The sequence below is a fragment of the Rhipicephalus microplus genome, chromosome 7, assembly GCF_043290135.1.
Source record: "Rhipicephalus microplus isolate Deutch F79 chromosome 7, USDA_Rmic, whole genome shotgun sequence".
Lineage (NCBI taxonomy): Eukaryota > Metazoa > Arthropoda > Arachnida > Ixodida > Ixodidae > Rhipicephalus > Rhipicephalus microplus.
Window position 1 is genome coordinate 54,695,943 of NC_134706.1, and position 58,527 is coordinate 54,754,469.

The 58,527-nt window shown below is 46.5% G+C and overlaps 1 protein-coding gene across 1 annotated transcript; it reads left to right on the forward strand.

Moving 5' to 3' along the window:
• Positions 1 to 34,609: 34,609 nt before the first annotated feature.
• On the forward strand, positions 34,610 to 57,483 carry LOC142766941 (uncharacterized). Its single transcript, XM_075868133.1, has 4 exons — positions 34,610 to 34,636; positions 37,925 to 37,994; positions 48,875 to 48,985; positions 57,239 to 57,483. The coding sequence occupies exons 1-4, from the start codon at positions 34,625 to 34,627 to the stop codon at positions 57,445 to 57,447; spliced, it is 402 nt and encodes a 133-aa protein (XP_075724248.1). The 5' UTR covers positions 34,610 to 34,624; the 3' UTR covers positions 57,448 to 57,483.
• The last annotated feature ends 1,044 nt before the right edge of the window (positions 57,484 to 58,527 follow it).

The window sequence follows — 58,527 nt, forward strand, 5'->3', positions numbered from 1 at the left end:
TATGAATGGTGATATCTACTTTGCTGCGTTTGTTCCCGAAAAAGCAGCACTTTCTCATACTTTTCTCTATGAGCATAACAGCCAGAGTAAACGCCGAGTGAAAAATATTGCATATTTCGCTTCTCGTGGCAATCCATTTATGTGAAAATCTCAACGCGTACACCTATGCTAACGTTTTTGGTTTTGAGCCAAGTGTTAAATAGTGAATCTACTTGTTTTTGCCTTTTTTGACAAATGGAAGAGCTGTATAGATACTGAAGGCTTAAGCCTGCTTCACATGTAAGAGATTTTGCCCTAAGAGCAGAGCGGCAGCGGCTGCATGAGCTCACAACAAATTTCAAAAACGCTTTATACACGCGCGATCAACATTATTAGAGTTTGAAAAATTCGCTCGCGGCAGAGCATTTGCTCAAGGTTAACCAACAAGGGAGCATTGACGTGTTGAGCACGTGACTTCAGAGCTGAGCCGAGCAGTGGTCATGCTCGCCGTGAGGAACTCGCTCCGACTCAGTGGCCAGAGTATCTCGCGGGCAACACATCCCATCAGAGCGGCGGGTATCGCACAGAAGCGGTGCATGTGAAACGAACTTGTGGTCGCGCGTCCTACTGTCGCTCATCGCCGTGACTCCAGCCGCTAAGTCGCTGGCTTGTGAAACAGGCTTTACCAACACGCCAACGAGCAGGACGTAAACTCAACAAGTAGAAGTGATGCTTAGGTCAAGATGTAGTAGAGTTTCTGGGTAAGGTCATCGATGTCGATTGTACTTCACCGAGTCCTAGTAAACTCGAAGACGTAGGGTATTTAGAGGCTCCCAAGGACGTTGCTAGTGCTACAATATTTCCTCGGCACGGCTGTTAGTAACGGTCGCCTCCTATACAACGTTTTTCAGGTAAACTCCCTTATTTACGCCTTGCAAGGCAATAAGAATGCAGGAGAGAACGATCCACTTCAAAGTCTGCTTTTATTCCGATCGAAGCGATGCTCACTTCAGGCCTCTGCACCGTAAAGTATTATCCTATCGTAATACAATGGCATCATGAGGCACAAGTTCATTTGAATGGGGAACTGTTCTCTGCAGAAACAACCATCGGGGTAACGATGCACGGTAGCATTTGCACCACGGTCGCCAACTGACGCAGAGAAACGCTACAGCGAAATCAATCGAGAAAGAAGCGTTAGCGGTAGCATGGGGAGTCCATCATTTTGACTAGTACATGCGGGGCCAGAACTTCACGACCAAAACCGATCAGCAGCCGCTAATGGCATTCCTTCGAAACGCTGACGTGGACACGACGTCTCCACGTATTACAAGGTTCCACATGAAACGTATCCGCTAACATGAAGTAATATACATTCCGGCCAAACAGCTAGACGCTGCGGATACTCTTTCAAGGCATCCTAACAAGCAGCCATAGATTATCGTGATGGTTGGGACAGAGTAGTTCATTGAATCACGCGTGGCACTGATGACTGACAAGGAGAAGTTCGTTGCAAAAGGTGCCCACAGGTACCATTAACTTGATTGGGAATGCAACTAGTTGCTTGAGTATTGCGCCCCGGGCTTGTCTCATCAAGACAAGTTTTCAGATCACATGAAATAATACGGGAACCATCGCGGTAATCTCTTTGTGCAACGGCGTCCTGTTGAAAGGTAAGCGCTCTGCAACACCGGTTTTGCTGAAAAGGGATATGCTCGTACGTGTCCATAAAGGCCACCGGGATATTAAACAATGGCAGCTTATAGCGCAACACTCCGTGTCGGAGTACGGACTTCCGCAGCAAATACGGAACAGAGTCAGCCGCTGCAGGCCATACGCTGCCACAAGAACACAAAACTTAGCCATTGTGTTAACGTAAACTCCGCTGCACCCTTGACACTAAGTAAAAACAGAGTCCTTCAATACCTTTCTGGTCACGAAATTTCTCCGTCACTCTATGGGAGAGCTTGATATGCTGCCAAGAGCGGCCGCTACGTGGCGCAAGCTGGGATAGGGGGGCCGTCCCTCCGTTGCGCCCGGCCATTGCCCGGCGGAACGCATTGGCAGCGGCGGCAGCTCGAAGACGTTGTGTAAAGGCAGCTTGCGGTATTCCTTCGAACAAAGTTTCTGCATCAGCATCACGAGAACTTCAAGGAACAGTGCTCTGCGTTCAAGGTCGACGGAACAAAAATTCCAAGGAGCAATGCCAAACACGTGCTGTGTGACGGGCTGCAGCTCGGGATACAGGAGCAACAAGGAAAAGGCGTCGCTCTTCTGTTTCCCCAGTAGCGCCCAACCTCGGGAAAAATTGCTCCTCATTGAGAACTTTCTCCTCACTAAGTGCACCTGATGGGAAGCTTCCATTCATAGGGACGCACCTAAATACTAAGTGGCGTATCATTAGTACCATATTTCAGATTAATTGCATCCTTTAAATCGTAACCCTGTCCCCCCACCTCCCCTAAGCATAAAAAAGTATGGTATGGTACCTAGGTAGTGTGGCGAAGGTCACCGAGCAGCTAGCACTGGCATCGAAAGGAACTTCCAGATTAGGCTGATTGACTTCTTTTCCCGAAGAAATCGTTGGTTGACGGCCGGTAATTAATGCTGCTCTAAGCAGTAAACATAGGGAAACGAGAGACGGGTGTCTCGACTGAATTGCGTGTAAAAAAAAAGGATCTCTGTGATGTTAGGCAAGTTAAGCTCTTGCCTATTCAAGAAGCACCCTTAATACCGAAGCGAGTGGTCGCAAAAGCGCTGAACTGCTATAACCGTGACATCGTAAGTACCCGCGTCAATAAAGCGATCAGCGCTCACAAACGTGTGTCCAGAACAACTGCGCATTTGGGTGCAGGCTCAATTAAAAAGTCTAGAATAAAACATCTAGCTCGACCAATACCTTCATTCGAATAGTTGGGTAGCAGCGCGCGAGAGACGAGCCGGGTATAAACCAATGCAATTGCCCCTGTCTTACCTAGTCGTGTTTCATTCCGTTCACCTTCCTCCCTGTATTTCTTCTCCGTTCACCTTCCTCCCCGCCAGGCGCGAGCAGATCCAGCAGTAGCTGCTCGCATCGGGAGCACGGAGCAAGAGCATTGTCTTTAAACACTGGCGAGCAACGACGTACCGCTTCGAGGCTTCGTATGTACGCATAGAATTGGGCTATGACAAAATTCTTAACACGATGCGTTATCGCGCGGTGTTAAAACACTTTAAACGCGCTGCTTTTAATCAGGGTGTTCCGCACTCCCAAGCGAACTACGCGTGCGTGTTTAAGTATACAACTTTCATTCGTCGTCGACACTGGATCACGTTTACACGGATCTGATGGCATTGCTGCGTTCAGTGACGTTAAATAAACGGTAACAGGAAGAACAGCACGTACATAATCACGTCCAAACGTCGGCAATAGTGCGCATATAATCTCAGCACTGGCGGTGGCTTGTGTCCCCCTTATGACTTGTGGTGCCGCTAGCGGGAAATTTTGTCCCTATAATAAACCTTGGCCGGAGTTTCGGGACCAGAAAGCATTGAAGGACTGTGGTAGAAATGATCCTATTGAGCCACGTCGGACTCAACTGCCTAGCAGTTGGTTCCGCAACCAGCTGCTTCCGCAAAGACTTCATTAGACATTACAGTGCTGCTCGACAGTCGCAAAGTCAGTGCTTTAGTTGCCACGGGTGCAGATTGTTTTTATGATAAGTGAAAAACAGGCTGCTCTCTTGAAGAAAGTGACAATACCTTCGAACCTCAGGCCAATTCGTACTGCTGGCGGGCACATCGTCACACCACTCGGCGTTTGCACAGCACGAATACAGATTCGTGGTTCTACCTTTGTTGTCAGCTTGAGCGTTCTCCGTCAGTGTTCTCGAGACCTGATCACTGGCATGGACTTCCTGAAGGAGCACGGTGCAATCCTCAACACTCGACAACGCCTCGCCACGTCCTCAACAAAAAGCGCCACACTAGACCACAATCTCTGTCACGATAGAGTATGTCTGCGTGCAATTGACGATGCTGTGACGATACCAACGCGCTCAAGCGTTATGGGTCAAAGGGCGTGCAACAAATCAGCACACGGTGAAATGGTGGCGGAGAGCAATCGATCCCTACTCTTTTGCCAAGGCGTCTGCATAGCACCTCCAGGCTGGCCACTGCGAGGTTCTTGTTACAAATTTCAGCTACAAGCGCCGACAACTTTTTCCTGTTACTGTCATCGCCTATGCGTACTCAGTAAGCAATGCGACTGAGTGTTTTGCTTACGAGGCAACCGATGAGGCCGAAGCACCTCTCCGGGGCGTCGACATAAATACAACACTTTCTGACAAAAACAAACAAAGGCTTAAAGACCTGTTGGTAGAATTTCACGCCTGTTTTGCATGTTCATCAAGAATACGTCAGACATCGATTACCAAACACCGTATTATCACCTACGGCGACGCACACCCTATACAGCAACAACCTTACCGCGTTTCACCAACCGAACACCACGCGATTCAAAAGAAAGTGAAGGAAATGCTTCAATACGGTGTATTACAGCCATCAAGCAGCCCATGGTCATCGCCAGTGGTCCTTGTAAAGAAGAAGCATGGTACACTTCGGTTTGGTGTCGATTATAGAATGCTGAATAACGTCACAAAGAAAGACGTGTACCCATTGCATCACGTGGACGATTCTCTGGACAGGCTTTTTTCTCAATCAGACCTTAAATGTAGTTAGACTTTTTCTTCAACCGACCTTAAAAGTAGTTATAGGCAAACTGAAGTCGATGAATGTGACCGCTAAAAAACGGCTTTTTTTATCTCCTGGCGTTTTGTATGAATTCTGAGTGCTCCAGTTCGCCCTCTGATCCGCTCCGGCCTGATTCCAACGAATGATGGGTACCGTTCTTGCTGACTTCAAGTGGAAAAGTTGCCTCGTCTATCTAGATGATGTCGTTGTCTTTTCAAAAACGTTTGACGAGCACCTTAGTCGTCTTCGCAGTATTGTTGAAGCTAAACGATTCCTAACCTTGCCCCCGAGCCTGAGAAGTGCCATTTTGTCTACAAAGAACTGCAGTTCTTGGATAACGTTGTGAGCGCTGCAGGCGTTCGGCCCGATGCCAAGAAGGCTGCCGCTGTAGCCGCTGTTCCAGCTCTGACAGACAAGAAAAGTCTTCGACGAATTGCGGGGCTCTGCGCATACAGCTCATTTCTGTGGAATGACGAACAAACGACTGCCTTTGCAGAACTGGAACATCGACTGTCTTCCCCTCCTGTACTTGGTCATTTCATTGAGAACGCTGACACAGATGCGAGCACTGACGCATGCATCATTGGTCTCGGAGCTATCTTGCTGCAAACACAAGATGGGACCGAACGTGTGATTGCCTACGCGAGCCGCACTTTATCACGTGGCGAGACCAACTATTCAACATCAGAGAAGGAATGTCTCACAGTAATATGGTCGGTTACAAAGTTCAGACCTTATCTCTATGGGCACAAATATAAAGTTGTGACTGATCACCACGCTATATGTTGCTTGGCTAACCTCCGAGACCTTTTTGAGTGATTAGCACGATGAAGTATCCAACTTTAAGAGTTCGACGTCACCATCGTATACATGTCGAGTGGAAAGCTTGAAGACGCCGATAAGCTATCACGAGCACCTCTTGAATCCGGTCATACAGATTTAGAAGACGACAGTGCTTCCTGGGGATTCCAGTGGGGAGGACCTCCTCAGTAAGCAACGAGCGGACTCCGAGTTAAGGCCCAAAATTGATCATTTAGAAGGCAGCACCGTGTCTGTTCCTCGTCCACTTTCCCGTATGTTGCCGTCATTTTGCTTACGACACGGCATATTGTACAAGAAAAACACCGGTGTTCGCAGCAGATCTTATCTTCTAGTCGTTCCTCAAAGCCTTCTTGATGACATCCTATTAGCCTGCCACGATGAGCCGACATACGGTCTTCTGAAATACTCACGGACGCTCGACCGAGTATGACAGCTATATTCTGGCCAAAACTCGCAGCTTGAGTCAAACGCTACGTGAAAGAATGCCGTAAATGTCAGCGTCGCAAGTTACCTCCTGTAAACCCTACATGCCTCCTAAAACCCATCTACCTACCGCGTACGCAGTTTGACCAGGTTGGGATGGACCTCCTTGGACCGTTTCCTTTGTCTCATTCCCGAAACAAGTGGATCATCTTCGCAACTGATCACTTGACGCGTTACGTTGTCACGAAGCCACTGCCACGCGGTACAGCATCTGAAGTCGCCAAGTTTTTCATGCACCACAATGTGCTTCGTCACGGCGCTCCGTCATTCATCATCACTGACCGAGAGACAGCGTTTACGGCAAAAATGTAGGATGAAAACTTCAAGCTCAGTTACACAAACCACCTTAAGACAACCACCACCCAGAGTAACGGCTTGACAGAAAGGCTAAACAAAACACTGGCTGATATCATTTCTATGTACGTTGATGTGCAACATAAAACGTGGGACGAGGTCGTGTCGTACGTAACGTTTGCGTACAACACCGCAACTCAGTGAACGACAAGGTTCGTACCTTTCCGCCTCGTTTACGGTCGAGACGTTCAAACCATGCTAGACGCCATTATTCCTTGTGACATCGACCAGCACGAGCTGCTAACTCCAGATGTCGAGAATTACATTCAGCGTGCAGAGCAAGCACGTCAACTCGCTCGCGTGCACATAAGATTGCAGCAATGAGAAGACGCCTGAAGGTACAATATCAACCATCGACAAGCCACCTATAAACCTGGCGACCAAGTGTGGGTTTGGACTCCTGTTAGATGGTGAGGTCTCAGCGAGAAACTCCTGAGCAAATACTGCGGACCCTACAAAGTATTACGATGGTTGAACGAGGTCAACTATGAAGTTATTCAAGACGGAGGCTCAGCAACAACCCCATGCCACTCACTACGAACAGAAATTGTGCATGTCGTCCACCTAAAACCTTACTTTACGCGGTAATACTCGCCTTATTGTGCCCGGGCAGCAAACATTTTCTTTTTTTTACGTTGTCTGTTGAGTCTTGAACGAACTGTGAACTGTGTTAATGTTTTTTCTTATGACCAACCAGACTTTCTTTGAACCTGCATATGCGCACTGGACTATAAGTATTGTTTCTCCTTTTTTTTCTTATGGATCTGCTGTTTTTTTGTATGTGAGGATCGAGTCGATGCTCTAATGGGAGGGTGAAAAATGCCACCTAGAGTTGTTAGCCGGCAAGCCCTAGCAAGCCGAAAAGGGCAACGAGAACAAAGAAGAAGTGCGTGTCAGCGCTTCATTTGAAGATACATGCTCGTGTCTTTCTGCCCGTCTGTTCCTGTCTTGACTCTACGGCTTTTGGTGCGTGACAATATATAGTGTATGCTAATACAAAAGGAGTGTTAAAGTGATGCTACAAATACGTCAATATTGAATCTATCGTTTCAATTGTTTTCAGACACAGGCTAATTTCAGGCAGTGGTTTAGCATATGCAATCTACGCATCCCGATGGTTGTGTGATCTAGTATTCAAATTACTGTGACAGGCTGCACTCTCGTGCTTTGGACGGAAGCGTAGTTTCATCTTTTTGACTGCGTGAATGAAAACGGGTAACGATCTGTTTGAAAAGCGGTGTTTAATTTTATCAAGCGTGACAACTGTTTCACAAAAAATGGGTGCTTAACATGAAGTGATTGCAGAAGCTTTTGGAGTGTGTTATAACACTGAGTTTTTCGTGTGAACCAGATTTTACCATAAACCAGATAAAAACATGTACAACTTCCATGAGATTGAAAACTAACCTGAAACATTTATTTATCTCTATTTATTATTCGCATTATATTGTTACACAACATCGGCAACGAAAGAGCATCATAGACGACGAAGACGATGAAAGCTACCGTGCTCGTGCTGTTGCTGCTTTCCTTCCATCTTGGCTGCAGCTGCCTCTGACTCTCCTTGTATATTTTGTAAATATATTTATTGCATTTATTCTCTCACTCCCATGACATTTGGTGGTGGTGCGGGGTACAAGACGATATAACGGAGCTCCGCAGTGGCCGACGCTTGAATTTTTCCACCATGGCAAACCAGGGACGCGCTTCCGCCGAGGCGACTACAACAACAACACAAGTGCGGTCGCTTTCATCGTCTTCGTCGTCTATGATGCTCTTTCGTTGCCGATGTCGTGTAACAATATAAATGCAATTAACGTTCATTTTTCTAATAAAAAGACAGCAATTAGGCAAGATCAGCACTTGACGATAGATAGCGTTTCATTAGTGCTTTGACACAATTAGAATAAGTTCAGCCAATAACAGTTTCACAACCTGAACCGGTGCAATTTGAGCTGTAATAGAGAAAATAGTCATACTGCTAATCAGGCATGAAGAAATTGTGTTTCATTTTAGTACACTGACTTGTCACTTTAAGAACTTGGATCAATCATGATTACTGTTCATCACATGCCTAATAAATGTCACGCAAAATATCAGATTGTAGGAAATAAATACAACACCCTGTGACCACGTAGATATTCGCAAGCTTTCAAAATTTTTGATTGGTTATGTTGTGGAAGGTTCTCTTGAAATGAGGAACAAAGGTCATTACTGAATTATTTCTTTGATGAATTTCTGAAACAACTCCTCTTTGTGGAATGAATCATTACATATAAATATGTTTCTTTTTTGGGAGACTATGTTTGAACAAAGTCAGAGATTTTACTGTACGAAAAATAAAGCGTGTTTATAATTCACTATTTGAAGAAGTAGGAGGAAATTAAAAAAAGGCAGGCGTCCGGCTTCCACCCTGCTTCGGGGTAAGTGACTAAGAAATGAAAAGAAAGTTGACGGAAGATGATATTACGTGAGATGCAAGTGTAGCAGGAAATTATCACGCAGAAACGAGTAATGTGGTCCTTGAGAGGCAAAAATATCAAACTTTTTCTGCGAATCTACAGCCTCTAGGGCTTGGTCACGCACCCTTCAAACACATCAGTTTTTCGCACACTCCCGATAAAATTTGGCTGAAAAGGACGGAAAAGGTGTCTGGCTGTGGTAGTTGGGCCATGATAGCGCCACAGGTGCTATATGAGGTAAAGTATATGCAATCAGTGGCAAGCCTTCGTTATGGTGTAGAGCACGCCATTCTCTTATCATCATGGACAGGAACGCATTCAGGCGCACAACTGCCGAACAGGATGCGTGCGCCTGTCAATCGTGATGACTGGACGGCGCCCTCTACCATTGCGAAGGCTAGCCGCTGTTTGGGTTTCATTTGACACTGATAATACATACACACACCTATACATGCAAACATACATACATACATACATACATACATACATACATACATACATACATACATACATACATACATACAGACTCTATTGACGCACATGTTTTCCTGAGGATGTAAAAATAATTTGCACTTTTATTATCCACTGATCCTTTTTGTTGATTGCTTACTTTCAGTGCCATGTTGCTTTCCCTTCTTTTGATAAAAAATAAAAAATGCGATTCTCGCAATCCCACTTAATTCATTGCTGTTATGATAAGCTTGATTGCATTATTGTTGTATGTGTGTGATGATTGGATTATTGTATGCTGTGTGATGCTTGGCTTGATTGCCTTACTGCCTTTACCATTCCTGCTTGGGCTCCATGCCTGCAGTATCTTGCAAATAAAAAAATAAATAAATATTGTCACGGTTATTAGCCGTAAACACAAAAGGAGGAAGAAGCCAGCATCACGAGCGGCAGTCTCTGGTGTTTTTCCAGGAAGACGACGTTGCGCGTCTACTCTTGCACTTTGTGTATTTGAGTAGAAACTTGCTGTTAACGTCGAAAAGAAGCCTTGCGTCCTGTTCTTTGCACGTTGCGACACTGGTGGAGGTGCTGGGCTTCTACGACTGATGCTCGGGACTCCTCCATGGTCCGGAAGTTCAAGTCCGACACCGGAACCCGTACCTTCAGTGGATACCCCTGTCCACCGCTACAGACGCCGACAGCGAGGTCTTAGTCCTGAGGCGATTCCCGGGGAACTTTCCCAGCAAAGCCTTCCGGCTGGAGAAATGACAATTGCAGGTGCTTCTTAGCTGACTTTTGAGCAGCCTCAGAGTCCGGGGACATTTCATGGTAAGGTGTATGAAGACGTCGAGGACTGGTTAGCCTAGTATGAGCGAGTCGCTAAAGCAAACCGCTTGACCACCAAGCCAAAGCTTTCATGAACCTACTTTGCTTTAGCAGACAGCGCTCGTACGTGGTATGAGAGCCACGAGGCAACGCTGTCTTCATAAGATGAATTTCAGCAGCAAATTATCAGCAACTTCGCAAACAACGAACGCCGTGACTTTCCTCAGCAACTCATCAAGTCTCGGGTCCAGAAACCGAATGAGAGTGTAGCCATGTTTGCGGACGACATGACGCGCCTATTTGGACGGGCTGACCCTGATATGCCTGAAGTTAAGAAGCTCCGCGATTTGATGCGAGGCGTCAAAGAACAGATGTTCGCCGGCCTTCTCCACCATCCAACAGCGACCGTTGCGGAATTCGTCAAAGAGGCTATAGCTGTCGAGCACGCACTGCAGCAACGGTGTCGCTATCACGACACCAAACGGTGTCTCAATCAGCGTCTCTGCTCTGCCGGCCGGCAGTGACGGTTCTCTGCGTGAGCTTATTCGCGAGTTTGTTCGTGAGGAGATCCGCAGCTTCGTTTTTACTACGCAAGAACGGGCGGTGGCATCAGTTGGAGAAGTTGTGCGGCAGGAAATCAGGCGATCATTGTCGCAGCCCCAATCACTACCAACCTGCAGCGATCTATTACCTATGCGGCAGCCACCCGTCGTCCATCGCCAGTGCCGCACAACTTGTCTGCACTGGCTCATTCTTACAACGTGCCGGCGGCACCAGTCTACAAACCACCGCCACCGCCACCACTAACGACGACGACTCCGCAATATAACGCACCTATACTGAAACTCCGTTTTACCCGCCTTTCTACCCTCCGCCGACACCTGCAACTTGGTCGCCGAGGGTGCCTACCAGTCAACCATTCGTTCGCAAGACGGATCTGTGGCACACCGTCGACTGCGGTCCACTGTGTTTCAATTGCGGAGAAGCTGGACATGTTTACCGCGTCTGTCCATATCGTGAACAAAGATACCTGACTGATGCACCGTGTTTTTCACGGCCACATTTCTACACCCAACATCACAACGCGCACCCGCAAAGACAGCCATCCGCTCTGTATCGTCGATCCCACTCTCCGTCACCCTCGCTGAGCTCTTCGCCGAACCGTCGTAGTTACGCCGGCGCTGTCCGGGGCAAGTCCCCAAGCCCACATCGGGGAAACTAAGAGCTGCGACCTTTGGAGGGAAGGTTGCCACTCGTTGACATGCTGCAATACCTCCAGTACCAGTACGATACGACGATACGACGAACTATGCAACGGCGCCGACCCCACAGGAAATCGTAAGCGCTGACCTAGCTGTTTACATAGTCGGACGCTCTGTGACAGCGCTAGTAGACACTGGCGCAGATTTCTCTATCATGAGCACAGAGCTTGCTGATTGGCTTAAAAAACTTAAGACGTCAGGAACAGGGCCTAACATAAGAAGCGCGGAGAACTAACTAATGACGCCGACTGGAAAGTGCGCTGCCAGAGTCAGTATCGGTGATTCAGCTTTCCTTGCCACGTTCGTGTTTTTGTTCGAGTGCTGCAAAGACCTGATCTTGGGGATGGACTTCCTTTGTGAATGCGGTGCCATCATAGACATTCCAGACAGGTCAGTTACATTTTTGACGGCCCCAGATCAAGTTTCAGATATGAGATGTAACGACCAGCGGCGTAAACATCTGCGCGTCTTCGAAGATCACGCGACCCTTTTTCACCCCGTTCAATTTCTCTCGTAGCTGTAACATGCGACCACCCAGGCAACATCGACAACATCGCTGAACAAATTTCAGCATTGCTATTCAGCCATGACCTATCTGTTGCAACAGCCGTCGTAAGCCTTAATTGCGGACACACGCACGTTCTGGTTATGAACTTCAGTACTGAGCGACGACATCTTGCAAGAGGTATGGCAGTCGCGTACGTCGAGCAGCTCATTGAGGTTGCAGGCTGCTTGACTGTGGAGAAAGCCGATGTCACCGGGTCAGCCCCTCTATCCGTCGACGTTGGCGCAAGTTTACTGCCCCGCAGAAGCAAAGCCTTCTGAAGCCTATTAATCAGTTTCAGGACTGTTTTTCTTCAACGCCCAGAGTTCGCCAAACGCCGTTGACGAAACATCGCATAATTACGGTTGAAACGGCCAGACCCATACGGCAGAACCCATACCGAGTAGCTTCGCGTGAACGTGAGGCCATATAAAGTCAGGTGCGAAAGATGCTTCAGGATGACGTTATTCAGCCGTCAAAAAGTCCTTGGGCGCGATCGGTAGTATTGGTGAAGAAAAAAGATGGTACCTTACGTTTCTGCGTTGATTACCGCAAGCTCATTCAGGTGACGAATAAGGACGTTTACCCGCTGCCTCGTATAGACGATTCTATCGATCGACTACGCCATGCCCGATTATTTCTCTTCGATGGATTTACGGAGCGGGTATTGCCAAATAGAAGTTGACGAAAGAGATCGAGAAAAAACAGCATTCGTGACACCCGATGGTCTTTATGAGTTTAATGTTCTCCAGTTTGGCTTCTGTTCAGCACCGGCAACGTTTCAGTGGCTCATAGACACAGTCCTGTCAGGTCTAAAGCGGCAAACGTGCCTGGCAGATTTGAACGATGTTATTTTATTTTCAGCGACATTTGACGAGCACTTGAAGCGACTACACATGGTATTTCAAGCGATACGATCGGCCGGACTATCACTCTAGCCAAAAAAATGTCATTTTGGCTTCAGAGTGCTCCTTTTCTTTGGACACCTTGTCAGCAGTGAAGGTGTACGGTCTGACCCAAACAAAATAGCTGCTGTTGCAAGTTTTCCTACACCATCAGACAAGAAGGCAGTGCGGCGATTTTTACGCCTGTGCGCCTATTACCGACGCTTCATTGTGAATTTTTCCCGTATTGCATCACCTTTAACACAACTCTCCCGAGAAGACGTCACGTTTGTGTGGGGTGAAGAGCAGCAGGAAGCGTTCAACGAGCTGCGACATCGTGTTCAAAGCCCGCCAGTTCTCGGACACTTCGATGATGACGCTCCGAAAGTGGTTCACACCGATGCCAGCAATATCGGCTTAGGAGCTGTGCTCGTTCAGGGGCAACTTAGCGCCGAACGAGTAGTTGCTTATGCAAGTCGGACTCTCTCCCGTACACAGGAGAATTATTCACCCACTGAAAAAGAGTGTCTTGCGGTGGTGTGGGCGGTCATAAAGTTTCGTCCATATTTGTACGGCCGCCCATTTAAAGTAATCAGCGATCACCACTCGCTTTGTTGGTTGAGCAACATAAAGCACCCGTCAAGATTTGTACGGCCGCCTGTTTAAAGTCATCAGCGATCACCACTCGCTTTGTTGGGTGAGCAATATAAAGGACCCGTCAGGACGATTGGCGCGCTGAAGCCTCAAGCTTCAAGAATTTGATATCACTATAGTTCATAAATCCGGAAAGCGACATAAAGACGCTGATTGCCTTTCTCGCACCCCATTAGAAGACGCAAATGCTGAAGATGATGACGATGCGGCGTTTTTCGGTGTAGTCAACACGCCTACAATCGCACAGCAGCAACGCGACGATCCCGAGTTGCAACCTCTTATTGATTTCTTAGAGGGACGCACATCTGCTATGCCAAAGCTCTTCGCAAGAGGGGTAGCATCATTTTGTTTGCGCAACGAGGTCCTTCAAAAGGTGAACTTTTCTCCGAGCGGCAACACCTACTTACTTGTCCCAACACCACTCAGGAAGGAAGTACTAGAGGCGTGCCATGACGAACCGACAGCCGGTGATTTAGGCCACACGCGAACGCTATACTGAATGAGGCAGAAGTATTACTGGACAAAACTTACGGCTACCATTCAAAGCACGTTCGGACTTGTCTTGAGTGCCAGCGTAGGAAAGTGCCAGCCGTCAAACCAGCAGCACTCCTCCATCCAATTGATGTACCGGAAATTCCATTCAATCAAGTCGGAATGGATCTTCTTGGACTATTTCCAACTTCGGCTGCTGGTCGCAAATGGATAATTGTAGCCACAAACTACCTTACTTGCTACGCCGAAACCAAGGCTTTGGAGCAAAGCAAAGCAAGTGAAGCGGCCCGGTTTTCATTGAGAATGTAGTCCTGAGGCATGGCGCTCCTTCTGTAGTAATAACTGACAAAGAAAAAGCGTTCAAAGCCGAGCTATTACGCACAGTTTCAAATCCAAGTGGAACATCTCACCGGTGCACGACGGCATACCATCCACAAACAAATGGTCTGACGGAACGGCTGAACAAACACTTGCGGATATGTTTTGCATGTACGTCGATGTGGAACATTCGCCATACGTCACTTTCACTTACAATACGGCACAGCAAGAGACAACACGCATGACACCATTCCGTCTTCTCTATTTCTCTATGGCTGTGACGTCACAACCATGCTCGACGCTACATTGCCACATGAAAGTGATGGCGCTGACACAAAGGCAGACTACATAACTCAGCTTGCTGAAGAAGCCCGCCAACTTGCCCGCGTACGTATTCGTCGCCACCAGGAGTATGACACAAGGCGTTATAATCTTCGTCACCGACCTATCTCCTATGAACCAGGACAAAAAGTTTGGATCTGGACTCCAGATCTCCATCATGGCCTCTCGGAGAAACTCTTGAGATGGTACTTTGGGCCGTATAAAGTCCTCTATCGTTTCAGTGATGTTAACTATGAGGTGATTCTCGACAGTCCACATTGTCAAAGATGTAAAAGACCAGAAGTTTTGCACGTGGTTCGGAGGAAACCTTATTTGTCAGAATGAACCCGTGGGCTGCCAGTGAGTACAAACATTTCCGCCATGATGATGAAGCATCGGAACGATGCCTTCTTGAGAGGGAGGCTAATGTCGCGGTTATCAGCCGTAAACACAAAAGGAGGAAGAAGCCAGCATCACGAGCGGCAGTCTCTGGCGTTTTTCGAGAAAGATGACGTTGCGAGTCTGCTCTTGCGCTTTGTTTTTGTATGTGAATAGAGCCTTGAACACAATTAGGCGCACAGCTGCCGACCAGAATGCGTGCGCCTGTCAATCGTGATGACTGGACGGCACCCTCTACCATTGCGAAGGCTAGCCACGGTTCGGGTTTCATTTGACACTGATAATACATACACACACCTAACCTGCAATCATACATACATACATACATACATACATACATACATACATACATACTTACACACATACATACATACATACATACATACATACATACATACATACATACATACATACATACATACATACATACATACAAACATACATACATACATACATACATACATACATACATACATACATACATACAACTCACTGTCGAGCAAAAGAGAGACCTCTTAGAACTTCTCCAAAGCACAGCCTTTCACTTGACGTAATTACAAAGTTCTGGGCCGCACCTCCGTTGCAGAGCACAGCGTCAAAACAAAAGACAGCTCCATTGTACGCTGCCGCCCATACCGTCGGTCTTCGGCGGAACGGCAGATCATTAGAAAAAACGTCGCTAATATGCTCAAACGAGATATTATTCGACCTCCATCCAGCTCCTTGTCGTCTCCTGTGGCGTTGGTCCGGAAAAGGGATGGCTCTGTCAGTTTTTGTGTTGATTGCAGAGCGCTCAATAAGATCACAAAAAAAGACGTATATCCGTTGCCACGCATAGATGGCGCCCTGGACTCCTTACTAGGCGCAGAATATTTCTCCAGCTTCGACCTCCGATCCGGGTATTGGCAAACACCTATACCCGTTATAGTCAAGGATAAAACAGCGTTTGTAACGCCTGACGAAATTTACGAGTTTAACGTCATGCCTTTTGGCTTATGCAATGCTCTACTAACATTCGAGCGACTGATAGATACTGTCTTACGTGGTCTGAAATGGAAAGCCTGTTTATGTTATTTAGACGACGTCGTAATTTATTCTTCTTTTCCTCAGCACCTTAAGCGTTTGGATGAAGTTCTAACGTGCATTTCGAACGCCAGCCTAGAGCTCAATACAGAGAAGTGCCACTTCACCAGCACAAGCATCAAAGTATTGGGTCACCTTTTCAGCAAAGATGGTGTTTGACCCGACCCCGACAAGGTTGCTGCCGTAATTAGTGTTCCCCGTCCAGGCATTCAAAAATAATTGCGAAGTTTCCTGGGCCTGGTGTCTCACTTCCACTGCCTCATAAGACACTTTGCTGCCATTGCGGGACCGTTACACAAGCTTCTCACTCCAGGAACGGCTTTCACGTGGACTGACGAGTGCGAGTGTGCTTTCAAATCTCTTAAGCGTGCTTTGACATCAGAACCCATCCTCCATCACTTCGATGAGAGTGCCCCCACTTTCCTGCACACAGATGCCAGCGGCCACGAAATCGGTGCTGTCCTCCTCCAGCGCAACGACAATTCACGTGAGCGTGTAGTTGCGTATGCCAGTCACGCACTAACATTCGCGTAGCAGAAATACTCGATAACGGAGCAGGAATGTCTCCTTGTCATTTTGGCTATCCAGAAATTTTGACCTTATTTGTATGAACGCTTCACTGTGATTACCGACCACCATGCCCTATGCTGGTTGTCCTCGCTGAAGAATTTGTCTGGGTGCCTCTGTCGCTGGATACTTCGTTTGCAAGCGTACACTTTTCACGTTGTGTACAGGTCTGGCAAACAGGATCAGGATGCCGACGCTCTCTCTCGCTGCTCTCTGCCACTTTGATCTCCAACCACGCATCCTCAATGCCCTTCAGGTGATCAAGTGGCTTCCTCATCACTCACGTTATCACTTCTGGCAGTTGCTGGGTCACTATATTTAAACAGCAGCGCCCAGCTTGCCGCGTGCCAACGTGAAGACCCCTACTGTTACCACATCATCGGATACGTGAATGGCTCGCCTTCTCCACCTAATGGCAGACTACGTCGTCAGCTACGGCAGTTCAAGCTAGAGAACACTATCCTGCAGCGCTATACTTACAATGCGGATGGGCATTGGTGGGTGCCATCACTTCCCCATTTGCTGCGAAAACAAGTTCTTGAAGCATTGCACGACGACCCATCAGCTGGACACTTAAGATTTCATAAGGCCTACAACCGCGTTAGGAGCCGTTTTATCTGGCCTGGCCTTTCTACCTTTGTGACTAATTATGTCGCTTCTTGCGCACTTTGTCAATGCCGGAAACAGCCAACATCCGCTCCTGCTGGCTTATTACAACCCATTCCATGTCCCGATACAACTTTTGTCATTGTCGGAATACACCTCATCGGACCACTTCCTCTAACGACAGTGGGCCACTGCTGGATCGTCACAGTCGTCGTTCACCTCACATGATACGCAGAGACCGCTCTTCTACGCACTAGCTCTGCCTCAGATGTTGCCGCCTTCTTTTTATAAGCCATTTTATTGCGTCATGGTGCACCTCGCGCGTTGTTGAGAGATCGACGCGAGGCCTTCCTGTCCACAACTCTTGACGAAATTCTAAAAAATCTTGTGGCACAGTTCATAACACCACATCCGCTTACCACCCGCAGACAAATGGCCTGACAGAGTGATTCCACCGGACTCTAATCGACATGATATTCATGTATATCAGACCGAACCATAATAACTAGGATAAAATCTGGCCGTTCATAGCGTTTGCACACAACACCGCTGTTCAACGAACCACCACGTAGTCACCTTTCTTCCTCGTCTATGGTCGTGCGCCAACATTCACCATTGACGCCTCTTTCTTCATTGTAACAGCAAAAACGTCCAAGACTGCGCCAGAACATTTCGCCTTCAGGCTCACTGGCGCACGGCAACGTGCTTACCTCAACAAGGAGGCCAGTCAACAAGACCGCAAGCAACGCTATGACAGCTTTCGTCGAGACGTCCCCTTCTGTCCTGGAGATGAAGTACTACTTTTGACGCCTGTTCGTACACTCGGATTGTGTGAAAAGTTTCAGTCACGCTTTCGCGGACCTCACGTTGTTTGTGAACGAACATCTTCTGTCATTTAAATTGTCACACCCACCGAGGGTTCCTCGGACAGTCGTTATCGTGCTTCCGAGATAGTCCACGTTTCACGTCTTAAGCCCTTCGTTCGCCGTACATTTCCCGCCTAAGTCTCGGCCGGTTCGGCAATCAAGTGCGCGGGGAAAATAAGCGTGAGCATTATTTATGCGTCCCATCTTTTCATCTATACATACTCATCACTCATCATCACCAGTCAAGGTTAGGTTGTGAGCACATACTCGAGACAATAAAAGGAGAGCCTCTAGGGTACTGGACGCCATCTTACAATACATACATACATACATACATACATACATACATACATACATACATACATACATACATACATACATACATACATACATACATACATACATACATACATACATACATACATACATACATACATACATACATACATATGCTGTGCAAGACGGGATCGCGCCTGGAAATCAGTACACAGGAGCGAGTAGTTTGTCTCGTGAAAGGGAAATAAGTGGCTTCTATTCTGCAATTTTAGAGTCTCTACGGCTCGGTTGCGCAGCCATGCACCACTTCTCTTTCAAACACAGAAGCGAGTAGTTTGTCTCGTGAAAGGCAAACAACTAACTTTATTCTTGCAATTCTAGAGTCTGTACGGCTAAGCTGAGCACCCCTGCACCACTTCTCTTTCCAGCACACAGAAGCAAGTTCTTTGTCTCGCGAAAGGCAAACAATTAACTACCTTTCTGCAATTGTAGAGTCTACAAGGCTCGGTTGCGCACCCGTGAATCACTTCTCTTTCCCGCGCACAGAAGCGAGTAGTTTGTCTCGTGAAAGACAAAGAACCTTTTCCTTCCTACAATTTAAGAGTCTGTATGGCTCAGCTGCGCAACCGTGAACCACTTTTTTTTCCAGCACACGGGGGATGCTACGTGGTGCCGACAATAATTGTTGTGTCCATATGTGCTCCGCGAATTTTCTGGCTCCATTATGAAAATTTGTGTTGACAGCCAATTTTGACTATTGCCATCGCTTCCTGAAGTTGTTCTACTTCGATTGACACCAACTACAGCTGTAAGTGACCGGAAATTTTTATTTCAGAAGGCCAAACGCACCTGCCTACTGTGCGAGCTCGACAAAGCCATCGCCGCCATGTGGGAGGCTGCAGCAACGCTACCGTGCGCGTTGCGCGCGTGCTCGATGGCTTTCACGAATGAACTGTCAGACGCTGTAGCGCGTCCCGGACTCTCGCGCATGACAAACACGTGACACCAAGACTTTGATAATATGGATTTTCAAGACTCCACATCTGAAAGCTTCTTAACCCCAAATGAACCCAGCGATCAGAATGCCGAGACCGACAGCCGAAACGAAGCGAATGGAGCCTGGCAAATGGTGTTCACTCTGTGGCAGAAGAAAGCTCTTTCGAAAGAAAAAAAAGGCCAAGTCCATGGATTTTTCGACGACCTCGTACCACCAAATATTTACTGCTGAAGAAGCCGGAAAATATAAATACAGGCCCGCCGACAGGCGGCTACTCCCTAGCCCAAAGAAGACTTCAAGATAGTGGTTACCAGTCAAGAACCTGACTAGTCCACTACTGGCAGACGCCGTAATCAAAATAGCAGCGGACAAATATCTGGTGAGCAATTTGTGCTCATAACCAAGCGGGGTTTCAACATCTTCATTGTTTCGACGCCGCAACCACAATGGCAGACCACTTGAGGCGTATTACCACCCTAAAGATCAACGGCCGGCCACACTTAGTCATTGCCTATGTAGCGAAAATCAAGGAACAACTAAGGGCGTCATGCACTGCTTAGACCCCCACACGACGCCTGAAGTGCTAAAGGCCAATCTCCGCATACGCACACAAGGGGTCGAAATTCTGGAAGCATTTATGTATAAAAACACCTAGACGGCTAATGTAACATTATTGGAGTGATTACACCTCGGTACATCTAGTACAACGGCGGAGAACTTGCTTGCTACCCCTACAAGGTTACCACCTAGGTGTGCAAAGTGTGCCTTCAGGTTGGTCACCGTTCGGACGTCTGCCCCCAGCCGGACACTCAAGTGTGTCACTTTTATCGACAACGGGACCCTGCAGCCGGACACGAGTGCTCTCCGAAGTTTGCAGCATCGGCGCAGACACAATTCCTGATCTTGCATTCACAAATGATATTGACGAGGTGTGCAAGAGAATCTCGGCAGTGACCGTTATAACTTGAGCGTGTCGATAGCCTCCGCCAAAAGTCGGCAATTTCATGGCCAATTCGTAATGAGGGATTGCGAAACCTATCCGAAAGTCCCACAGCCCGAAATTTTACAGGATAGCGCTGAAGATTGCGTAACGGACATACGAGAGGCTTACAAAGCAACTTCTAAGCGAGTTGCGCTCACAGCGGGAAACCCGGTAGTCGATAGCTATCTGATACAAATGTGGGAATCCCGGAGAGGGTTGAACAAGCGATGGAAACAACAGCGACATAATAGAAAATTGCGCCATAGAATTGCTGAGCTATCTGAGCTAGCAAACGCTTACGCGCAGCAGCTGGGCAAACTTTTAGATGTGGAGCATCTTATACTCGCGCCTTGTAGTGCGCCGTCCGCCCGCTTCTCGAACATTCGACAGCTGACGCGCGCGCATGCGCCGTCGCGCCGTCGCCCACTCTTCCACCATCTGTGCATCCCTTCCTCCTCTACACACCGCGCGCGCTTCACTCCTCCACCATCTGTGCACCCTTCTTCCTCTACACACCGCCTTCGACATCTACAATTCTCCTGATTCTGCAGTGGACGCGCATGTGGCGTCGCGCTTCGAGAACATTCAACAGCTGACAGTGCATGCGCCGTGACGCTGTATATATACTCAAGGTCGGCGCTCGCTCGCTCAGTTGCCGCTCGTCGGTTGGTTTGTACGGCGCGTCGACGTCCAAGGTCGCGGTGAAATGAATTCCAACGAATCCACAAATGCAATGATCGACGTCCCTTCGACCAGCGCCGCCCTTTCGCATACGTGTGTACGTGTTCACTCATTTAACACCCCCTCCTACAACCACGTTAACCAATTTAGCCATCGACCCAAGTAAGTCGCAATTTAACACCCCATTTCACAACCACGTTAACCAATTTAGCCATCGACCCAAGTAAGTCGCACTTTAACACCCCGTTAACCAATTATATGGTCCGCATCCTCCTCAGTGTTCCCCCGAGGGAAGCTGCGGGCAATTTTTTTGACTCACTCTGAGAAACTTTACACTTCTTCAAGATATGGGCAATGCTTCGCAGCATAATGAAACCTGGTAAAGCCGAAATTGCAGCAAACCCAACTCTTAAGAAGCTCGCCGGGGAATTTCCCGGAACAGATGACGCCCTCCTCACTAAGCTGCGAGACAAGTACATAGGCGCGGTCAACACTCCCTCATGCACTTCAGCATACAAAGTCCTTAAAAATGCAGTGCTCGACACACCGATCACCAAAGCAGAACTATTTGTGGCCGCGCAAGCAGCAAAGCGCAGTACTGCCCCTGAACGTGACCAGCTAACAAAGGTGATGTTTCGGAATCTGGGCAATGAGCACCTGGAACAGCTTACTCAGTATTTTAATGAACAGGTATGGGAGAAGGGCGTGGTTCCACAACATTGGAAGCAAGCCAAAATTAATCTTATTCCGAAGCCAACAAAAACACCCAACCTACAAAATCTAAGACCAACATGGTTACCGTCCTGTCTTAGCAAATTATTGGAAAAGGTGAATCACACACGTCTCACGACTTACATTGAAGTTCGGAACTTTTTCAAACTAGCATGTTTGAATTTTGCCAACATTTGTCAACGCAGGACATCTTCCTTGTACTTCGGGAAGAAGTACTCTGAAATACCATGGTTGGTGCAGAACATCTCGTCGTAGCTCCTGATTTGAAAAGTACATTTACCACTATGACCCAAGAGCTCATCTTATCTGAGCTCAATGACATCGGTTGTGGGCAAAAGATATATGACAACGTTCGCTCTTTCCTAACTTCTCGCACTGCTACAATAGGCCTAGGCAATACACACTCAGATCTGTTTCCTATGCCCAATAAAGGCACATCACAAGTGGAGACACTATCCCCTCTTCTCTTCAGCACTGGCATGAGACGCTTAGCAAGAAGACTAGATGGCGTTGCAGGGCGAGGGTACGCGTTTTACGGAGATGATATTACCTTATGGGCCAGCAGTGGCTCTTTGGGACAAAAAGATTGCCCACAGCTTCTCTCGGGGGAACACTGAGGAGGATGCGGAGCATATAATTGGTTAACGGGGTGTTAAAGTGCGACTTATTTGGGTCGATGGCTAAATTGGTTAACGTGGTTGTGAAATAGGGTGTTAAATTGCGACTTACTTGGGTCGATGGCTAAATTGGTTAACGTGGTTGTAGGAGGGGGTGTTAAATGAGTGAACACGTACACACGTATGCGGAAGGGCGGCGCTGGTCGAAGGGACGTCGATCATTGTGTTTGTGGATTCGTTGGCATTCATTTCCCCGCAACCTTGGACGTCGACGTGCCGTACAAACCAACCGACGAGCGGCAACTGAGCGAGCGAGCGCCGACCTTGAGTATATATACAGCGCGACGGCGCATGCACTGTCAGCTGTTGAATGTTCTCGAAGCGCGACGGCGCATGCGCGTCCACTGGAGAATCAGGAGAATTGTAGAATGTTCTCGAAGCGGAGAAGCGCGGGCGGCACAGATGGTGGGTGACGGTGCATGCGCGCGTCAGCTGTCGAATGTTCGAGAAGGGGGAGAAGCGCAACGGCGCATGCGCGCGCGTCAGCGGCCGATGTTCTCGAAGCGCGACGGCGCATGCACGCGCGTCAGCTGCCAATGTTCTCGAAGCGTGACGGCGCATGCGTGCTACATTATACACCTAGCGAATGTTCGTGAAGAGGAGAAGCGCACGCGGTGTGTAGAGGAGGAAGGGTGCACAGATGGTGGAGGAGTGAAGCGGGCGCGGTGTGTAGAGGAGGAAGGGATGCACAGATGGTGGAAGGAGGAGGAGGAAGCTTGCGGAAGGCGCCGCACTCCAAGCCTCGAGTATTAGATGCTCCGCATCTAAAAGAGCAAATCCTACAAGACGCAGTGAACGCTGTTGACGACTTCACTTATCACAGTGGATTGAGCTGTGCTCCCGAGAAATGTGAATTTATTAGAATACAAGGCAGAGCCCACTGCACTCACGAGCGGCGGAACATCTTTCTAGGAGACCGCAGGATAAAAGAGGTACAGAAAATGCGAGTCATCGAACTGTGGCTTCAAAGCAACAAGCGAGTGGACCACACAATCAAAACTCTCAGAACAACGGGGAAGTAAAACTCCAGTACGATTTATAGTGTCACATATCACCAAAAAGGTTTCAAGGAAGCTAAGACGCTCCAACTGGTTCCAGGCTTTTGTCCTCAGTCGTACATCGTACAAGGCTGCTCTTGGCCTTCCACTTGGAACGTCCACAGAACGTCACACAGCCCTCAGTATATACAGTCATTATGAGTGGTTACGTGCAGCGGTGCTAATGTCTCAACGAAAGACGCTTATCCTAACCACTACTGGGAGAAAGTTGCTGTTCCATGTAGGTTACTCAGCTCATCCTCAGTATGCGGGAGAGGAACTAGAGTCCATGGACAAACAGCTACGTGAAAAGATTTATGTATCCCCTATCCCCCCTCCTCTAAAAAAACATGAGCCCTCGATATCACAAAGGTCGTTGGAGTGCACTAGTTCGTAAGTTAAAGCGGCAATACGGGAACACTCCGGACACGGTTACACAGATGTCACCCTATGCAGCACTAACAATTCTGCTCTCACAGTCGTAGGAGAGGCCCCGGGCCAAAGCCTTCGGACTTGCGCCATGACATGAGCCGTGTCTGCAAATAACGCTGAGGCTTTAGCTATCGCACTTGCTATTAAAGCTAAGAATACCCTGGGATGATCGTACCTTATTCTCACCGATTCTATGGTCGCATGTAGACTCTTTCTCACAGAAGACTACCAGAAAACATCATTCACCTATTAGGACCGGACCTAACGCAAAACCATGCCATCATCAGGTGCCCGGGTCACGCAGGGCTCAATGGCAATGAGATCGGACGGCACATCTCGTGATTTAATCAACCGAGCGGCCTACCAGTCCGACGATAGCCCCTTTTTACCGCGAGATATCCTTAAAAACCAACGGCTCGAGCGACGAAAGTACAGTGTACCACACACAGCTCTAACCGGGTGGAACTCTTAAGACTGGCACCGTATGCAAACACCTATCCATATCTTTTGTTGAAGCATGCCATTCACCCTGCTGTGTACAGCGATGGTTGTCCGTGGTGCAGAGGCAGGTACATTCTCACCCACATTAGGTTGGCTTGTCCGAGCGGGTCAACCGAAATTAACTCGCCGCAAATAGCCAGCGAAATTTGCTGAAGGGAGCAATGGGAGACTTAGCTCACCGGCGAGGATCTGGGGGTGCAACTAGCGCTCCTCTAACAGGCGTAGCGGGCCGCTAAAGCCAGTGGAGCCCAGAAATAGGGTCCCCATCGCAATGCTCCTCCTACATTTGTCTCGTGAAAGTTTGTCTCGTGAAAGCGGACCAACTGACTTTCTTCCTGCAATTATAGAGCCTGTACGACTCGGCTGCGCACCCCTGCACCACTTCTCTTTCCAGCACTAAAATGTGAGTAGTTAGTCTCGTGAAAGGCAAACAACTAACTTTCTTTCTGCAATTTTGGAGTCTGTACAGCACGGTTGCGCACCCGTGCACTACTTCTCTTTTCTGCACACAACGCAATCAGCTTTCACTGAAAAAGATGGGAAAGGTTGTCCGGGTGTTGTAGTGTGACCATGAGGCCGCCACAGTCGCATACTGGTAGAACCTGTGCGCCTGTCAACTATAGCCCTACAATTATTGTCTTGACCTGGGCAATATCCGAATCGTTTGCAATGTGTGCATGGCTTTGCAGAGCCACGAAGTGTGTGCTACCGTTCATTGTTAGAAAATCATTTATTAAGAAAAAGATTTATTGCCTGTTTGGTTGAGAGCACTGCAACGATCTTAGCCTCTGGCCATTATTTACCGACACTAGACCGGATCTTGGAAGTCCTAATCGAAAGGCGTAGTCAAGTACAAAAAAACATCACAGAAGCCATCTGAGACATTGAAGGTCATGTGCACACGTATTGAAAGTAGGTTATGTAATATTCACCAAGTTTTTCAAGGACCAGTTCGAGATTCACAAAAAAATTGATAAAGTTATAAAATACAGGGCTGACATTAGTTATTTAGAAGCAGCAATGAAAGAAGACGTTTACAACTATATTTGATTTGAGCGAAGGTCCGAACAGGATATGAAATCACCAGCCTATTAAAGACTCGGCAGACTAGTTTAGAGACAATTAGAGAATAATTTATATGTGGTGTTTAAAAACCCAAAACTACCACAAGAATATGAGAGACGCCGTAGTGAAGGGCTCCAGAAATTTCGACCTCCTGGGGTTCTTTAACGTGCACCCAAATCTGAGCACACGGGCCTACAATATTTCCGCCTCCAACGAAAATGCAGCCGTCACAGCCAGGATTCGATCCCATGACCTGTGGGTCAGCAGCCGAGTACCGTAGCCCATAGACCACCGCAGTGGAGCGCAATAAATAATTAGAGCAGCACAGAAGTAGAAGCAATAGCATTTTCTTTGTCTATAGTACCATCACCTAGGAAATATTTCTTCAACACCAACCTTCCCACACAGGAGCAAAACGAGTCGACTTAACGACTGACAGTGCAACCTACTACAAGAAAACAAGCTCACATTCCCGCTGAAGTGGATGCAATCTCGAAGTTCAACAACGAAGAACAACCTCCTAGTCTGAAGACATCTTTAAGAGTTTGCAATTTTCGTCAACGTAGTCCAAAAGGTGATACACCAAACCTTGAGCATGATTATACGCCGAATACAATATATTCATAATTTACGCAGCCCTCATGTTCTCGCATACGTGTGCTCGCATGAAAAAAAAACCAAAGCCAGTTCATGAAGTGAAAATTGGTCAAAGAAAAGATTCAGCATATCCCATGTACCTTTGAAAATCAAAATATGCAAAGTATGGACAAAAAAGGTGATTGTGTTCTAACTTTTTATTGAGCGAGAGCTTATGAACTGAGGCTCAAGATATTCACAAACGTTGTACTCATGAAGATATGGTAAATAGTCGCATTTGTACGTTAGGTAACGACGCTAACAGCAACCTGGATATTAACAACGCCAGAAGCGGTAAGCTGCTTTGTAGTGCTTGTTCCAACGAGAATGGCAGCCTTAGGCACTTCTAGAAAATGAGCCTCAGCGGATCGCCTTTCACTACAATTGCCTTGAACGCGAGGTGTCGGCTGTATGAAAGGGCTGTTGTACTGGCCATCTCTTGCCACAGAACTGCCCTAAAATTTGCATTTAACGCTCGTGTGCGGTGGCTACCAGCACGTATGCATAGTTTGCAATATTCATTAAGTTTCATCATATACTGAAGCAATTATAACTACACAAAATGTGTGGTTTGGAGTGCTATAAAGGTCTTCCTAATTACCGATACAATTCATACTTCTGACATAGTCAGATTACATTGATGCTTTTTTGTAATAGATGAGTTGCTAAACCATGCCTGCTGTATGATGGGGCTGTTTTTTCTACCCATCTCTTGCCGTAGAACTGCCCCAAAATTTGCATTTAATGCTCGTGCGCGTATGAAGATTTCACAGTATATATAAAAAGTTTGATCAAATATTCCAGCAATTAGGACTAAATGAAATAAGTGGTTTGAAGCGACATAAAGGTCTTCCTAATTATTGATAATACTCATACTGCTGGCATAGTAAGATTATATTGCCGCTGTTTTGTAATAAATAGGAATTGCTCAACCTTACACAGGCATTCCGAATATAGTTGAAAGAGTGCCCTTAAGTCTAAAGAACCTTCTAAAAGGTGTTAAGGACAGGCCTCTCAATGTGAAATAAATGTCAATCATTTTAACATTGTTTCCAAACGCCTGCTTTCACTCGGCACTGTTCTCGCACAGATGGTCTAGTGTAAATTCAAAGAAAACCGCCTATAATTTTGCACACCGATGAAACAATAGTTTGACACCGATGAAAACAAACTTGACTACGCCTTTCGATTAGGACTTCCAAGATCCGGTCTAGTGTCGGTAAATAATGGCCAGAGGCTAAGATCGTTGCAGTGCTCTCAACCAAACAGGCAATAAATCTTTTTCTTAATAAATGATTTTCTAACAATGAACGGTAGCACACACTTCGTGGCTCTGCAAAGCCATGCACACATTGCAAACGATTCGGATATTGCCCAGGTCAAGACAATAATTGTAGGGCTATAGTTGACAGGCGCACAGGTTCTACCAGTATGCGACTGTGGCGGCCTCATGGTCACACTACAACACCCGGACAACCTTTCCCATCTTTTTCAGTGAAAGCTGATTGCGTTGTGTGCAGAAAAGAGAAGTAGTGCACGGGTGCGCAACCGTGCTGTACAGACTCCAAAATTGCAGAAAGAAAGTTAGTTGTTTGCCTTTCACGAGACTAACTACTCACATTTTAGTGCTGGAAAGAGAAGTGGTGCAGGGGTGCGCAGCCGAGTCGTACAGGCTCTATAATTGCAGGAAGAAAGTCAGTTGGTCCGCTTTCACGAGACAAACTTTCACGAGACAAATGTAGGAGGAGCATTGCGATGGGGACCCTATTTCTGGGCTCCACTGGCTTTAGCGGCCCGCTACGCCTGTTAGAGGAGCGCTAGTTGCACCCCCAGATCCTCGCCGGTGAGCTAAGTCTCCCATTGCTCCCTTCAGCAAATTTCGCTGGCTATTTGCGGCGAGTTAATTTCGGTTGACCCGCTCGGACAAGCCAACCTAATGTGGGTGAGAATGTACCTGCCTCTGCACCACGGACAACCATCGCTGTACACAGCAGGGTGAATGGCATGCTTCAACAAAAGATATGGATAGGTGTTTGCATACGGTGCCAGTCTTAAGAGTTCCACCCGGTTAGAGCTGTGTGTGGTACACTGTACTTTCGTCGCTCGAGCCGTTGGTTTTTAAGGATATCTCGCGGTAAAAAGGGGCTATCGTCGGACTGGTAGGCCGCTCGGTTGATTAAATCACGAGATGTGCCGTCCGATCTCATTGCCATTGAGCCCTGCGTGACCCGGGCACCTGATGATGGCATGGTTTTGCGTTAGGTCCGGTCCTAATAGGTGAATGATGTTTTCTGGTAGTCTTCTGTGAGAAAGAGTCTACATGCGACCATAGAATCGGTGAGAATAAGGTACGATCATCCCAGGGTATTCTTAGCTTTAATAGCAAGTGCGATAGCTAAAGCCTCAGCGTTATTTGCAGACACGGCTCATGTCATGGCGCAAGTCCGAAGGCTTTGGCCCGGGGCCTCTCCTACGACTGTGAGAGCAGAATTGTTAGTGCTGCATAGGGTGACATCTGTGTAACCGTGTCCGGAGTGTTCCCGTATTGCCGCTTTAACTTACGAACTAGTGCACTCCAACGACCTTTGTGATATCGAGGGCTCATGTTTTTTTAGAGGAGGGGGGATAGGGGATACATAAATCTTTTCACGTAGCTGTTTGTCCATGGACTCTAGTTCCTCTCCCGCATACTGAGGATGAGCTGAGTAACCTACATGGAACAGCAACTTTCTCCCAGTAGTGGTTAGGATAAGCGTCTTTCGTTGAGACATTAGCACCGCTGCACGTAACCACTCATAATGACTGTATATACTGAGGGCTGTGTGACGTTCTGTGGACGTTCCAAGTGGAAGGCCAAGAGCAGCCTTGTACGATGTACGACTGAGGACAAAAGCCTGGAACCAGTTGGAGCGTCTTAGCTTCCTTGAAACCTTTTTGGTGATATGTGACACTATAAATCGTACTGGAGTTTTACTTCCCCGTTGTTCTGAGAGTTTTGATTGTGTGGTCCACTCGCTTGTTGCTTTGAAGCCACAGTTCGATGACTCGCATTTTCTGTACCTCTTTTATCCTGCGGTCTCCTAGAAAGATGTTCCGCCGCTCGTGAGTGCAGTGGGCTCTGCCTTGTATTCTAATAAATTCACATTTCTCGGGAGCACAGCTCAATCCACTGTGATAAGTGAAGTCGTCAACAGCGTTCACTGCGTCTTGTAGGATTTGCTCTTTTAGATGCGGAGCATCTAATACTCGAGGCTTGGAGTGCGGCGCCTTCCGCAAGCTTCCTCCTCCTCCTTCCACCATCTGTGCATCCCTTCCTCCTCTACACACCGCGCCCGCTTCACTCCTCCACCATCTGTGCACCCTTCCTCCTCTACACACCGCGTGCGCTTCTCCTCTTCACGAACATTCGCTAGGTGTATAATGTAGCACGCATGCGCCGTCACGCTTCGAGAACATTGGCAGCTGACGCGCGTGCATGCGCCGTCGCGCTTCGAGAACATCGGCCGCTGACGCGCGCGCATGCGCCGTTGCGCTTCTCCCCCTTCTCGAACATTCGACAGCTGACGCGCGCATGCACCGTCACCCACCATCTGTGCCGCCCGCGCTTCTCCGCTTCGAGAACATTCTACAATTCTCCTGATTCTCCAGTGGACGCGCATGCGCCGTCGCGCTTCGAGAACATTCAACAGCTGACAGTGCATGCGCCGTCGCGCTGTATATATACTCAAGGTCGGCGCTCGCTCGCTCAGTTGCCGCTCGTCGGTTGGTTTGTACGGCACGTCGACGTCCAAGGTTGCGGGGAAATGAATGCCAACGAATCCACAAACACAATGATCGACGTCCCTTCGACCAGCGCCGCCCTTCCGCATACGTGTGTACGTGTTCACTCATTTAACACCCCCTCCTACAACCACGTTAACCAATTTAGCCATCGACCCAAGTAAGTCGCAATTTAACACCCTATTTCACAACCACGTTAACCAATTTAGCCATCGACCCAAATAAGTCGCACTTTAACACCCCGTTAACCAATTATATGCTCCGCATCCTCCTCAGTGTTCCCCCGAGAGAAGCTGTGGGCAATCTTTTTGTCCCAAAGAGCCACTGCTGGCCCATAAGGTAATATCATCTCCGTAAAACGCGTACCCTCGCCCTGCAACGCCATCTAGTCTTCTTGCTAAGCGTCTCATGCCAGTGCTGAAGAGAAGAGGGGATAGTGTCTCCACTTGTGATGTGCCTTTATTGGGCATAGGAAACAGATCTGAGTGTGTATTGCCTAGGCCTATTGTAGCAGTGCGAGAAGTTAGGAAAGAGCGAACGTTGTCATATATCTTTTGCCCACAACCGATGTCATTGAGCTCAGATAAGATGAGCTCTTGGGTCATAGTGGTAAATGTACTTTTCAAATCAGGAGCTACGACGAGATGTTCTGCACCAACCATGGTATTTCAGAGTACTTCTTCCCGAAGTACAAGGAAGATGTCCTGCGTTGACAAATGTTGGCAAAATTCAAACATGCTAGTTTGAAAAAGTTCCGAACTTCAATGTAAGTCGTGAGACGTGTCCCGGTTCCGACACCAGAGCCATCGTCATCTCTCTCTCTGTCACAGATTCAACGCCTGCCACTGCTCCGTGCACTGTCAAATTCGCTGCAGAAGCCAGGTCAGCTGCACAGTCTGCCCCGGCTGATTCGACGGCCCCCGTGTGGCCGGCTGACCTGCCTGGAGACTCGACGCCTGTCCCAGTACCTGCAGACGCCCGCAACACCACTCACATTACGGACACTGAGCCCGCTTTTGCGCTGCTCAGGATCAGAACAAACAACACATTGGCACCTGGCGCTCAATCGCCCGAAAACAGTCTTCCCAACCATGGCTCCACGTAAAGCGCCAGCCAGGGCTCCCCAGACCTGCCTGCGAAGAGCTCCTCTCAGTCTTTCAGAGGAGCTAAGTCGCACGCTCTGTGACCAACCCATTACACAGACACTAACCAGTGTCGTGGACAGCCACTCCTCATTACATCTGTCAAAGGCAGGGGCCGTGTTTTCCAGGTGTGATGGTTTCTTCCTGGGCGTGTCAACGGACGCGGGAGGGTGGCCTCTGTCGCCTGTGTGGAAAGTTGTCGGCAGGGGAATGGTGTGGATCGGCTTCGGAGCGGGAGGCATCCTGAAAGTTGATGAGCTAGGAGCAGTTATGTCGTTTTTGGAAGGAGTATCCTGTTTGTTGCCGTAAAACATGAGCATGGCGTCTCACAGGTCATTGTACGGGCGAGCGCTCCAGGATAAGTATGTGAGGCGGCATTTGAGGTCATGTGGAAGATGATATTTTCCACTACCTCCAACATGAGCTCTTGGATTCAGATCCCGTTGTGATACAAGCCCACCGCAAACTCCTGGAACCACACTCTAGGCGAGAGGTCCGGAACAGTGGCAGTGGCGGGTCGCATTGGGGTTGCCAGGCTTACACTGGCTTGCGCTGGCTGCCACGCTTGCGCTGCAACATGGCCGCGGAGCTCAGCGGCAGTTGTGCAGCGTCGGTCACTTGTCCATTTGTCCATAGTACCCGATTTGTAGGCGACGTGACGGCATCTGACGAAGACGTACCGTAATCACAGGTTAAATGAACAGACCAGACGTACAGGAAGTGAGTTGCCGAAGTAGATTGGCGGCCGTGGCGTCCAGCAAGCGAGAAGCGTCCGAACATTCTAGGCACCTCACGCCACGAGCCACAAGCGCTCATCCCCTCCTTCTTTAGACAGCTGGCCAACACTAGCACTGCGCTACATTCTCACAGTTCTTTCAATCTCGCAGTTCAGCTCCACGGTTACCACCTGTCCTAAGTAGACATATTCATTTACAACTTCTAGCTTCTATCCACATTCTGCAAAACGCTGCTTGCAGCTGACACTCTTGTACATTGTTCAATTTTAATGCATATTATTTTCAGACCTACTCTTCTGCCTTCCGTGTGAACTTCAGTATTCATGAGCTATAATTCTTCGTTACTCATGATGACAATGTCATCAGCTGATCGCAGGTTCCTGAAATACTTTCCTTCTTCTAACTCTTCCCATTCTATGGCCCTGAAAACCTCCTGTAAACACGCGGTAAATAGCATTGGACAGGTTGTGTCTAACTGCTCTAAGCCTTTTTTACTGGAATTCTGTCGCTTTTTATGGAGAGCTATGGTCGCCTTGGATGCGCTGTAGATTTCTTCAAGTATGTTTATGTAGGATTCGTTGACGTCCTGATTCCGTAGCGCCTGAATAACTGCTTATGTCTTGGCTAAGTAAACGTGTTCTCGTAATATATAAAGGCTATGTATAGGGGCTTGCTGCATTCCGTGCATTTCTCCGTCACCTGTTTCAGCATGATTATGGTATATTGTGTAGTGGCCTGTACGAAACCATTCGTATTTTTTGGTAAAGTGAACTCTAATGTTATCCTAATTCAATAACTAAAATTTTGGTAAATACATGGTAGAAAACGGACAGTAGGCTTATCGTCCTCTAACTGTTTGAAGTCCTTGATCTTTCGTTTTTTGTAGATTCAGATCATGCGGGCGTTCTAAGATTCTGGTGCACTCTTTCTCAAGAGACTCTTCGGGGGCCACTTTTTCCAACCCTATTTGTCCGCCATCCTTCAGCAGGTCTGTTGTTATCATGTTCTCACCAGCAGCTCTGCCTCTTTGCATTCCTTCTAGTGTTCTCATTACTTCGCCTGTCGCTACTGGTATGATCGCGAATTTTGCTGGGATATTAATACTTCTGACTGTATAATTCTTGTTATTTGGGCTTCAGTAAAGCTCATACAAAGGTGCTCCACCACCTCAACTATCCTGTCCATATTGGTTTTGATACTGCCTTCCTTCCCCCTTATTGTATACATCCGACTATTGCCTACGCGAAAGCTGGCCTTCGCAGCCTTTTGGCTGCCGCCGCAGCCTGCTTGACTCTCTCCATGTCAGCTACCTCCCGCCTAATGATTCTTTTCGAAAGCTCCAACTTTGTCGGTTGCGTTTGAAGCCTTTACGGTTTGTTGTCTCTTAATGAGATTTTTTCCAGGTTCATCGTGCAGTCCCGTCAAGCAACGGCACTTTTGGTATATATAAAGGTGTGGTGGCATGCCGGTCATGCATTTTTATTATTTATATTACCAATTTTCATTTTATGCTTTACATGCAGTAAAATCATGTAAAACCGAACTTGTATATCGACCTAGCTAAACAGCTGTCAGCTCACTATGGGTGTGGCATCTAAATATTCTTGTAAATGACGTTGTTTTCGTAGTGCCACCTGTCATTTGGGTTGGTTATGCAGAAATGTCTCAATAAATCAACGGCCGGAGGAGCTCCATGGACACGGCATGTAAATCACGTGCTTCATGAGAAGTTAGTCTGACCTTCAGGATATGACCAGTTTTCACCTTGTTACAGTCATGCCAGAAATACCAATGTCGGTGTAACTCCCATTACCAATACGTTCTGAAAGGAAATACGGAAAAACAAAAGAGAAGGAAGGGAAGTTAACCTGGCACTTGCTTGTTTAGTACAATACGCTGTGAGATCGAGAAAAAGGATGTAAAGTTAAGAGAGAAGTGAAACAGACAAGAAAAATGTCAGTACATGAGCTGACGCGTACGCAGTGGGGGTACTATTCAAAAGCCAAAGATGTTCACATAGAGCCGTAGTCGTCAGAAAGCGCAAGATGGCCGTGGCTGCCTTGAGAGCTTATGAAAGACGAGGGGTGTATTCCTATACTCACCGTAAACGGCTAAATAGACAGGTAAATGGATGGTGGCCATCTTAAGTGTCTTTCCAATTCTCACGTAGCCGGCAAAATATACAGCTCTGAAAAGACCACATCGTAGACAAACACGATGCAGGCTATTTTGCTGTTTAAACAAGATTGTGGCTTAAAGAATCGCTCAGATAGATTTGATCTTACCGGAATGGTTGTCTGCACACAAACAGACGCTTCTCCGGACACTCAATATGATTAATGCTAATTTTTTTTAAGATTTCCACCCAAAATAAGCCAAAAATACAACTGTTACGTTTGTTTATTTTGGCTTTCTATTCTCGACGCGAGGTGGCGGATGGTCACGTAAAAGCCGTCCATAGTTATTCCAATTCTCGGACAGCATGGGCTAGGTGATGTGTTCTAAGCAGTCTGCGTAGACTGTCTACGTGCTGTCTAACAATTGGAACACAGCTGAGGACAATCTGGAGAGCTCAAAGTCTCAGGTGGCTAGATAGATAAATAGATAGATAGATAGATAGACTGACAGACAGACAGACAGACAGACAGACAGACAGACAGATAGATAGATAGATAGATAGATAGATAGATAGATAGATAGATAGATAGATAGATAGATAGATAGATAGATAGATAGATAGACTCTTAATGGGCGAATCTTTCTAAAAATGCCTCACATTAGGAATTTCAGCACTAAGTGAAATGATACAGTTACAAATTTATTTTCAGTTTGAATACTAGGAGAATAATGCCAGTATATGTGAGTAACTTTTACTTTTTTCTTGACCACATTGACCGTAAACGAAGTCGCTGAAAGCATTCATTTATTTACCAGTGATTCAAAGAATGCTTCGCATTTGTAATTCGAACAAAATAGAGTAAGCATTGATTACTTAAGTCTCCTTCTGAACTATCCTTTTTGGCGTAACTGAAAGACAGTGAGCCTCAAGGGTAAAAAAATATGAATAATTAGATTGAGTGGGCTTTGGATTGAGTGGGAATAGTTAGATTGAGTGGAATTGAGTATAATCCATACCTTGTGGCTGAACTATAAATGAAATGGAGTGAACCACATTTATTAGGACTTAATGAAAATACTATGAAAAGATATTCAGAAGCATACATTCGTTACACTTCTCAGATACCAAATGAGAAATCACGTTCGAAGAAATGCATAGCTGCTAAGACACGTGCTGTCTGAAGTGTAGCTGGCAGATATTTTTTTTATATCTGCCAGTGTAGCTGGCAGATATAAAAACATATCAAGTAAGTGAAAGACGACAGAGTGAACATCGAGCCTCTAAACCTTCAAGTTCAAAGCTATCAGGATCTCATACGTATTCACCTAAAACGACAGCTTATTGCTGGGGCTTTGCCATTGTCCGTCGTCGTAACCTTGGCCTCCGAGATGGTGAGTGCTTCGGCGTGCTTCTCTTCGGATGTCCCAATCACTGCACTCCCCCCCAAAATGAACGGGTATCACCTCGCGCGCCCACCTACCACACCATGGCGCAGATCCCGGTGGTGGTGTATACCGTGGCACAGAGCAGAAAGCACTGCATGTAAGAATTATTTTCTATAATTTAATTTTTCCACGTGTGAGCAAGAATCACCACCAGAACTTTCTAGCTGCACTAAAGGTGTCTTTTCTGTTACTGCATTTCTTCAGGTCTAACTTACGAAGAAAAAGCGTAGAAACTGCCAAACTTTTCTGATATATATCATTGCAAATGTATTAATTTGTCTGTAGCAGCATTACATTTTTCCATCACGGTCAGTATAATCTCGGCGCTAAATAGCTTGATATCAAAATTATAGAGACATTCTAGCATTTCGTCATTCTACAGACGTGCATTGGGGAAAATAGGGCTGATTATCATGGTTGAATCATATTTACTCCTGTCGTGACACATAGTGCCCCCGCGATGGTGTAGTGGCTAAAGTTCTTGGCTGCTGACCCACAGTTCGCGGGAACGAAACCCGGCTGCGGCGGCTGCATTTTTGATGGAGGTGAAAATGCTGCAGGCCCGTGTGCTCAGACTTGGGTGAAGGTTAAAGTGTCCCAGGTGGTCGAAATTTCCGGAGTCTTTCACTACGGCATCTCTCATAATCATACTGTGGTTTTGGGATATTAAACCCCACATATCAATCATCATTGTCACTTTAGGTGGAATACCTGCCGCGCATGACTGCGATAGAAGAAAAATGCTGTCTTTAGTGGTTGTCTTTTTGTTGTGCGTTTGAAGATTATGATGCTTTAATCTTCATGATATCTACGTATAATTTTCATGCTTCTCTGGCCCTATACAACAGGTGTAATTGATATTTTCAGTTTTGTTGAAGATATCCTATCAAGTAAAAGCCTTATCACTTCTAACAACACCATGTGGTTAGCACTGTCGAAATGTGATCCCATATGAATTATCCTTTGTTTAGAAGAAAATCAGTCGTTAGCATCTTCGAAGCCAGCAGTTGCTGATCCGCACTCACACGTTGTGCATGCCCTGTTTTTTTTAGGTAAACGTGCTTCAAATAAATGCATATTATTTGCTGAACGAAGTCTGTCTGTTCATTGCGGTGCGGCCCAGCCACCTGCGTTTAGAAGATTGGCAACGAGAGTTTCGCTCGGAGAAGACCAAGAGATAAAAATGGCCCACGGAGCAGCATGAGTCAAGTGCTACCGGTGTTCGACATCGATAAAGTGTGGCCGTCATCCTTTATAAAGCTGAAGAATATTACGGAGCGAGTGATAATAATCATCATTCTAAGAGACCACTGCTGGTAGCCGCACTTGGATTGGAAACAATCGATATTCTGTGGGGAAGCATTGAGCCAGAGAGGTCGAACACGGCAACGTAAAAGAAAGTTGTGAACGAGCTGGACGACTCTTATGATCCTACGTAAGATATTTCAGAAATCTCCGAGTACTTCAATCGAAGTCAGCAAGACAACGAGCCAGTTTATGAATTCATAATATAAATCTGCAGGCCTTCCAAAAACAGCAATTTTGGTTCAATAAGGGGTCGGATGTTAAAGGGTCACTTGCCAGGCCCTATACCAAATTTTAGTTAGACCATAGAAGGTGTTGGGCGCCCGGTGTGAACAACATTATGTCACAAGAATTTCTTATTCGGTTAATTACGAACTGAGAAAACTCTTTTTTTTTTTTGAAGCGGCGCGAAACGCGGATGAGAGAAGGCGAGCTCGAAACCCTTGCCGCTCCTCCACGTAGCCTTTGGAAGCCAAATCAGTTCCCTACCCTCTTCGGCATCCAACCAAGAAGTTACGTTCGGATGACGTGGTTGAACGAGCCCAACCACCGAGCGCGAGAGCTGCGTTTTCAGGGGCGAAGCTCCTTGAAGCGGCACCCGTTCGTCCCTCGTCGTAGTCTTAGTGCGTAACCAGTTTTACGTTTTGACCTGCACAGTGGTACCGGTGGGAGATTTCTTCTGTGCGTTGTTGAACTGTAAAAAATTCGCAGCGGACGCCTTAACTAAAAGCCGTATTCTCCTGTCTGTCATTCCCCGTTAGCAGCCATTTATTTATATTTAAAACGAATCTTCATGACCCATAGTGAAAAATACGCGGTTGCATGGACTTCAAAAACTAAATCCAATTCTCTGTACGTCGTACTGTCACTGAGGGAAAACATGTTGTGAGCCGACTGTTTCTTGCAGCTGTGGAGTATTAGAGAAACGACAAACTAAACCATGCCCCGCCGCGGTGGTCTTGTGACTAAGGTACTCAGCGGCTGACTCGCAGGTCGCGGGGTCAATGCCCGGCTATGGCGGTTGCATTTGCGATGGAGGCGGAAATGTTGTAGGCCCTTGAGGTCAGATGTGGGTGCACGTTAAAGAACCCCAGGTGGTCGAAATTTCAAGAGCTCTCCACTACGGCGTATCTCAAATTCATATGGTAGTTTGGGGACGTTACACCCCACATATCAATCAATCAATCAATCAATCATTAATGCAACACTAAACCATGTTACGTCGATGTTTGCATTATTGTTTTCAATGTTACGTTATTTTTACATGGTATTTTATAGCAATTGACAGCAAGCTTTGAAGTGAAACGACAGGGTTGGCTATTCACCTTTGTGACACCTACAGAAGACGGTAAGGATGTTTTCAGTATTGATACAGTCCACTACGAAAATGCGAGCTGAAATATAGACGCCATCTGCTTTTGTAATACTGCTATTTACTTCTAAGTGCAGTCTACAAAAAGTACCTATTAGTATGGCTCTTACCTATATGTGCGTATATAAATTTGGAACTTCTTTTCAGAACACATCCTCAGGGCTCAGATATTTTAACAGTACTGCAAACAGCTGAAAACTAAGTGTATTAGCAAAAAAATGCGCAAAAAACTATAGATCATGTTCCTGAAAGGAACCCTGATGGGATGCAAAGCAGAAACGGGCGCACCGCGAGTGCTGGAAGAACGGTTTGAAGCGAAAATTGCACGAGTAAACGTTGACTTGAAATGCAAAGACACGCACGTGAGGCGGGTTATGTTTCGTGTGAGTTTCGTCGCAGATAAGTGACTTGAAAGACTAGACAAATCCATTCACGCGTTCGTAGCAGCCGTGCGGACGTTGCCTGGCAGTCATTTGCAATGGCATGCAGGCCACGTCCGTGCAGCTGCTGTGGACTCGAAACAAATCTGTCGAGTGTTTCCACTTTACGTGTGGTCGATGGTTGCAGGCGGTGCAGAGAGTGAAGCGAGAGAGAACTGTGTTGGGAGCGGGTGCAGGAGCCAGCAGCTGCTGCGGGTGAGAAAGACAGTGACGGCAACGCCCAGCTGTTACGACCTACCTGGCACCGCTTCAACGAGACAGCATACGCAGGCAGTCAAACAGCTGCTTCGCATCTAATAAGGCAATTTTCATGCGAAGAATGTTACGAGTGACTGGATTTGGTAATGGCGGTGGCAGTGGCTATGATGTTTAATCCGGAAACTCAGGTGGCATGAGTGTACAGAAATATGGCAACGAATCTTTTTCGGTAACATCTTTGTTTTCGCACTTTTTCCTAACACATCATGTTCCCTCGAATGACGGCTTGTAGGGAACAAACCATTTATATTTTTTAGAGATTACTTTCATTTTACGTTTCCACAGTGCATAGTTCTCTGCATATAAACGCATGACCGTCTTTGTCACCTGCAGCAACTGATCTTCTGCACTCGACCGCATGTAAATAAATTGTCAACATAAAGAAAGCAAGAATAAGGGTTGAGAATGTTGAACCGAACAAAAAAAGATATAGAGAAGCACCTCACAATGTGCCACCTGCAGTGCAGCTTCACGAAGATCTCGGAGCTAGACAGCAGACAGCTACCAAAAACCTGGCTTACTGTCATCATCGTGCCGATCTTAATAGCACGTAAGCCAGCGTCAACCCCTTCAATGTACAGGCCTGTCTCTCTTACCTCAGCCGCCTGCAAGGTGATGGAAGCAATGGTCTTGGCCCTCTTTGAGTGGATTGCTAGGGCCCTGGACTACTTTCCCGAGTAACAAACTGCATTTCGGCACCACCTCCACACAACAGACTCGATTAGTGACGCCGTCTCTGCACTGGAGCATGCAAGAATCATGAAAGGGGCGGCCCTTTCAGTGCTTTTGGACGTGAAATATGCATTTGATGGCCTAGCACATCTGGTAGTCATGCAGGTACTAGCAGCCCTAGGCGTGCACGGCCGCATACTCTGCTTTGCGCAGGGCTTTCTGTCGGGCCAATTTTTCGGCATGAGAGTTGGCCACGCGCTCAGCTCTCCACAACTGGTATGGACAGGGGTGCCACAGGGTTCTGTACTGAGCCCCTTCTTATTCAACATCGCATTGGCACGCCTATTAGCTGTCATTCCTTCCGGCCAGCACTACCCTGTACAATGTTCCATATATGCTGATGACGTTACCTTGTGGAACTGGGGCCCTACCAGGAATCTGCAAACTGTCCGATCTTGCCTGCAGAGTGCACTGAATGGTGTAGGCGACCATGTCGCATATGTAGGTCTGGCTGTCTCTCCCGCTAAAACGAAGGCACTCCTTGTGCACCCCAGACCAAGAACACGCAGCAGAGTGGCCCATCTAACCATCGAGGGCACCACAATATTTCGGGAGAGTGTGGTGACCTATCTCGGGCTTCGCACCGAACATAGGCTGTCCTGGTCCCCTGCAGTAAAAGAAGCCATACGCATGGTGAAGAGAACCCAAAAGGCCGTGAATGGCATCTTCCTCAGTGGACGCGGCTGCTCACTATCATGGCGCTTCGCCTTTACACAGCAGCAGCCACATCACGGCTGCTGTACGCATTTCCAGGGGTAGAACTTCCTCAGCGGCTTTTGGAGCACCTCGAGTCACTGCATAGCAGCTTCATTTGTTGTGTCCTCGGCCGGCCACGGTCCTCTCAAGTCACAGCCACCCTGGCAGAGGCAGGGGTCTGGCCTCTCTCCTGGCTCCTAAATTAACGTGGGCTTCTGCGCATTGATCGGCTAGCCCATACACTCGATGGATGCCCCCTGCTTGCGCAACTGCAAAGTCGAGCATGATCTCAGATGGGGAGCTACTGCAGATCTATCAAGCAGCTGTGGGACGGGTGCTCCAGCCGTCCCTCTTCCCTCGCCAACAGAAGAACCATTGGCTAACAACACTGATCTGGGAGGGCTCTCCAAGCGTCGCTCACCCATTTGCGCGCTCAAGCAGGCGTCTGCCTAAAAGATAGAGAAAGAGCTGGCTGGAAGGCTTATTGCGTACACAAACGGCTCCGTCATCCCAGACACAGGCTCGGCCACAGCTTCCTGCGTTATGCTAGCACTTGGTTGGACGGCCTCCTGCCGTCTGCTTTTTGCCGCCTGCTCTACCACTGCAGAGACGGCCGGTCTCCCCATGGCAGTTCACCAGCGGGCAGCCAACCCCGCCAACGTGCCCCGGAGCTATCGCGCACGACTCAAGGGCTGCGTTGCTGGCCTTGGCAAAGCCGGAACGAACAGGCTTCGCAACGCAGTTGCCCATCACCAAACTGCACGCCATCCTTGCCAGTGGTGTTGATGTTCTCTGCACTCGGTCCCATCTTATGTGGGAAATCAAGGAAGTGAGCACGTTGACGCCCTGGTGAAAAAAGCTTATCACTCCACCGTCCCTGCGTACCATACCGCGGTCGCCTCAGACTTTTAGAAGCTCACATTGAGGAGGCTCTTGCTACGCTTCCTCCCTGACAATCGAGTAGCAAGGATAAAACCCCCAACCCGGCTGCCTCACCGGGGTTTCACCAGAAGGGAGCAATCTCTGCCACTTCGCTTTTGCGTCGACTGCTCCTGGCCTGCGGCCCAGCGTCATCGGCTTGGCAGAGCCTCGTCTACGGCATGCACTGCGTGCGGGGCTGATAAAACCATCGAGCACCACTTGTGTGTTTGTCCAGTATTTCTCACAGAACGCAGCGTCTTGCTCACTACACTCGGTCGCCACGGTCTTCCAACGGCTACACAGAGCAACCTTCTCTTTCCTGCATGGAACCACATCCAGGCCATCAAGGTGGTTCTTTGTTTCCTTGAGGACACTGGACTCGACAACCGGCTATAGAAGCTGCCCGCCGCGTCTTTGATCATGGATGCCATTTCTCTTTTTCTTCTCTCTTCTTCACATCATTATTGCCTCCTCCCCTAAAGGCACTCAGCCGTGCTCCTAATGAGGGCTCGAGAAGTTGCGTCTTTTCCTTTCCTGAACCACTATCTCTGTCTCTTCCACGTCTCTCCCCAAGACTTCAGGAGCTCTCCGCCAAAGCCAGACGTGGCGTTGTCATCGTTCCGCAAACTGGAGCTTCAGTTCTGTATTTTGTGTTTGTAAACAAAGGTAGGCTGATGTCGACATTATGGGTAGAAATATAGCGACGTCCACACTCAACTTCCACCATAAGCGGCGAGGGCTGCGATATGCGCCAACAAAACGACGTTGTAAGACGCCATAAGCGTTGTGAAAGCCATAATCGCTGAGGGCTGCGATGTGCGCCAACAAACAAAATTTAGTTGTGAGATGCGACTCGCATCCGACCGCGATGCAACTCGTCGGCCTACCGTTTTTTTTTCTCATTGCTTGACTTACTGGGTTTTTGATGGTGCATGCACTTTTGAAAACCCTGTAGAAACTGCGGTAGGCAGAGCGTCTTTTGACTACCAAGACAGCGCCACCGCATTTTCGTGACGTAAGTCTTGTGGAATTTCTCTATAGGCGCACAGCGGAGGGTCGAAATGGCGGACAATAGGGTAATGTCGCGAGCGTTTACGTCAGCATCGTAGAGCGTGAAGACATGTTCATTGGTTTATGACTACTGAGAGACTGAACTGCGTCGCAGTTTTCTCACCGTGTGACAGCTTCGGAGCATTGCTACATGGCGCCGCCTACGTCGCTGGAATGACCTAATAGGGTGACACCAGACGTGACCGGCGCGACAAGCGTCCGTCGGTTCGGCCCAGTGGCAACCGGTGCGAAATGAAGCATGTCGCATTTCCTAATTTACACAGCACAGCGTCTGCCTTTCTTCGTGACGGAGTGACGCCGTGTGCGCTCAAACGGGCATGCGTCAAAACAACGGAGCGCAGCGTGCGCCTACGAGTATATGGCATGCAGATACACCATGAAGGGGAGTGAGCTGATCTACTGATTTCTAGAAGGGGGATTTTGGCGGCTGGTGTGGCATTGCCGGCGTAACGCAATAAAACAAACGCCGCCGTGCTCACGTCGAAGTGTATTGGCACCTTGAGTGTGGTGTGTAATAACGCTCATACATGACACGCATATCTAGATTATCATGTTTGCACCAGTCATATGCCGTCGCCATCCATTCACGAGGAACAATACGAAATTTTGGCTTATGTTAAGGTATCGAAATTGCTGAGAGTGCATCATGAGTGTGGGACGTAGTCATTTTGTTACATGACACGCATCCCATGATCATCATGCTTGCACGTCTCATTTATCTATGTTGTCCATTTACGTCACATAATACCAAATTTGGTACATGTGCAGCTAGCGCAATGGCCGCGAGCACATCATGAGCGTAGCATGTAGTGATGTTATTACTCGACACGCATCTCATGATTATCATGTTAGCACCAATCGCATACCTTCGCAATCCATTCCAGTCCCGTAATACCAAATTCGGTATATGCAAAGCTAGCGAAACGGCTGCGAGCACATCTTGATGCGGCATGTAGTCATGTTGCTACATTACATATATCTCATGAATGTGATGTTAGGGTCTCTCGCTTTTGTTCGCCATGCAGTCATGTTATACCATACTAGTTTTCCAACACAATATGTGAATGAAACCACCGCAATAGCAGCAAGACCATTACATGTAAATCATGAAATTTATGACATACATTTCATGATCTTTATGTCGTGACTTATCAGTTATTTTTGTCATACAGTCATGTTATATCAAACCAAGTTTTGTATTGATACCATCATACAAACGGTAAGGAGAGCTAGAAGTCTTAGGAAGCTAGATAGATAGATAGATAGATAGATAGATAGATAGATAGATAGATAGATAGATAGATAGATAGATAGATAGATACGCTCAATGTCACCGAAGTTCACCAAGAATCGCTTAGCATGTAAAATTTATTCATAAGCTGTGTCGTGAATGTTGTGCCTCTGTCTGTTATGACGCTAGAAGGTGCACCGTGACGCAACGCAGTGCGGCGCATGAAAAATGGCACTACCTCAGAGACCATGGCTTGAGGGATCGCTTATGTCTCAGCTTAGCGTGTTAAATAATCGGTTAATACGATCACCCACTTGTGTCCGTCATATAAAAAGGGAAATGGGCTTAGAATGACCATACCAACTTGTTCGAACCGCTTACAGTGCGCTTCAAATGGCTAAAGTAAGGCAGCCAGCTTAACAGACGGTTGCTTTCAGCGCTGGCATTCCCGACAGCCCTTGACGTATTGTTTGACGCATCTCGAAACTCTAGGGCCATAGTACTTCTCGGTCATTCTGGCAAATGTAAGGGTGGCAAGACGTGGGTTCGTCATGACAAGCGAAGAGGACTTCGTCATGCATGTTCCGAGGACCTATCAAGAAGTACACAGGCACGGTCGTTCATATGGGCGTTCTTCTTGCATTGCAAGCCGTCCCGCAGGCAAAACTACGTCAACGAGCGGGGGAGATGATGTGGTACGGTTGTGTCGTGGCCCTCCAATTGATAAAAAATTGCTCGAGTTTCTTCGTCGTCACGCAGTCGTCCCCTCAGGTCCGGCGAGTTAATGGCTCCCAGGAAGCCTTCGTCGTCTTCTGCTCCCTGACTGACGAGATGAAGCAGTGTGCGCGACAGTGTGTCACCGTCTTCATGCTTACAGGCCGACTTTAAACGATGGTAGCGTCAAATTTCTGTAGCCGCAAGCCCAACCGTGGTAGTTATTCCGAACAGTCTTGCATGTTTGCCAACTAACAGAGGGCATGATGGTCTATCGCTATCTTGAAGGGACGACCAAAATGTATGGGTAAAACTTATGGATTTGCCCACACTACTGCGAGGCACTCTTTCTCCGTAGTGAAATAATTCGTCTCGGCACGGCTTGGAGGGCGGATGGCGTAAGCTATGACTCATTCAATGCTATCTTGACACTGAACGAGCCCTGCACCGAGACCAAGGTTGCTGGCGTCAGTATGCACCGCCATGTCAGCAGCATCACCGAAATAAGTGAGAGTGGGCGCTGATTGCGTGCGCTGTCGAAGTTTAGCGAACGGTGCTTGTTGCTCGTTTTCCCACATGAACGGTGTGTCCGGCCTTCTGAGGCGAGTCAGGGGTTCCGCTATCCCTGAAAAGCCGTCAATTAACCTGCGATAGTAGGCACAAAAACCAAGAAAGCGCCAGAGGGCTTCTTATCGATAGAAGCTGGAAATTCGGCAGCACCGGCGCTTGTCTGGTTCGAAACGAACTCCGGCGTTAACTACATGTCTAAGAATATTGAGTTTCTTATAAGAGTAGGGGCATTTCTGTGCTTTAGTGTGAGGTTCGCCGATCGGACAGCTTCCAGAACATTGCGCAAGTGGTGAATATGTCGCTCGAACACGGCAGAAAAGACCACCACATCGTGAAAGTAGACAAGACAAGTCTGCCACTTCAGATCGATGGGGACAGTGTCCATCATTCGCAGGAAGGTAGCCGGCGCTGAATACATGGAAAAAGGAAGCACACGAAATCGGTAAAGGCCATCTGGAGTCACGAAGGCTGTTTTCTCGTGGTATCGCTCATCTACAGCAATTTTTTAGTACCACTTTTCAGATACAGAGAAGAGAATCATTATGAATGGCAAAATCTATTGAACGAGTCATCAATATGCGGCAGCGGGTACACGTCTTTTTTGGTCACGTTGTTAAGCTTCCGGTAGCCGACGCAAAAGCGTAGTGACCCGTCTTTCTTTTTGACCATGACAACCGGAGACGACCATTGGTTGTTGGATAGTTCGATGACTCCATCGTAATGCCCCTTTCGGACTTGCGTATGTACCGCTTCACGTTCTTTTGTCAACACGTGGTAAGAATGCTGGTTGATCGTGCGTGCGTCGTCGTACGTGGTTATTCCGTGCTGTGTGATGAATGTCTGGTGTACCATGGAACTTGCGAAGCAGGACCGACATTTAAACAACAGCGTGCGCAGTGCGGTCTTGTTACTGATCGACAGCGTAGGATTGATGTCGATATTGCCGAATGCCTTCTCTGTGGCTTTGGTGGCCTCCGACGTGAAACCGTTGCCAATTTCTTCTATTTCGTTGACAAAAACAATTCAAGTGCCCTGGTAGAGGTGTCGATGCTCGTTGCTGTCACAGGTCCCCTCAGTTAGGGAGGCCGGGCTAATTCCAAGGGCCGAAGTATCGGCCCCCCGAACTGCACCACGAAAGCGTTGACAAATCAGCAGTGGTCCTATTTGGCGCGCCAGCGGACGCCGGCTGTGGCCCAAAGAACAAGTCAGAGCCGAAAGTTTGTAAGCAAAACAAAATTATCTTCTCAAATATGGCAGATCAAAACAATACACAAATATGTACACTCGACAATAGTTGACTACGATATGTCACCAATCAAACAACGTAATACACACTACAATCAGCCACACTCGAAACAACGGACACAGACAACCATACACACTACAATGAATCGCATGCATCGAACAACCAAGACACTTAAAGACTAAATACTTCGAAAACTTACTCAGTCCAAAGTCCTTGGAACAAAAGTCTGAATGATACTCTTCCGAGAACCACTCACTCAAATCCGGCACCGTTGTCATTCTGCTGCCCCCGAAGCTTCTATTCCAGGAAACCTCGCGTTCTTAATTGGCGGCTGTCGAAGCACCGAACTTCTTCGGCGGTAACACGTCGGCTTCCCACGCGCAGCTGTTGCCACGCGTCTTCACTCGCTGGTGGTAGACACACACTCCTGTCTGTAGCAGAGGCTTCACGCCTCAGGTCGAAATCCCCTTCTTCTCCTCCTTTGTCACTGAAAACAAAAGGCTTTGCCCATACGGTGGAATGACCCTACGCACACTAGCGCAACATTCCCTCTTCTCCTCCTTTGTCGCTAAGGTCAAAAGGCTTCGCCGATACGGCGGATTGGCCCTACGCACACTGGAGCTAACTTCCTTCTTCTCCTCCTTTGTCGCTAAGGACAAAAGGCTTCGCCGTTACGGCTGAATGACCCTATGCACACTGGCGCTAACTTCCTTTTTCTCCTGATCTCCCATCTATGCTGCTAGGTTAAACACCCTTCGCGCTGGATTACAGAAAATTCTCATCATTTCCGTTGGCGCGATGTGCAGGGAAGGCTGGGGAAAGCGCGAGACTTTTCGAGGGCCGTCCGCGACACATGACGCAACTCTGCATCACCACGCCCCTTTCCCTCGAGAACCTTCCAGGGCTTGCTGGCCGCTGATGTGAGGAGGTTAGTCGGCGGACTACGCTTCCGAGGGGAGGAGGGACGGCGCGCCCCGGGATACTTTGGATGCTTGTTTTCTTCTTTATCGTTGACTTTGAGGTGCCTCTCTAGCAGTTGGTCGCAAGAATTCGGCGGCGCGCCCTTTTTTGAGCGCTCGTTTGTGACAACTGCTAAAGTTCGCAACAACAACTGTGATCAGCCCCCACGAAGCTGTATGACACTTCTGGCTACACAAAAGTCTTGTTTCAAAAGGTGCTCCAAGTTCGTTGCGGCCACAGATATACCATCGCCCAAATTGCAGCATGTGACGTCGCCCAAGGCACTTGCTCGAGGAGGAAGCGTGACGCTGTCTGGAGAAACTCGAAGTACGTCGAGACGCCGTTCATCTTCCGGTACATCAATTGCTCGGTCGGCTGAAAACATGACACGGCGCTCTCGCAGGTCAATAATAGCGCCATACTCTTTAAGCGTTTATTTCGTTACTCCATGCGTTTACTGTGGTATGCAGTCATGTTCTCACATGACACACATCTCATATTTATCATGTTTGCACCAGTCACATGCCTTCGTCATTCATTGACATCACATAATACAAAATTTGGCGTATGTGAAGCTAGTGAAACAGCCGTGAGAGCGTCATGACTGTGGCATGTGTTCATGTTGTTACATGACACGCATGTCGTAAGATGTTCGGGTGGGTTATTTACCTATGTCGTCCGTTCGCGTCGCGAAATACCGAGTTTGGTACATGTGAAGCTAGCAAAACGGCCGCGAGCTCATTATGCGCGTAGCATGTAGTCATGTTGTTACATCACACGCATCTCATGTTTCTCATGTTTGCACCAGTCACATACCTTCGTCATCCATTCTTGCACCGTAATCCCAAATTTGGTATATGTGACGCTAGCGAAACGGCCGCGAGTGCATCATGACTGTGGCATGTATTTATAATGTTACATGACACGCATGCCATGATTTTCATGTTAGGGTCGGTCCCTTGCGTTTGCCATGCAATCATGTCATACTATACCAGTTTTGCAACATGTCATGTGAACAAAACCACCGCAAGAGCTGCAGGACCCTGAAATGTAAATCATCAAATTCGTGACATACCTTCAATGATTTTTATGCTATGACTCGTCAAAAGTGTTGTTCATGCAGTCATTTTATACAAAATTTGATTTTGAAATCATTACCGAAACGGGCAGGAGAGCTAGAAGTGGTATGCGGCTAGATAGATGGATAGATACTCTTAAAGCCACCGCAGTTCGCCAAGAAATGCTTCTCATTTAAAAACGGCTGCTCGTCAAACAAGGTAACTACAAAGGATTTTTCGTGAGTTAGTTTCAAACGGTTGAGTGCTACAACTAGTAACTCAGTAAAGTTTTATAGCCGGTTCAATGTAGCGGCATATCTGCCTTGAGGGCGTGGTGCCGTAGACCGGTGGCCGCCGCCACCACGGGAGAAAGAGGGCTGTTCAAATTGCACGGCAAGCCTCACCGTCGAGGCCTTTCAACCTCCGAAAACATTGCCGCTTTTCTGAATGCAGTTGTAGACCTCGAATATATCAATACGACACCATACACCATGTAACTTGTAAGCTCCAAACATAAATTACGTCTTATGATTTCTGTTGTGAGCCACTACATGAGGGGTTCTCTTTCTCACGACCGAAGGGCACACGCGATGGGTAGGCGTTGGAAGAAAGCATAAAAAGGCTAGATGAGAGGGTGGTGAACAGCTGGATCATGCGGATCCGGCTGGCATTAATAAATTAGAGGAGTCGCTGCTTCAATAATCACAGGGAGCGTACGCCTCTAGATTTTATTTATCAATGACGACCACACACTGCCTTATGCGATGGAGAAACGTGAGTTCCGAATGTGGGCATGCCATGATTAGCTGTTTTCTTGTTGCTGTGCTTGGTAAGGGCCCAGATAACATGGGTCGTCTCGTATTGCATAATGATGTTTGCGCATTCTGCAATAAACTGCTTAGGCTTTCATACGTAGGTACCGATTCTGAAAGCGCTGTGATGGCTTTATGTTTTTACAGAAGATTTTCAACCAACACCAAGTGAAGAAGGCGAAAAATTACAAGGAAAATACTGGGTGTTAGATTATGGCAATGATTGCTTGCTCTTAGGATTTGGTTCTTACAGAAATGGTAAGCGAATGTGCACATAAACACTTTTTAATCATCTCTGAAAACACTGATACAATAAACTCAATAGGTTCAGGTAATCCACTCCTCTACTAAAGCGATAGATCTCATATACCCTTTATTGTAGCTCTTAGTTTCAGCAGCTCTACCAGAAATTTTACGAGTGCTGAAAATACCACTCTTTTTTAATGCTAAGGAAACCAGTCGAGTATAGGCAAATTATATATAAAGAGATAATAAAAAAATGAAAGGCAAGGAGGTTGACCAGCAGTGTACCATCAGGTGCGCTACCATGCACTAAGGCGAGTGGCCAAATAAATGAAGATATGAACAAAAATGGAGAAGAAAGTAGACATACAGAAAACAATGAACAAAGGAAACTGTAGAGTTTCAGTACTACAGCCCATTTATTAGGCTATCACCACGCGAAAACGTCAATATGCTTTGAATATTTTTCTCTGCAAAGACTGTTTGTGTCGTTTGCAGCTTGGTTTTCAAAAAATCTTCATAAGCATATTTTTTTTGTAAAAGTGGAGCGGTTATACCAAACGTTCGTCGTAAGCAGCTAACAGAAGCAATCACCATCATGAACGGGAATGCGCTACAGCATTCAGCCAGTGCACCTTCTGATTTGCTTTAAGGAAATGTACCAGTGCACCTTCCGATTGGCTTTAAGGAAAAGTACGCCATTTCGTCTGGAACAATTCTGATTGCGAGAATAATTGTTAGAGCAAATTTAGAGACAGAACAAAAAAAGAAGAAAGGCAGAAATAGAAAGAAAAAAATGTTTGGTGAAAAAAGTCTTGAGCCGGCAGGGTGCGAGCCCACGTATCCACCTACAATCTGAGGGCTAGCACTGTAAGCACTCAGCTCTGCAGGTACACTGGTACAACATAACTTGACTCTCAGATTATAGGTTTGTGGGTTCGCATTCCGCTTAGGCAGCTGGAGGAAATAGTGTCGATCTCTTCCAACGTCAGAAAGTGTAAGCAAATTACGCTCGCAATAATTTGATCCACATCATTCTAATGCCAGCTAGCCGGCGTCCAACTGATGAGAGCTTTCCGCTGTTGATTTGCTGTGGGCTTGCCAGCATTGGGTTGCTGAGCGCTTGCCGGTATTTTGCCGATCAACTAATTTCCGACGTTTCGCCGATGATGACTTGCCAGAATTGGTACGAATTTGGCATGCTGTGATTCAGTCGATAATCCCAAGCTGTCAATGGGGCTTCAGGTAATAGCGGTTGATGCAAGCATGGTGCGACTTTGCCGACGCCAGGAAGCCAGTGGTGTAGCCATTTGCACGCGTTGTTATATGTGGTTGAGGAAAGCCTGTGTTTTCTACAAAACAACTCAAATGATGAAAGTGCTGCTCAAAACACTGTGCTGACTCTTCTTGAGAACATGGCTCAGCTCCGCTGCCACCCCCGAAAAGTGTGGTGTTAACGGGCACGTCGGTTCAGAAAGGCCTTCGTCATATTTTCAGTGCATGGCTGTTGCAACGTGTTACTAATGCAAACATCATGCGCACCACGTTAGAGTTGCATGTTTGTGTAGTATGTTACGTGGAAAAATCATATTAAATGTGACCGTCGCAAAAAGCACGTGAGAAGCAATTGTTTAAGAAGATATTTACTTGAGAAAATGGGTATTGTCCTTTAACAGAGCGTTTGATTCGGCGTCTGGTTGGACAACATCGAGTGGCGGTCATCTAATCTGGTCCCGTCTTTCACGCTGTTTTATTTTTCGTCCAACTGATATATAGCACAAAAAGGACGGCAATAAATTGGACACATGAAATGACTGACACAAGTGCAACTTATGTTTGTCAATGTCAAACATTGTCAATGAGCTCTACATTGAATGAAGGATGGCAAATGGGCTCAACATTAGACGCTCATAAAGCCAACGGCTCAGCAAACGTCATTTGAACAGCGGCAAGTGTGGTCCAGTGTTGCAGAGTTGGTACTCCGAAATCGGAATGAATCTCGAGTCATTCTACATTTTTGCGACCACGGATTGGAATCGGAATAAAATGGCGACAAAGTTCGGAGAAATGAATTGGGAATAAAATCAAGCTTGTTTCCTACGAAATTGAATGGGAATTTAATTAAGTCTTCTTCTGAGAACAGAACACATTTTCGTCGACATGCTGTTTTTCAAACTTCAAACATTATTATGTTAGACCCTAATTTTTAGCAACGAAGCAGTTATTTAAGAGGCTTGGTTGATTACAAGCATGGTACAATTATCAGCAATGCACCTACTATAATACCGCGTATATATAGGCTGTCTTGCTCCAAAGTTTACTCTATTCTTCGCGTAACACGGCTCTATGCCATGGTTTCCGTAATGCGGAACTATACGGTGATGGCATATCCTCCTGACAACTTGTGCATTTTTTCCCCCTCAGTGGCGCCTCAGGCGCCTTCTTTCTCTCCACCCTTCACACTATTTTCGTTTCTGCCGCCGTCGGCGACTCTGACGCATATTCGGCATAGTGATCCTGTAAGTTGTGGTGCGCATTGGCACCGGTGCGATGCTTGTGTTTGCTGGAAGCTTTCTCATAATATTTTGCGTTTAGTCTCACCACATATCACCCCCACCCTATCTTTTTCCCAAAACTGTCTTCCCTGCCTACATACACGGATGATTTTGCCTGAAACTCTATCGCAAAGGTATGTTGGCCAGTGCAGCTGTACCATTCGTTAACAATTGTGAGAATGTACCGTTCGCACACGATGAACTGTTGTACAAGATGAACCGTACAGAAAGACATAGAATGGACTTTTGAAAGCATTTAATCGTTCGGGTAGCCAGCTAAAGCACGTGATTTTCCGTAACCCTTTGCGCCACCCCAAATTCCTGCCCGTCGATTCGCTAATTCTTTATTTTGCACTAATACACATAGGCTTAAAAAATAATAAAACACAATTCACTTGAACGTTCGCTCTTGAAAAACAAGCCCTGCTTATTCACTACTTAAATACGAACAGTTTATTTGTCACAAAAAGCACTAACATCCTAGTAAATGAAAGCAGTAAGATGATTAGTGAAGCTTGCAGTTTGAAAAAAAACGTCCGTGAATAGATCTGACTCAAATGATAATACAATACTAGCCTTTTTAGGTAATTGGCGTTTATATGTGCAGGTACGATTCCACAACAAGATAAATAAATTACATAAGCTTTTAAAGAATAATGGGTGAAGAGCAATTGCCCACATAGATTATTAGTGGCAAGTACACCACACAGGAAAGAACGAATTGAGGAGGCCATAGGCGCTAACGCGCACATAGAATATTAAAGGCTTAGCCTGCATCGTTTATCGTGTAGCAGCCATTTGAAGCCTATTTATGCTCCTACTATGGAATAGCATGCTGTGTAGTAGTTAGCAGCCATGAAATTTAGAAAATAATCGGCGTTGTGTACTCGTCATCGTCTGCCCTTCTACATACGTCTGTAATCACTTAGCAAGAAATTTTCATTCCAAAGTAACGACAACATTAGTATCAACCTAAATTATTCTTAAGCGTGTCACGATTGCTACAAGATATACGGTGGTGTTTACGGGAGATATGACAACGTGTGACATGGTAGTTACCTAGTTGAAAAGGCTAAAAAAGCAACCTAGTTTAGTAAATGTAAAAGTTTCAAGCTTTAGTAGCTGCTGGCTAGAGTAGAGATGCCATGAAGGGCGTAAAATACGCTAGAAAAATGTTTCCAACTGTTTTTTTTACATTTTTTTAGATTGTGCTGACCATGCAAATACCATAAGTAGCGGGAAAAGTGCCCTATGTGAACTAGCATTGTGGTTGTACTGCACGCGATGAGTCACCAAGCTACTATTCCTTAGCTGCGGTTACGTGTTTAGCGAAGCTTTACAGTATTTATGCATCTGATGAGATGAGCTTGATGTTGCAACAATTATTCTTAGCTTGATATAATCATGAAAAATGGCAGATCCCACGTAATACATGTGGGAATCGATAATATGCGAAGCATGACTCAGGAAGGTTGATATGTCACTTTTAAATGAGCACATTACAAGGTGGACGTAAATCATGCCACAGATGACAAACATGTAGTGATTATCATGTTTGAACGTGTCATATACCTTCGTCGTCCATTCACGTCACCTGATACCAAATTAGGTATATGTGGAGCTCGCGAAATGTCCGCGAGCATGATATGACCGCAGCATGTAATCATGTTTCACGTGACACGCATATCACTATTATCATGTTTAGATGTGCCATTTACCTTCGTTGTCTATTTGCGCCACCTGGCAACAAACTTGATAAATGTGGAGCAAGCAAAACGGTTGCGAGTATGCTATGAGCGTAGATTGTAATCTTGTTTAGCATGACACCTATATTATTATTATCATGTTTGACGTGTCATTTACCTTCATCGTCTATTCACATCACGTTATACCGAATTTGGTGTATGTCCTGCTAGCGAAACGGCTGCGAGCACGCTATGAGCGTTGTATATGGTTGTGTTTTAAATGACACGCACATTATGATTATTATGTTTGGACGTGTCATTTATCTCCGTCGTCTCTTCACGTCATGTATTACCAAATCTGGTATATGTGAAGCTAGCTAAACGGCCGCGAGCACGCTACGAGCGTAATAGGTAGTTATGTTTTACAGGATACTCACGTCGTGATTACCATGTTTGCACGAGTTATGTACCTTCGTCTTTCATTTACGATTCGTAATACAAAGTTTGCTATATGTGACGCTAGAAAAACGACCGCGAGTGCATTATGAGAGTGGCGTGTAGTCATGACTAGTCAAACCATAAAAATTATGACATGCGTGTCATGATTTCTACGAGAGGGTCTATCACTTATGTTCGCATGCAGCCATCTGATATCATACCAGTTTTGCAAAACGGCTTGTGAACGAAACCAACGCGAAGCAGCAAGACCGTGAAGTGTAAATCATGACATTCATAAAATACATGTCATGTTTTTTATGTTGTGACTAGTCAATCATGCTCGTCGTACAGTCTTGTTATGCCATAGCAATTTGGTATATATACAATAATTGAAAAGGCCAGGAGAGCTAAAAGTCGTAGGCAGATAGATAGATAGATAGATAGATAGATAGATAGATAGATAGATAGATAGATAGATAGATAGATAGATAGATAGATAGATAGATAGATAGATAGATAGATAGATAGATAGATAGATAGATAGATAGATAGATAGATACGCTCAAAGTCGCCGAAATTCGCTAAGAAATGCTTCGAAATTATTCGCAAGAGAGGGGCTTCGCTTGCTAGGTGAGGTGATGGTATCCCCAATTACGCTCCGCGCTCCTCTGAGTCATTCCTACGTTTTCCAAACATTTCATAATTTTAAGTTAGGGAATAATATTACGTATTGGCTAATTCTGGTAATAATGGTATTGTACAACTTATTGTTTGATTTTAACCTGGATTTTTGTGCTGCTAGTTCTTTACTTCCTGTATTCAACGCATTACATTAAGCGTGATCCCCCTCCTCCATAAAATTACTGCCTGACAAGACAGGCCCCTAAAGTGCTCCGCGATCAAAAAATATGCACCTTGCGCTCATGATGCAAGCGTGGTGCCATCTGTGAAGTAAGTGATCGACCTAGTTTTTTTTCAGCTTTTGTTAGTTCACCCAACTTTTTTCTCATCCTAAGGTTTTGCTGGTAGCACTAAATACAGTCAGACTTGGCTATCCTTCTCATATTATGGTCGGTTCACCACACTATACGCACGCGTCGCGTGGGTTTGGCAGAAACATTTCATGTGATTACCCGCCACGTAGTATTGCGATATTCAATACGAGCTGTTACATGGTTCTTCTCGGGAGAACCTCAGGTGGTCAATATTTTCGGAGCCCTCCACTACGGCGTCTCTCATAATCATATGGTGATTTTGGGACGTTAAACCCCACATATCAATTATGGTTTTTGTTGGGAACATTTCACGTGACCATGTTTGAAATTTTTCATGTGAATGACTGTTACGTGATATTACGTCACTTCAAATGACTTGGCGAGGTACTACACGATGTCACGTGATTTTAGTACAGTTGGCAGATTTCATCTGTTTGTGGCATGAGCAGGTGGCGCGACCAGATCAATAGTGGTTTTGGCAGGAACCTAACCTGATATTACGACATTTGAGTCATGGGACTCGTGTTTACGTAATTGAGTCATGGGACTCGTGCTTACGGCAACGTATACGTAACTTGCTGATAAGCGATCTTACGTTTCTAAGTCTTGTGAATAAACGTTGTGCGAAGAAACGTGCTCACGGACTAGTCAAGTGGGGCTATTTGATTTAAATCCGACTAGCTGTTACGTGATGTTACAATATTTGTGGACACGTAGGATACCTGTGTATGATAGTTATTGGTTTCGACTTCTGAACAAATTGTGTTTAGAAAGAATGGTTAGCGATTTAGAGTACTTCGTACTCTACTATGGGAGAGCATAAAGCTGTCCCGTGGGCCCAACACTTGATGAGGTCCATTGCTGAACAAATTAGCGAATGGCTTCTGGAAGCGAAGCCGTTTTAAGGAGAAAAAACCACACGCTTGCCTTATTTCTGTTTGAACTGAACGGCACAATCAGTTTTATTAGTTCAGCTGTTGAATTTTTTTAAATTCCGAAAACCCGATTTAACAAAAGCACCCGAAAAAACAAGACGAAGTGTTTTTACATGGTTGTATTTTTTTGTTGATTTTCGTAAAGTCAGTGCTCATTTCTCACAAGAGCAGCGTAAAAGCCCCAGTTTTCGTCCTTCACCAATTCTCTCCGAATCGACCCTAGAAGCATCGTAGCGTAAGACGTAACCTGCTCAGAATCGATCATATAATGCATAGTTGCACCAGTGAAGATAATGTTTTGCTGGAAAATACGCTGGTGCAATTCGCGCGTGCCGAGGAGCATCGAAAAGGAAGAAAGATTGCCCCCACTGTTCAAGCCATGCTCGCCAACAGCGCTATCATCATACGTTTGTGAATGGCGACATTGCCCTGCAGAAAGATAGCGGACGTTTAGGTTGTATGCTAGCACACTTTTCGCTCATTTGCGTTTCACGTTTAGTACAACTATTGCATGGTCACTCTGACGATTAATCGTGTTAACTGGGTTACGCCAAAAAATGACAAACATAAGGAGGATTTGATGCCAGAGATTAATACATATGCTCGGACGGTCCAGATAATACGTTAAGGATATATGATCAACCGGAATAATGAGCGTCAAGGTGACGAGTGCTCACTGTGCATGATTACAATGATTATTAAATAATAATGAATAGTATAAAATAAAAGCTATGATGATGTAACTCGAACTCGTGTATAGCTATGTCTTGTGGCGTGCACATGCCTGCTTATATGGAGAGTATCACATACTTGTTTCTGGACAAAAGTTTCTTCATAGACAAATTTTTGTAACAATAGAAGAGTGCACATTGTAATTAATACTACTCACATCCTCTCGAGCAGCACACACCAAGAGAAGGGTTCTCAAATCTGACATAAGTGAACAGTGTGAATGTGTACGCGCATTGCGCTAAATAATGCATCTATGCTATGCCTTTTCATCTAAAATATCGAGCGTGAACGAGAATTCTGCAGCACAATCAATGTAGTGATCACCTGGTTATGCGTTGTGTATTAACGAGCCCTTGAAAAATGCAACATAGACAATTTAATTTGAAATAATTTGTCTTGAGTAGTTGCTCATCTTGGACACGTCATACCATTAAAGCGGCGAGAAAATGTAACCAGCAAGAACCCTTAATCACCTCATTTATTTACCGCTACGTTTTTAAATACACAAATGCAGGCACTTTCCACTACAAAATTTTAGAATACTAAATGTGCGCATAAACCATGGCTGTTTCGTTAACGGCCACAGACAAAGGCCACAGGTTGTGAAAAAGGGTCTTTTTATTTAAAATGTACGCCATTGGATGATTATGTCGTTGCGGGAGCGATTCCTTCTCTATCAGCTTATAAGCTCTTTTTTTCCTGGTGTCAAACCACGAGGGTGAATGCGTATCGTCAACAAGCAGTATCGTGCCGCACATGCAGAAGAAATGAGTTTACTAAATGAAATATTTCTAGTGCTAAGTGAGTGATCGTTGCAGACCAAGGCTGTTACTTGAGTAACTGTCGCACGGAAGCTTACGCCAGTTATGTTAAATTGAATAGAAAAATTAGTGGTACTTACCAAATTTTATTACTTTTGTTATTACAGGTAGGTTCCAATGCCTAATGTTGGTGAACTTGGACTCTAACGGCAACTATGAGGAGCAAAACAAAAGGTGCTTTCAGACTAAACGCAACATGTGCCAAGATGATATGATCAATGTGTGGAAACAAGATTGCAAGGAATTCTATGTTAAAGATAAAAGAGCCGATGAAAAACTTGCTAAGCAGTCAGCAGCCACAAAAAGCACAGCATAAACATAATTTCGTGATGTTCAAACATTTTTTTCCAATATCAGGAATAAATGTTTTGCTTGTTGAATTTAACAAGTAAAATGTGTGAAAAATGTGTATTTTGCGTTTGGCTTTTCATATCACGCAATATTTGTACATTGTATTTTTTAGTATAAGCAACTTCTCAATCCTAGTAAAGATAAAAATGACAAAAAAGTGATGGTTCTGGCTCGCTTGCAGTCTAACACGTTGGCATAAAAAGAAACTCCCAAGGTCAATATTTCATGACAATTGACTATGATGCGCAACAGAGACAGTAGAAGTAGAAGACGGATTTCCATAACAAACGGAATTTGTTCAGAAAGATGATGTTCGTTCACGACATCTCAGTGACGATAATAGAACTCATGTCAGATCTTTGTTAGGGTCAGAAATTCACCAGGCATTCTCTTTATTTCGTGGTTTAAATGGTTCCGACTATATTATTTACATGATTTTACAACTTGCATATGCTACGACGTATTCCGGGATCTTTGTTTGCACTGCGGAAGCATTGCGCCAAAGAAAACACTAATGGCGCTTGTGCGTAAATCTGTTGGCACGATGGGGTCTTTGTGGCATAATATGGAAGGCGACGTCCGCAAACGAGGGAGCTTTGCGACAGCGTCGTCGCATTCGATCAACCATGAAGTGAAGGCTCCGTCACTTCCAAAGACCTTCGTCAGCCATCATATAGTAGCAAAGTTCCAAATGAAGTGCCAAAGTATATGGATGGCCCTAGAAAATGCTTAGTTCATTCAAGAAGGTAGGTTTGGTGAACTCAGCCACAGCCGAAAGATTGTTTGCAATGGATAGGATTCTTTCCTTGCGAATAGGCGGGCCCATTCTACACAGAAAAAAGAAAGAATAAATAGAATAGTAATTAAATACAAGCATCTTTTACCGCACAGCACTTTACACGACGTAGCCATGCATAGCAAACAAATTGTGCCGCATATGGGTCCCTGTTTATATCAAGTTGTAGACTAGGATTGTTCAAGTACGTCAGTACACGCCACTGGTTTTCAAGATGCGCAATCCCAGAGCAAAAAGGATGACTTCATG

What these genes read in the sequence shown, in the direction of transcription:
- LOC142766941 (XM_075868133.1), top strand. An exon ending in TGTGACACCTACAGAAGACG is followed by an intron (nt 37,995 to 48,874) that starts GTAAGGATGTTT and finishes ATGTTTTTACAG; the next exon opens with AAGATTTTCAACCAACACCA. An exon ending in ATTTGGTTCTTACAGAAATG is followed by an intron (nt 48,986 to 57,238) that starts GTAAGCGAATGT and finishes TTGTTATTACAG; the next exon opens with GTAGGTTCCAATGCCTAATG.